The sequence below is a fragment of the Phyllostomus discolor genome, chromosome 10, assembly GCF_004126475.2.
Source record: "Phyllostomus discolor isolate MPI-MPIP mPhyDis1 chromosome 10, mPhyDis1.pri.v3, whole genome shotgun sequence".
Lineage (NCBI taxonomy): Eukaryota > Metazoa > Chordata > Mammalia > Chiroptera > Phyllostomidae > Phyllostomus > Phyllostomus discolor.
Genome location: NC_040912.2, coordinates 8,888,709 through 8,955,734, shown reverse-complemented (window position 1 = coordinate 8,955,734; position 67,026 = coordinate 8,888,709). Strand labels below are relative to the sequence as shown.

The 67,026-nt window shown below is 44.4% G+C and overlaps 1 protein-coding gene across 1 annotated transcript; it reads right to left on the bottom strand.

Moving 5' to 3' along the window:
- Nucleotides 1–25,059: 25,059 nt before the first annotated feature.
- NEUROD6 (neuronal differentiation 6) lies at nucleotides 25,060–27,704 on the bottom strand. Its single transcript, XM_028526192.2, has 2 exons — nucleotides 27,608–27,704; nucleotides 25,060–26,313 (listed from the first exon to the last, which is right to left on the bottom strand). The coding sequence occupies exon 2, from the start codon at nucleotides 26,290–26,292 to the stop codon at nucleotides 25,279–25,281; it is 1,014 nt and encodes a 337-aa protein (XP_028381993.1). The 5' UTR covers nucleotides 26,293–26,313; nucleotides 27,608–27,704; the 3' UTR covers nucleotides 25,060–25,278.
- Nucleotides 27,705–67,026: the final 39,322 nt, after the last annotated feature.

Genomic DNA, 67,026 nt, shown 5'->3' with positions numbered 1-67,026 from the left:
ATAATACATGATCATATACCTAGTGCCTAACTTTAACTATCATTAATATTTTGCTACATCTACTTTGTTTTCTTATTTCTGTTTAAGTATTTTTATGTTAGTTATGGCATTTTGTCTAGAGAAACTTTAATAGAACCTCTATAAAAAAGATGTCTGTGTTCCTACATAATCACAAAATGATTATTGCAGTTGGCAAAATTAGCAATAATTTCTTAATATCATGAAATACTCAGCCCATTTTCAAAAATGCCAAATTGTCCTCAAAATGTCTTAGACAAACCTAATTTGTCCTCGCCGCGTTTTGGGGACTCCCGGGTCTCTTTTAACTGAGAAGATCCTTGGCCCCTAGCTCCGTATTGACTGATTTTTCCAGACAAATTTATTGTGATGTATCTGTGTGTGAACAAGAAATGCAATTTAAAGAATTCAAACAGACAATAATATGATTCCTAAATGCCATTTAAATTATAGATTTTGATAAAAACTCTTCCAACTCGTACCTATTATGAGATTTAAATATTTCTGATCCCAAATACTTTTAGAGTGACAGAGGGACAGCTGTTATGTTCCCTAAATTAAACACTGTTTGTTTTGGGTTTTTTCTGTGTTTTAGTCACATTAATGAGAATTTTTATCATTATTCTTTGTTTAGTTTAAAATATTAGACATTCTAAGTTATTATCAGAATTCACATAATATGTTAAAGTAGAGAACATAACTGATCATCTCAATAAAAGAAGAAAAAGAAGTAATGACATTGATAAAATTAAACACCTTTTTATGATTAAAAGTTAGCGCAAACCAGGAAAACCTTCATAAGCCTACACAGACCATCTACCCCAAATCTCACCACCCCCCTGTTCTTTGTTGGAAAACCTTAAAGGTGACCCCTCTATATCAGGAACAGACAAGGAAATCCATTCTTATGTCTCTTTGTTTCTTTGTTAAATTTTATTTTGTTTCAGAAATCCTAGTTGGTAAGGAATTAAGTCTTAAGGTTATAAAAGAAGAAAACAATTACCATTTGTAAATAATAGGAGCACTTTCTGAGAAAACCTCAAATAATTTACAAGTTGTTAGAAATAAGAAAGTCCATCAAATGTCTCTATTGAAGATCAGTATAAAAATGTAATAAATGCCAATCACAGCTAGAAAATGCAAATAAAGTAAAAACTTATAGTATTGTAATAATGATAAACTATAAATAAGAATAAATTTAACAAATGTGTACAGATCTATACAGAGAAAATTATAAAACTTTGTTAAAAGCACTAAAGAAGTTCATGTTCATAGATAGGATAAACCCAAAATTGTAAAAATAATTCCCTCCAAATAATTCAAATGACTTTCCAATCAAATCCTTAAGAGTATTCTTCATGAACCTGAGAAAGCTGATTCTAAAATTTATGTGTGACACCATAGAGTCAGGAGAAGTCAAAGTATTACAGAAGAATAAATGGGAGGAAAACTTGCCGTACTAGATATCAAGGCTCATTGTCAAACCAAGTAATTAGACAGTAGAGCACTGATATAGGAATAGAGAGACTGACCAATGGGATAGAAGAGGGAGCTGCAAAATAGACCTATGCACAGAAATAGACCTGGAGTTTTTATGTGTGTCAGAGGAGTGTTTTAGATTGTGGGGGGAAAGGACAGAGAACATCAGTAAATGAGTAGGGGGAAAACTGTGTTTCTATTAGGAGAAATGAAACTTAAACCTACCTCACATCAGGTACAAATCCCGGTTACTAAATTTATGTATAAAAGGTACAAAAATGAAAGTTTTAGGAAAAAATATAGTGTAATCTTTTTGACTTCAGGATAGAGAAAACGTCTTTTTACTTTTTCAAATGAAGCACAAAAATAATATCTATGTTAAAATTAAAAATGTATTCATAAAAATAAAATGAAAGATACATTACAAATTTAGAAATATATAATGTTTAATTGACAAAGTAATGTGTGTGTACATTTTTATAAACCATTGAGAAAAATGGAACAAAAGGCAGCTACAAACATTTCATATTTTTAGTCATATCTTTGACAACTACTTTAGAAATTTACAGGTAAAATTTCTTGTTGCCTTGAACCTGATACATTGACCCACATTATTTCATAATTGTTAGAATTCATATTAAAATGTATAATGCATCTTTAACTCTATATGGCTTGGAAAAAGCTTTTGGAAATTGTGGTATAATATGCATAAAATTTATCATTTATCTATTTCTAAGTATGTAACTCAGTGTTGTTGAGTCCTGCAGCCATCACCACTACTTACTTCTAGAACTTTCCATCACTCCAAAGAGAACCTCTGTACCCATTAAACAAAAACTTCCCATTTACCTTTTTTCCAGGCCCTAGAAACCTTTATTGTACTTTCTGTCTTTGTGAATATCCCTGTTTTAGATAGTACCTATAAATGGACTCATGCAACATTTGTCCTTTGGTGTCTGGTTTATTTCACTTAGCATAATGTTTTCAAGGTTCATCCAGGTCATAGTGTGGATCAGAATTCCATTCCTTTTCATGGCTGAGTAATAGTCCATAGTATGTACACACCACATTTCATTGATTCCTGCATCTGTAGATGGGCATTCGGGTTGTTTCCACCTTTTGGCTATTGAGAATAATGTGCTATGAGCGTTGGTGTACAAGTATCTGCTGGAGTCCTTATTTACAACCTGGGCACATACCTAGAAGTGGCATTCATAGAGCATATGCTTAGTTTATGTTTAACTTTTTGAGGAACTGCCCAACTGTTCCCCACACAGCCTGCACCATTATCCATTCCCACCAGCAAAGTACGAGGGCCCCAACTGGAAATGTCTTTATGTGTCACCCAATCTGATTTTGAAACAAAAGCAAAACAGGTGAACGTGTGTTTTCACCTCTGGGTGAAAGGCCATACTTAGACAGAAAGCAACACTCGGAGACATTAAAACCTAAGATTTGTGGATTTTCTCTTGTTGGGAAGATGTTTCAGGAATCCGCAAGTGTGGCTGGCACATGCTTCTTTGTCAGTAGGCGATGTGAAAATTGAATTTGTTGTTGGTGATAAAGTTCACGTCTCCTTTCTTTGGGGGGACATTGATTTGGGGAATAGAGTATACTGTAACCTGGTAATTTCAGTAATGCAAATGCAACGAAATGTTACTTAAAAACAAAACATAAATTCAGTCGAGGGTGGCAAGGCAATTAAGGGGAGCGCTCTCCATTCACTTGTCCTTCTGGGGCCCTCTGGCAGCTGCAGCCGATATTGAACAGGGAGCTGCAGCTGTTTACAGATGCATTAGGAGGAAGAGGCTTTGGAACTCGGCTGCAGAATTTCTCCTGTGCCAGAGCAAGGCCAAAATTGCCGGAGAGGGAGGATATCTAAGGGATCTGGGTAAATTTAATTTCCAGCAAGAGCTCAAGGTGCTAATACAGAGCGTTACCGTTGCAACAAATCAGGATCCGGGTTTTGACTGGTCACCGGTAAGGTGATTAGGTTCCGAATAGCCAAGTCACTGCTCTATTTCCCGACACATCGGTTCCGCTGACACAGCGCCACAAAAGCGATGGGTCACAATCAATCTTTCCTTTAGAATATTTAGGCAGTTCGTGCATGCCAAAGAATTTGTTACGGTCTGGATCATTTGCAAGTTGCAAAGCTGTCCATTTCCAAAAGTATGCACCGTGATCATAAATCCAGTGGTTACAGGTAGGTCCTAAAACATCAAGTCTTCTGATATTTGCTTATTCTTAACACAGAGCCTCGGCAGGAAAAAGATTTTTGTTGAAAACGATGTTACTACAGATTGGAATCCTGAGCCTTGAAGGGGCACATTTATAAATTGATTTATACACTCAAGGCTCTTGGTTGCATGCCTGGATGCTTCACAGGTGGTCTGCCACTTGCCCCTGACTCTGGTGACACCATCTCTTTGCCAAGAGGTTGAAAGTGAACAGGTGCCCAGCACCACAGATGACACTTATCGTCTCCTCTGGCTGTACCCAGTTGCCCAGGAGTGTGACTTTTGGTCATTACCCTTCATCATATATGTGGTTGTCATGTAAAAAAAAAGCCAACAAAACAACCACAAAATCAATTTGCTACCAGGGAGGAAAGGGGGCTTCAAGGCATGGAGAGGGACCCCGATCCCCTTGGGAGAAAAGCAGAAAGGTCAATTTGGTTTATTACCGAGCTGATCCTTTTAGGTTCAGGATATAATATACTGCCTTTAATGCCATCTAATAGGAAATCAGAAACAGTCCGAAGCATAGTATTCCCTTGGGACGGGTCAGCACAAGATTAGCACCACCAGGCCAAACCCTAGTGCTTTCTGCTGCCTTAAGCACAGGATCCTGCGATGCAAATGGCATTTTAACTTCTTGGAATCTGATTTAAGAGCTGGTGCATGGAGGTGTTCTGGTTGGCACATGTATATAAATCAAGTCAGGGCAAATAAAGTGTACTTTCAAATGGTCTGGTACATGTGTGCCATAGCCGAGAAAAGCAGAGAGAGAAAATGCATTTTTCCCAGAAACAAACAATCCATCAGTGAATAAAAACTAAGTAGGCACCTGCTATTGCTCAGTACCCATAGAAGTAGATCACCTGAGCGGACTCCTCCAAGGAGAAAGAGTGGGGATTCCCAAAAAGTAGGGGTCTCAGGGCCGAGGTGTGCCAGGAGGGGCTTACCTAAGGGAGGGCACCCAGTTGGAGGGAGGACAGGCACTTGTCAGAGAAGACCATGGTGAGAATCAAATCTTAGGAGCACAGAGAAAAGGGGCAGTGGGCTGAATTAGGGTGACAATGAGCCCGCGAAGAGTCCTGGGGGCCTCTTTGCCTGGTACCCGCTGTGCCGTAAGACAGCAAGCACAAGGCACCATGCCGTGTGTGCCAGTGGGGATGGGCACAGACGTGTGCAGCTGCCACCCTGCATCTCGAAGGACTCTCAGGCCAGCTGGGCAGACATGATTATCCTGTGTGAAGCCGTCAGAGAACAATTCACAATAGCAAATGACAATGCACTCAACGGTGGGCTCCCAAACGTGTGAGGTTTAGAGGGTAGTCAGGGACATCTTCAGAGAGAAGGGAGCTAGAGCAGGCCCCAAGAAGATTAGGGGAAGTGAGAGAGGTCGGCAGCCTCCCGGGCAAAGGCACGGGGTGTGCGGAGCCCCTGAGGTTGAAAGTGTGGGTCATAGGAGACTGACCCTCACAAACACAGCACTGCACAGCCTACAGGACACTGGCTGCAAATGGAGCGAATAGCGCGCTCTGAGAGTCCCTGGGAACCAGCTGGAGAAACTTAGGGGGCAGCCAAGGGGTGGGTGAGGTGGGAAAGAAGGAGCCCTAAAAGCAACTGAGGAAACCACACCACCTGAAGACAAAGTAGTCCAGCCACAGTGGCCAGGTTAGAACCCAGAAATGGGACAGGGGAGGAAATAAAAAAATGTTAGGACGTTATGGAAGAAAAATCAACAGGTTTTGTACTTTGACTGTAGGGGAAGAATGAAGAAGAGAGGAGCTGAGGACACTCCAGGGTGTCTAGTCTGAGCGAAGGGGAGTTCAGAGAAAGACGGCAATGCGCAATATCGGGCCTGCTGGTGTTTAAGAGACATCTGCACAGCCAAGCGGAAGTGTCCAGTGAGCAGTTAGAAAGATGGAAATAAAACCGAGATAACAGTGTAAGACTAGAAATATGGGTTTGAGCACGCACAAGGTAATTTTCAGTGAGTTGTATGTTTAATTTTTTTTATCCTCACCCGAGGACATTTTTTCATTGCTTTCAGAGAAAAAGGAAGGGAGAGAGGGAGGGAGGAAGAGAGACATCAGTGTGAGAGAGAAACAGCTATTGGTTGCATTCTCATATGCGCCCCCACCAGGGATTGAACTGCAGCTTGGCCTTGACCCTGACCGGCAATTCAATCCTCGACCCTTTGGTCTATGGGACAGCGTTCCAACTAACTGAGTCACACTGGCTGGGCTCTGAGTTGTGTGCTTATATATTAGGATTCCAAGAGGCATTTTCCGTATTCCACATGGAACGTGAATTTATTCTCTTGAACTAGCTGGGTTCAGCTTTCACTCCGTCTGAAGAAGCAATAAAGCAGAGCGACATCTTTGGTACCAGAATGGAGAGGACGCAAACCAGTTCGCATAAAATCTATAAACCCAGTAGGTGGCTTGGCTCTGCGTCTTCTCTGAGGGTCGAGACCCCTTCGCCATCATTGGAAGGGGAAAAGCAAGCCCATCAGACAGCTCATCACTGTGTAAGGCCCCGACTGGAGGGCTCCGTGTAATGAGCCGGAAGGAACTCTCCGCCACCGAAGCCCAGCCTCCTGGCCTGGGCATCACTGCTCTCAGCGAATGGAACGTCTCTGATGGAAACAGGTTGCTCGGTTTCCTTAGCGTGGTGTTCTCACCGGAGAAGTCTGTTGTTTAGTGTATACAGGTTGATTCGGTGGAACGATATTTGTGGATGGTGTTATGTAAATAGAGTTATAGCCCGCGTTTCTGATAGTAACATAGGCTATAATTAGGACGCGTGTGTATGTAACGGTGGCGTAGTGTGTGTGTGTCTGTGTGCGTGCACATATGCGTGCTGAGAGCAGGGGGTAGAGAAATGTGTAAGCAAGCCCGTGTTAAAGTTCTTGATGTAAAGAAAGTCGCCAATTCACAGAGGAATTTGATTACCTCTATCCATTATACACACACAGTGAGTGAGCGCGCTCCTCGCCATCTGTCATCTATTTCATTTGCATCCCCCGCACCTGGCCCCTTTATTTGCTACATTCGTTTCTTCTCCGAATTCTTGTGCTGCTTTAATAAAATACAGAAATGTTATTGTTAAAAACCAATTAATTTACAACCCTCTACAGGGATAGTATTACTTATAATTCAATTTGGCTTCTAATGATCTGCTTTCTTGCAAAATGACTTAATTCTTGTGTCAAAGATTAGTTATTAGATATTACCCCGCCGTACCCGTCATGTACTGCTGAGGTAGGCAGAGCAGCTTGGAACGTCCCTGGCCATTAATCCGAAGTCTGCAACATTTCCTTGTTTAACTCCTTCAAGAACCTGGCTGCGGGCGCAAGGCCCTGAGCTCTCCCTCCCCCGACGGAGGGCTCAGCCGCCATTCTCCCTTCACCCAGATAGCTCTGGAGCAGGGGATCTGCAGTTGTCAGAGGAAGTTTTTGCTCGTTAATCTAACAACTTGAATAAACGTATACCACTTGACTGGCTTTCCAGCTGCATCTGTTCACACACACGTTTATTCGACCGTTTCATAGAGTTTCCTCCCGATCCAGCCATGTTTGTGCCGGAGGTGTGAAAGGACTTGCTTCCCTGTCTTGAGTCCTGTTGTCAGAAGTGAACGTGGCAGATTTCCCACCCATGCTGAGTGTCGTTTCCCTTATCGTCCACACCCACCCTGCAGGCCGACGTGCTTGCCTGGTGACAGTCTGGCAGCCCTTGGCCACCTCGGCCACACACACACACACACACACACACACGTCACAAATGCAATCACTGAACTCTTAGCTGTAGCCAGCACGTTCTAGAATCATCAGCTTGGGCCAGAAGCATCTGAGAGAAAGTTTATTCTTCTGGGTTAAAAATGCCTTTACATGTTTTTTTCTAGCACAGCCTTCTCTAGCCGCTCACATCTCTACTTTTTTAACCATCTTCTGTAGCCCAGAATTTAGTGTCGAAACTATTATTCCTTTTTTCAATTTTTTATATATTTACCTGAGAACATTTTTTCATTGCTTTTGGAGGGAGAGAGAGAGAGAGAGACATTGACTAATTGCCTCCCATATGCACCCAGACTGAGGACCAAATCCACAACTGAGGTATGTGCCCCGACTGGGAATCAAACCCGCAACCTTTCAGTGTATGGAGGACACTCCAATCGAGCAAGCCACACTGGCCAGGGCTTACTTTAATTTTATATGTAACACACGGCACATGACACATCCTACTGGAAAATACAAATTCTATTTTTCACTTAGGTTTGTAGATTTTATTTTCCATAGGTATCGAATATAAATATCATTTACGTTGAAAAGTATGCCATAAGGACTGTCCTGAAAAACCTGATTGCTGTGAAGAATACGAAGCCACACAATCGTTGAAGATCAGTAATAAATGAGATGCTCCTCACACCCTGGAATCACACCATTAGCTGGGCCAGAGAATTAAGTAATACAGACAGAATTCAGAGCACCATTTTGATGTAAAAGAAGGGGAAAAAGCCTTTTCCGTGGTCTCAGTGAACTAAAAAGCCAGCATCCTACGTGGACAAAATCTGCTTTTCGAAGGTGCACCCGTTCTGCTTGCACTTTCCAGTTCCGTAGGGCGCAGTGCCTGCCGCCAGCGCCTGCGCAGGGACACGCGCGCAGGGGGAAGGGCAGAGCGCCGCGGAGAGGAGCTGGAGGGCAGCTCAGTCTGACCTGCTCTCTGGATTGCGCTGCGTTCAGGACACCGAGGTGCTCATTAGGTTACAAAAGCAGAGAAACCAGCCTTGCGATTGGGGCAGATGAAACTTGAACAGCTGTCCTAAAAGGCACATTTTCATTTTTGTACATTATAATACCAAGGGAACGTGCTGGGTGCCTCGCGCACCGCCTTACGGTGCGGGCTTTCTGCGAATTACCACACTCATCCGTAAGCTCCTAAAGACCATCTTCTTTCAGGTCTAAGGCTCATCCTACTGCTCCTTCTGGTTGCTCCATAGATGACAGGTATTATTCCAAATAGCTGGTCCTGTATGTCCACAGACATGTTTACACTATTGCTAGTAAAACTGAACACAAGGACCTATATTTAATATAAGCTTGCCCCAAGCCTTGGAAGAGTTAAAAATTATGCCCGAGGAGACCAAAGGGAGGAAACTGTAGAAATAAAGATGGGCAAACGTTCCCCAAATCTGTTCCCTGGGTGACTTGGGCTCAAATTGATATGATTTATAAACTTCATTTTGAGTAACGAATAATTCGCATCCCTGAATCACTGCTCTATATGCAAAACAGGGATGGGAACTAGCATTGTTAAATGCCAAACGAGGTCCCCCGAAAAGAATAATCCCCAAATAACCCCATTTCCCAAAGTTTATTCTTCAGATCCAGACAATGCATCATCAGCCTCAGAAAACAGGAGTTGAGCCAAGCAAGCCGCAATCTAATATGGAAATGTGTCCTGGCCCCGGCCCTGTGTCATCCTTCTGAATGGGATCACCTGCACCCATCTCTCCTAGGAGGAAATTTCAAACAGAGTTAGCTCCTTCAACCTTCTAATTAAAATGAGAAATCCCCAGGCTTCCATGACTCAGCCTCAGAAAAAGATTATTAGGAATTTAATAGGGAAAATAGAGCAGCCCAGACCATCTGTGACCCGGTGCTCTGTGAGAATTTAAAGAAAACTGGAGGGAGGCCGTGCACACTCCAATGCCCGCTCGAGGAGCACTTTGTAGGAGCTGCAATAAATCAACATAGTTAGAGTACAGCCTTTTTCAGATTTAATTACTGTTACATAATTATTAGCAAAGCATTCTCCTCTGAAACTGTAAAACTCATTACATCAAAAATCCCCAAGCTCCTGATGGAATTTATGAACTAGTTACTTTCTTTCGAGCTCTGGGAAAACAGTGGAAGAGAGTCCAGATTTGTCTCCGGCTTTTTAGAAGCCGAGGGAGGTTCCTCCTGTCTGCTTCGTGTCACGTTCGTGGGTTTCGGAGCAGGTTTCCTGTAGATCCATCTCTCTGACATCCACCTTCTCATCCAGACGCCGGTTGAAATGATTGCGTTCCCTTCCAGTGGCGAAGGGTATGAAGCAAGTACATTTTAAAGTGTGCTGACAAGGAGCTGGCTGATCTTCAAAAATGTGAAAGATAAGTCATTTTAAAGTGTCTGTGATTTTTTTTTTTTGAAGTCTCATGTAGGGTCAGAAAAATCACAGCAAGTTGAAGGGCTTGCGTTGGAAAGCCCAAAGTCAACATGGGCGTCTCCTCCCCGCACCACGTGCAGCGGCCTGACATGGATAGCTCGACCTTGGCCATGGTGGAGCTATTCACAGTACAGAAATAGGCAACTGCTACCATCAAGGCCTTTCCCTGTAGAGCCAGTCGTTACACACTCAGCAGCACGACACGGTTGCCGTGCTCACCAATGACACAGTGTAAATACCACCTCTCTTGTCTGCACAGCTCTTTCCAGACCTCCCAGGATAAGTTCCCATCTGGGAAACACTACGTTGATCAGACTTTAACAAAAATAGGTGTATTGAAAGCCTAGCTTGGGTCAGGGGGTCTGGAAGCAGGGCTACTGTGCCATGGGATTCCTTCGGAAGACAGGTGAGCGCCTGGGGCTGGTTAGCTTCTCACCCTACAGCCTTACCGAGGCCAGGACTGGGGCATTCCTCCCCCTGTGGGTCTGCGGCCTCCCTGGGTCCTCCGCCCCTTACCTGCAGAGAACTGCAGCTGCCAGAACTCAGTTTGCTCTCGCGCCTGCACGCGGAATATCCAGCCAGATGTTTTCTGGTGTATTTGTGGGCTCTCTGGGGATTAGCTCTCATCCGAGCGAGAGGAGGGTAAAGGCAGCTGAGGCTTAACCAGTCAGCTGCCTCGGACCTGCTCCCTTGGCTGCCATGTTTCCCAGTGACTGCCTCTCTTCACCAGCCCCGAGACAACCTTAGTCTCTCCCTGGCGATCCCCTACTCCACGTTTCCTGCAGGGTCTCCCCACCAGCTACTCTCGCTGCTCGTGACTGCCGTGTAGCCAAGCGAAATGACTCCCTGTCCTGAATACGCCCTATGCTCTTCTGTGCTATTATTTTCCTGAAGGAAGAGGAGGGACCAACACCCACACATGGTCCGAGAGTTCCGTTTGGATGTTCTGTGCCTTTGCACTGGGGATCATAGTCTGACTCTTTTATCCAGTCTGCCTTTGATTGATAAGAGCTCTCAGTGTTTATTTTATTCATAGTAGCCTCTTACTTCTTGTTCACTTATGAATGTGATAGCTTTATACCTCTCTTGGAGAATGATGTCCTTACAGTTTTGTCACCAGTGTTTTTCCATTTGTGTTCTCTGGATACCGTCCGTCTGCTGGCTAAGTAGGATGTCTTTTTCATGCTGGAGCTTTTCTTGGATGTTCGACGATTCTTTGCGGTCTGTTTATATTACCGATGAGGATCTAATTTGAACAACACTGTTAGCCTGAGTTATTTCCTCAGCTCCGATGAGACTTCCTGCCTGCCCATCAGTTCGTGTGCTGATTAGAGAGCCCTGCTCCTGCCGGCTGGAGGGAGGGAGGACACGTGGACGGGACAGGCTTTCTTTCCGAGGGGACAGGTGGTTTTGCTTCTGTTTGTGGAGACCAGTTTCTTAGTGAGCATAAGCGTCCTGGAACATTGCTTGCTTGTACTGCCCCAGACCAATTGTTATGTCTTTTGATCACAATTCTGCCATCAGGGGGGAGCCCGGAATTTAATCCGTCACCAAATCCAGAAGCACACGACTACGGAACAGCCTGAAAGCTGGTCGGTGTGGCTGGTCTCCACCCTCCCAGACTCTCGCACCTGAGTTGGGCACTATTATTAGAATTTCGTTGGGGAAACTCACCCGGTTGCAGGAAGTTCTCTCTTCCACTGGTGGTGGCTGTATGTTTTTCCATTATATTTTTTTCTCTTTTTCTTACATGTTCGAGAAAAGGTTTCTGTTCTGACCTCCTGGTGCCATATCTTCCAGCCCTTGAGTGTTCCTGGGTATTCGTTTTTAAAATCTCTTCCTGCACTTTAGTGGAATTTTGGGGAGAGTGGCGGCCACTTGTGACCTAGAAGCTTCCTCTGCTCTTTTTTTTTTTACAATACTTCTTTCTGGCTCAGTTATAACTAACCTGTCACTAAAAGCAGAATTGAACTATAGTCTCTTCACACTTGTGGCTGCAAGCACATGTTTAATGAAACAGTATTCATCACATAAAATACTAAGGGTCTGTACTTGAATTAGGGCACGTAATTGTGAACCTGCCCCTTCCTCCCACATTTCCCAACTCAGCATTGAGGAAAATGCTACCTTTTTATCGAAGCTTCTTATGGGGTAGGAGGCACATTGAGAACTAACTCTTTTTATTGTTGAATGTGGTTCAAATTACTTCTATTAATTTTTTTGTATTTTAGAAGAAAATTATTTTTTAAAAAATCCACGGAAGCTTATGGTGCTAATAGGCTTTCTAAGAAATCTTGGTGCAATGAACATCATGCATTACTCTCTAGGCAGCCATTGAGTCTCTGGCTGAAAAATACCGAGAACTTTGTTTAATGCCAGCATTTATTGTTTTCCTTTCTAAAACATTACCGTAGGCCCAACACTAATTTTTTCAAGTGAAGGAAGGTGTTGTAAAGATAAAGAGGAGAAACGCTAATATTTTCTTTCTATAACATGCTAATTTGCAACCAAACTGCACTGAAGCAGAACATTCTTAAATATGTATTTGTAAAAATTGGTTATTGTCCTTGGAATCCTATACTATGATCGAATGACAAATCTATTTCAGTCTTTATTGCCATGACAGTTGACTGCTTAGAGACTTGTTTTGTTTTTTTTTTTTGTCATTCCTTTCCATGTTCTGGCAGGTGGATGGAAGTTACTCGGTGTAGGTGTGGGATTCAAACATCTGAGCGAGAGGAGAAACGCTGTGCTCTCAATCGGTCGGTGTGGCGAGGCGGAGAAACCCTAGAGCGCTCCAGATGATATCAATCATTGGCTACACTCGTGGCTAATTTAATCTCCTTCTTGCCATGTTCTCCCGTCAGCCCAACGCTGCATGACCCGTCAAGAATCTCTGCCATGGTGTGACTGGGCTAGAGACGAAACAATTTGTTCAGCCAAACCTAGCTGGCTACCGTCCGACGCAGGTGGTGCGATAACTCCTCCTGGCCCGGTGGAAGTTAATTTTATCAGCGCCTATCAGGAAGGCGTTTGATTAGCGTGTTAGAGGGAAACGTGAATTCAGCACTTGTTCTTAAGTCAGGCGCTGTTCTCAGCATTTCACGTGTTCTATCTCTTTCGATCCTCACATCAACACCGCGGAGCAGGGGCTGCTGTTAGGTGGAATTTACCAGTGAGGAAGCTGAGGGCCCCCAAGACTGAGCCCCCGCCCTAGGTCATGCAGATGGTTAGCAAGGGAGCCGGGGCCCACACCCGGGGCGATGAATCTGGAGTCCGTGCCTGTCTAGCCCCTCGCTCCATTTTATTGCACTTACGCAGCTCGTTTCTGAACTTGAAAGAAAATGAATGACATTCCCATGGAACTATCAGTATGTCGAATACTCTTTTAGTTTACACTGACTTTTTCCTTTTGTCAGTCTGAATATATTGGTTTTTACTCCATGTTTATATCCTCTAATCTGATTTACAGGAATACCTGCCCTATCCCTTTAAACTCTGTGACTGTCACTCTGCCTTTCTGGAACTTAATCCTATATACAGGGCTGGGACAGCCCACCTTTGGTCATCTGTTCCGACCCCCGGCCCAAAGGTCTCCCCCTTAGGGTGGCAGAGCCTAGAGCTTTGCACCGCTGAGGGAGACAGTGGAGTGTGGGGCAGGAGATCTTTAACAGACAGAATGCAAAACAAAGAATACAAAATTAGGTCCAAAGTGGATTTTTATTTAAGGTGAGAAATCACCACACATTCCAGATTTTTTAAAAAGCTGGAAAATACTACAAATTTTAAGAAAACTCCAAATACACACACACATAAACACACACACACACACACACACACACACACTATTTTAGTGGTTAACTGACTGGCAACTTAAAAATACCTTCCCCTCCCTACATTTTTAGTTACCTAACATTTTTAGCTACCGAATTGTTGATTATCTCTTCATACAACCCTAATGTGGTGCTACAGTTGTTAATAAAGTGGAAAGCTAAGCCAGTCTTTTCTGTACCATAGTTGGTCACAACATCACTTTTTAAAAATGGCCCATCATTTTTATCTAGATTTGTCGTGTGTGTGTGCGCGTGTATTTACAAATGAATTTGATGATTAGCAAAGAGGACACACTTCAGACATGTTCGAATCAAGATTTCGTAATTTCACACTTGCTTTATTGAACATTCTGAAATATCTTTACAGATGGCAGTAAAAACGGAATCTTTTTAGCTTTATCGAATGTGCTGTTGCCTCAGAAAAGGAGGGACCTGGATGCATTTATGGTCGGATACGCTGCCTTTGTGGGTGCGTTCCTGACTGGTGAGCCCTTGCATCTGGGCAGACCTGGGTGAGGCCGGAAGTTCTCCTTACGACGATGCACATTTGGTCATTGACAGACTCCCCCAGCGTCTGCTCCTGGCTGGCTCTCCCCTATTAGCACAACGCCAGGCATTGCGGACACTGTATGGTCACGTGACCTCTGGTACTGCCCTTCATTTCTCAGATTAGGGTTATGTCAGCACAGCTGGGTAGTAGGAATATTCCAGAAAGCTATTCCTGCACCTAGAGGACCAATAATAGTATGAAACAACCGAGAACCCCACAAGTACATCCCAGTAACCCCAAACTGAATGTATCCTCAAATCAACCTCCCTTAGCCAGGTCCCCAAACTGCATGAGTCCCCAAGAGTGGCCACATGGGAGGGAGAAAGGCCGAGGGACAGAAGGCCAAAGGCAGAGGCCCACCTTCAGTCTTCGCACACACCGTGGACTAAGCTCCAGGTGTGCGGGGCCCAGAATTCCCTCCCTGAACGGCTTTCAACCTGCCTCCTGGGCTGCCAACCTGCTGGACGACGCTTCCTCAGGCTCAGGTGATGGCCAAGTGAAGTCGGGGCTAGAAAGAAGAGGGGGCAGCCAGCACCCGGCAGCTGCCTTCACCCACCCTGCCAGGGTCCAAGGAGTCAGATTATTCGCAGTTTGCCCGAGGCCTTCCCATTCATTATGCAGACACAATTGCCTGGAGGGAAGGAGAGGACATATCTCATTTGACAGTTTCTTAGCTAGACTTACCACCTAGATGTTCCACAATGAATGAGCAATACTTGCATCATCAGAATGAATAAGGAAAACATTATTCAATGTCATAGTGAGCAAACAAAACTTTAAAAGCCAAATCTAGACGTCTTGTTTAGGCACTGTGTGTGGTGTGTCGAGAAAGTGAACCAGGACATCTGTCTGCAGAAGCCCTTTGGCCCCTGGGAAGAAAAGTGGAAGCAACTTCAGGATCCCGGAGCCTGCGGGACAGAGAGGGCACAGCCAGTGCTGCCCCAGCCTCTGGAGGATGTGCCCAGGACAGCAGGGCCCGGACTGTGGGGCCTGAACCAGCACAAGCACAGGTTCACCACGCAGGTGTGCAGCCACCGTGGCCGGGACTGATAGACACACACCCCTAACGCCGCTCCTGAGGAATGGTGCACACCACGGAGACCTCGCCGAGTCCGGCCTCCCCTTCGGTTCGTGGGGTCAGGCGCTCCATCTGCTTACGGTCCCATGGCCAGAATCTGCAATATTAGTAAAAAATTCTTGCATGAGAGGTAACGATTCTCTTTGGGAAGACAGACAGCAGTAACATGAAGCAGCATGGTCAGTTTTTATTGCCCAGCTATGTAAGCTTCTAAGCATGATTATTTATGTTGCATAACCCTTCCAGAATGATCGATAAAATTAGGGCACGTTATTAAGAATATAACCATGTAAATAAGCACATACCTTCTCGCCATTCTCCACCTGTGGTCAGGTACCTGCCACTGGTCCCCTAGTACTGACCCCTGATCCTGAGCCCCACCTCGTCTTGGGCAGAAGGAGTCAGAGTCCACAGTTTTACTTTCTAAGAGGTTGACCCGCACATCTGGATCTCGGGTGACTGAGACAGCAGTCCTGGCTGGTGACAGGGACTTCCCTGTGTGGGCTTCTCTCTCCCTAACCTGCTGTCCAGTATCCTACGTACTAGACCCAATTGCGCAGCCCCCATCCTCTGCTAAAAGGAGCCACTGGGCTTGGCGGTGGGTTCAGCTGTCTGATCCACGTGGTTTCCTGCCCCACATTGCTCAGGCAAAGCTGGGAGGGAGAGACCAGAGCCCCACGAAGGCTCCTCAGTGTGACTCCCTCCTAATGATCCTTTTCCAATCAGAAGGGAGTGATTTTCCTCCGCCTCATTATTTTCCTGCCTAGATTTCTGCCTCTCGATGCTGAGTTTCCCCTTCTATTAACAAGCAACCGGGAAGTTATATTCACCAGTACTCTGCACAAATCTTGTAGTTGGAGAACCTGACCTTTGACTGACCTTTGGGCGTAAGTGGCCTCTTAAAGCGGCCATGCCTGCTTTTTCTAAATGTATTAAAGGACATTAGAAGAGATTCTGCTCCTTTCTGGGATTCCCTCTGGAGAAAATAAAACACACACGATACAGTTATCTTTTATTCAGCTGGTGGGGTGCCTTTTTGCACTGTTTAGGTGTCAGATTCCATGTCGTGGCCTGGATAGTTGGTATTCAGAAACCAAGCAAGAAATCTGCATTTCAAACGGATGCTAAACAGGAATTAGACTCATTCTCTCTCCTAGGACAGGAATGGTACTTGATCAACACACTGGACACAATGTACATGGATTTGGTTAACAGTTATTGAGCACCTGCTGTGTGCAGGACACCGTGTGGCGTGCTGTACTGAGTTCTGTGTGAGTCAACAATGTAGTTTTACACGGACATCTGGAGATTTCTAAAACCTCTTAGAGTAAATAAGCACAATGTAAGCAGATAGATGATGGAGTAAATACCCCAGAAACTCAAAAGAGCGGTTGCCGATGCATGTTCAGGTTGGGATGGCAAAGGGAATCCATGATTCGAATGTTCTTTCCTACGTTTTCTTTCATTCTAAGGTTTCTGTAAGGTCTCTCTCCCCAGCTCCAATAATAAGTCGCCCAAGCCGGTCAGCGGCTCCTCAGGCCTCCTCTGACGTCACACCACTTTTCATGGTCTGGAGTCAGGAAATATTCACATCCGTAGACAGATTCGCAGTTTGCAAATACTCTATGTGTTTAGGTGTCTAGTAAAGCTTTCAAGGAAATGTAGTCTCTCCTTAAATGTCACGGAACAGCAACAGCCATACCTGTCTCATCCTTAAAGCAAGGCTTTGCCATTCCTTTATTAGAACAAGCACATTCGAACGTTACCAGGACGTTTTGAGCGATACGGTGGAGGGACCGTGGGACTGGTTTGGGAAAGACTGGAGTCTGATGGAAACTCTGCCGCTCGATAGCATGGCGAGTGTGTGTGAGTCGTCCCACTGCTCCGCTTCTCCGTATCTGAGACTAGTGACCACGTTTATTTGCCACAACGTGTCCAAGCGTTGTTGTGAAAACCCAGGTAACAACACAGGTGTCACTCAGATGGAAGGTATCGCTGTTATAACACACTGTGAAATGCACTCCTGGGTGTAGCTTGTGGGGTTTTTTTTTTTCACTTGTTGTTAACAGTGATCAATGTTGTATTTCTAATTTTCTTCAGTGATCTTTATAGAAGGTTTCTTTCCTAATTATTTTCTCTAGCTTAGGATAAAACACGGAAGACTCCCACAGAGGTGTGCACCTCGATCTCCGTTTGAGAACAGAAACCCTCCAGGGCTGTCGCCCACACCCAGCCTTGCTCCCTTTCCCAGTGAGCCCGGCACCGCCTGGCCCCAGTGGAGGCAAAGGCTCGCTGCCTCTCTGTGTCCTCAGCTCCTGCCTTCTCCCCCCTTTAACCCCCTTCTGCAGAACAGAAGCAAAAAGGCGAAATCACCAAATGTAGAGACGCTAAATCTCTGTAAGTGTTCCCCCCATGCCCCCTGAACCACAGGCTTCTCTTGTGCATTTGAATTTTGAAAGTGGTGGTCAGAGAGAACCCGGGAAGACTTACAGAGTGAAATGCGGAGCCTGAACCCCAGACTTCATTGGGATTGGCGAAGAGACCCTTCCAGGACAGCTGCTGGAAGGACAGTGTGGTCTGGCTGGCCTGGTCTCTTCAACCAGATCGTAGTGGGAAGGGCGAGGGAAGAAAGACAGTTGCCACTGCAGAACACACTGTACGCGCGACAGTTCAGGAAACGCTACAGGAAAATACAGGTGAGAGGCACATCCTCTATTCTTTGGCTTATTGTTCTCTTTTAGGCCTGAGGCACCAAGTGCAATTATAGCGTCTGTTTGTCATCTAGAACGAAGCAAGCTGTGTATCTCATTCATTGGGGAACTTGAGCCTCTTTGAATGGAGGCATGAAATCCAGCTATGAAGCACAAAGTGCCTATTGTTCTGGCAAGAGCATGAGGAAGAGGGCTTAAGCTCTGAACAACTCTTCTATCTCAACCGTAATTAAACCACATAGGGGTGTGTGTGCGTGAACTCTCTCTCCTTTCCCTTCATCTTCTAAGGAAAAATAGTGAAAAGAAGGAAATTGGAACCAGAAAATATAGAAGAGTCTTGGCTAACATTAGAGATTGAATGCTTTTTATTTTGCTCCACCCCTAGCTCTCTACGTAATAATAGGCCGGTAGTTTCAAAAATCTATGGGTTGAATATGATAGAAATAAGAAACCAATCAAACCCTTAATTCCATAGTTAGACGGCCGATGCCTTGCACTTGGGTTAGGTCAGACACCTTCTGATGAGGCATGCCGGGCTATTCTGTAAATGATCCGATGGAGTGGCCAGAAACCCCAAATTAAAGCCATATGGGAGCTTACTGTGCATATTAAATTGTGTGTAGCAGTGTTAACAGCATCTTGATTTGTGGCTGCAAGTAATAAATGAATTATATTAATTTTGTAGCTGCAAGCTAATTTCTCCAGAATTACTTTTTAATAACCAAGCATCATGTTCGCTGGTAAGATTTAAATACATTTAGGAACAAATTTGTAGACTTTTAAGTAATGCTAGATTATCATTTTGAAAGCTTAAGAGTTCGTTTACTATTTCCCCTAACACCACATTTTTTGGGAGAAAACAGTTTCGCTCAAACCAGGTGTGTTGTTGGTAGAGGTTGCCATGCCAGTGCAGCCAGGTGGGGGCTGAATCGTTGCAAGTATTTTTCCCCCTATTTACAGGTGATTTGTCTTTATCGCACAACTGATCGTTTTCTCTCCACTGCTGGAATGAAACTCATCATACTTCCGTCTCGGCACAAAACTTTGAAGATTATGGCTGGTTGTCTTAAGTGTGGCTGTTTAGTTTGGTGGTCAAGAGTGTGGGTTCTGGGCATGAACTCCCTCGGACCGAATGTTCACCTTGCTTACTTATCAACCGTGTGGCCCTGGGCTAGTTTTTGTGCCTCAGCTTCCCGAGGGAGGTGACAGTAGTCTGAGCCCCAAGCCTTTGCAGGGATTCAATAAGAAGGCACTCATGCAGTGCAGAGTTGAGACTTGCCTGTGATTTCCAGGGGAGCATGGGGCTCATGGGGAGATGCTGAGGCTGCTGGTCAGGCCAACCTGGGTGGAATCCAAGATCCACCCTTTATTGCTCCTGGACAATAAATGAGCTTGGACAAGATGTTTCATAGCTCTGGTCCTCGACCCCCCATCTTTGTCTGTAAAACGGAATTCTCCCACTACGCCCATCTCCCTGCCCCACTGGGAGGAGCTTATGAGATGAAATGTGTAGTATAGCATAGTGCTGGGCATGTGATACGTCCAATAAATGCCATTAATATTCATTTCCTTTCTCTTCTGTGGGAGGTAACCTGGTTTCGAGTATTTGGGGTGGGGGTGGAGATTGTCACTAAGTCAGATGTCCTATTTCCCCTATGTATTTTTAGGGTCCACGTCAGAGGGGACTTCTCACAGTAGGAAATAGTGGTATGGAAAACCTACACTCACAAACAATATAATAAATGTTTATATATGATTTAAAAAATACACCATGTTATTTTTACTACAGACTTTTCCTAATTATATTTAATATTGTATAATGTTAAAAGTAGTTGGCCTTGCTGAATAAGCAGTGAAAAAGGAGGTAGAAATATAAAAACTAGCTTATACTTAAAAAAATATTGCTATGGGTAATCTGTGTATAAGTAATTAGAATTATGCCACCAAAAATATTCAACTCCTTTACAGATAATAAGAATAATCACTATTTATTGAGTACTTACTCTGCACCAGACATGCTGAATGATTTACATGTGATATCTAAGTTAATCTGCCCCTGTTTTCAAAGGGTAATATCTTTGTTCATTTCTGTATCCTCCATGCCTAATGCAGTGCCTGAATAACAGTATAGTACTAGGTGTCTATTGGATGAATGGGGATTCTTTCGGCCTTGGTTACTCAGGCCCTAGGAAAGCAGGGGCCGTACATGAACCGCTCACTACTGAGCCCACCCTCTCCCAGCACCTTTCACAGCAGCTGGTGCAGGCTGGCACTTCTGAACAGCGCGTTGCCTGGGTCAAGGACACCCAGGCATCCTTGCTACACCGGAAACTCCACAAGATCGGGGAGCTTGTCTCTTCCCGCCTCACTGTGTCCTCACCACCAAGAGCAGAGACTCATCAGAGCAGAGACTCAGTAAGTAAGGGTTGCGTGGACTCCTTCACATTCCTCCCTCCGCAGAGACAGAAAAATGTGAAGGCTAAGACACACCATTTGTAGTTTCTACTGAAGGCACGGAGCAAGTGCCAAACGGCTGGACTTAAGAACACAGCTTACTTAGAATCCACACAGTGGGGCAGCCTCTGACCATTTGGAAACACAATTGTATGTTGTCGACAGGGCGAGAGAGAGTAGAGGCAGAAAAAGGAATCCTTGGGAAGAAAGTATAGGACCTCGGAGAAGGGGGGAGGGACTGGTGGACAGCCGTTTCGAGGCACTGCTCTCGCGCAGAGGTACGCAGACCCGGCCACACGCTGCGGGAAGTGGGAAGTGTGTGTGAAGGCAGGGCTCGCGGCACTCAGAATGAACTAGGGCAGTCTCTTCTCTGTCTGGGAGAGATGGGACCCTCTGAGGAAGGCTGGTGACACCAGGGGCAGAATGTAACTGTCGGGTGGGAGGCCAGGGCCGTGCAGAGGTGATCAGTGTGGTCAGGACAACCCCCATACCCCAGGGGCATGGATAAGGGTTGGATGGGCTGCAGGAATGGTCCTGTTGGGCTTGGTGTTCAGTGTGTGCTGTTAGCCCACAGACAGAAGACATGCTCTAGAACACTGGCCACCTAAACTGCCACGAGGGGTTTTAAAACAATTAAACATTTATTGAGAACCTATGATGTTTCAGGCAGAGAGCCACAATAGTCCACAGGGTATATACGATGAGGTCTCATCTCTTGAGGATTTAGAGTCTAGGAGGGGAGGTGTGGCAGAGATTGCTAAATGCCCAACCAACGCCTATTGACTCCCTCTTTCATGCTTCCAAAACATCATTTTATTCCAGGTAGCAATATGCTCTGATTTAAAAAAAAAGAACTTGAATATATTTTCTAGCTTCTCTTTAATCTATAGGTGGTCAGTGAGATTTAAGTAGAAGTAATTGGATGGGGCTTCCATAAATATTTTCTGAAAGGGTTTGATCAGGTGGATGGGACACCCCTTTGCCATCCCTTTTGTTCTTAATTGGGATGAGGATACAATGGCTAGAACTCCAGCAGCCACCTTGGGCCATGAGGTGAATTTGAGAATGGAAGCCCCACACTAAGGTTAGTGGAGAATAGTCAAAGGGGCCTCTGGTGTCCCTGAACAGCCATACAAATTAAAAAAAAATTTTTTTCTTTTTGCTTCTTGTTACCACTTTTTTATATGAGAGAGAAATATATCTTCATTTGGTTGAGGTCACTTAGTAGAACATATATACATTCTAATCCTGATAAAGGAGAAAGGACAAACATTTAAGAAGTTCAACATGAGAGTCACATAGTTCAGCTCAAAAGAAGAAATGCCTAATCAATTTGAAAGACAATTATTATTAAAAGGGTTCGGAAGAGAGAAAAACTTTTTGTCTTTCTTGCTGGTGGTAAGGGAAGAATGATGTCAGACAGGGAGCAAGGAGCTAAGGTATCGTGACCTTGAGCCTTCGGGCGCTGTATACTATCTCGACTAGTCGGCAGTAAGAGGTTAGTGGTGGGGCCAGGTTCTGCCCCAAATGTGACTCCAAGCCTTTCTGATCCTAAACTGCTCTGTGCTATGCTGTCCCCCAACTCCCCCCCCTTTGGAGCACTACCTTAAAAGGTCAGACTCTGCAATGCGTCTGTGATGTCGGCATACGAAGGAACCAGTCATATAATGTCTCAGGATTGCAGTCCCCAGGCAACAGGGTGGCGGGGGGGCTGCTGAGGAAGACAAGTGACACCCCACGCTTTGTAGGGGCAAGGGGGCCAGCTCCCTGATTCCCACGCCAGGGGTCATCAGTGGGGTCCCCAGGATGGTGAAGCCACAGGGCTCAGACCCACGCACCCCACAGTACCCCAGATTCCATCACCAATCTGCTGAAGGTTGGAGCACGCACGGGATCCGTGCATCCACCTTTGGAAGAAACGTCCTAATCCGCGAGGTCTGTGCCTGCAAACCCCGCTCTTTCGCTTGCGTTCCTTGGGAACAAAGCTCGGGGATGAGACGCTGCTTCTGAACAGTTGCTTTCCCCCCATTCAGCCAGCTGCTTTTCCTCTTAGCTCTCCCACACTGCCAGAAGGGCGCCTGGAGAAGGCGGCTCCTGTTGCAGTCTCTGGTTCCAGCAGGATTCTGTGACCCCGGGAAGTCTGTGCGGATTTCAAAGGCTGTCTGGACCAAGAAGATGCGGAGCAGGCGCGATGCTGTTCTCAGCCGGTGGCGGGTCACCTTGAAGCAAGCGTGGGGCAGACCGCATCTATTCTGCTAGTGACTTAACAGAACGGCCCTAACATTTTTTAGAAAGCCATATTCTCCCGTTTCCAGATGCATCCTTACTTTCTTGCCCTTTGCTCAGACGGGATGAGCAGTGATCAAACTCTCAGTATCTGAGCGGCCTTAAAGAGGCCCAGCAATCCTGGCCACAGTACCAGAGAGGGCAGGGTTTGTGCGCGTCTGCAAGAAAGCAGTTGCTCCATTGTCACGACAGCTAGGGGACAGAGGGCTCTCAAGCTGAGGCAAACTCCTCTTTATCCCTGGAGGGCACACTTCCCCCTCTTTCCCCGACCCCTTGCTCCTGCCCTCGTGGGATTTGACTGAACAGGTGCTCACGCAGCCGCTCAGAAGGGCTCGTTCAGGACGCGCAGCGCCCTTTCCCAGCAGCTGCTCGGTACCTTCGCCCCTGGGAGCGCGGTTGCGGTGCACGCCCAAGGCCCCGGCGCTACGGTGGGGACGGGAGAGCTGAAGGGCCGCTGCCCCTCAGGAGAATGGGGCGCAGGACTCCAGGCCTCGGCTCAAGAAGTCCCGCAAGCCGTGGGAAAGGCAGGACAGGGGCAGCTCTTAGCGGAATTTGCAGCCGCCTCCCTGATCCCCATCGCGGCAGACGTGGCGGGTGAAGGGGTGACCCCCTGTCCCTCCTCCCCGGGCCTGGCGCCAAGAGGTCTGCCTCCCCTGGGTTCAGAGCCGGGTCTCTAGGGCCAGCTAGGTCTGGGACACAGGCCGTGAAACCCCTTCCTGGTCCCGGGAGGTCAGTGCGCTTACCAGGTGCAGACCCGGAGCCCCAGGGCGCCCACTGCGGGCGGGACACGGGCAGTGCAGCGTGTGCCTCTGGGCCCCTGTGACAACTGCGGAGCGGGGTTGGGGGGAGGCGGTCAGCCACCTCCTTCCCCCCAGGAGTCACCTCCGAGGCACCTTTGGGCCTGAGCCTCTGCGCCGCAGCAGCAGTGGCCGATGGCCCCGGACGCACGAGTGGGCAGCAGTAGCCCGGCCATGGTGCGCAGAACCCCTGCCCAGGCCTGCCCAGGCTCGCCCGGGCGGACTCCCTCCCGTCACCGCTGGACGCATTTCTGCGGTCCTCACAGGCCTTCGCCGCTGTTCCCCCTCTGCCCCCTGAAAGGCAAACCAGGCAGATACCAGAGGGCACCTGGAGGGAGGTCACTGACACCGTGGTGTTTATTGCAGAAGACGCGCACTTCTGCTTCGGAGGGTGAGCTTCCCGGGCTCGATTCAAGGAGGTTTTTGGTGGCCTTTTGTCAGGAAACTTATAATCACGCAGAATTTAGCCTCTAATCGGCCAGACTTATTTAAAGGGCACAGAGTCAAACCTTCCATTTTTAACAGCCACTCTGGTGTTTGCTGGAAATTTGCCACCGAATTTCGGCTGGAGCTGAAGGTTACCAGGATTTATCATTGTTTCCCCAGGATGTTTAACCCTCGTGGGCTCCTCTTCTTTCATTTAAGATACTTAAAAAAAAAAAAAACCTTGTAAGCGCTTTGGCCATTTTGTTTAAGAAATTTGTTTTACCTTGCACGGCTTTGAGATTCAGGAATATTTCTGAAATAGGGAGGAGGAAGTTTTGGACACAGAAAGCAGCTGTGTACCAGGAAATAGGAAGTATGAAGGAATATTACAGCTAATAGATATCCTTTACAAGTGTAAATATCTATGTTTAATTGCTTTAAAAATGTGGGGTGGAAAAAACACAATTATACATTATGATAACAAACCTGTACAGAAAATTTCCAAACAATACAAAACAAGTGTTGAAAAAAATTCTTTTTATGATTGAAATACTTTTTCCAAAATTATGACCCCACCAACCCAAATATCTTGCTCCATCTGCAAATACTTGAAGAGGAATTATTACCAATTGAATGCATTTAGATTTGTCCTTAATAAAAAGAAAATTGCATAGCTTTTTTTATAGTGTTGCACATTTTCAAATACACCTTCCAATATCATTGTCAGCTTGGTGTTATTTTCCATATATTAAATTTCCAATTTTTCAGAGATACATCATATATAATTCCTAATCATTAGAAACACATCATTTTATTCATCTTATTTTAATAACATGCATGTTTATAATTACTGTACAACTGAAATAGACAGTGAGTTATGCTGGGTGCATGTCTTTATTCAACAGTATATTCCGAGACACCTTGTTCAAACAAATTGTGAATTTAAAAGAAAACCCAAAACCACAGAAAATAATTCTTCCTGTAGAAACAGAATCACAGTGCTTTACAGACAAAAGGAAAGGAAAAGGAGTTCTCATAAGAAAAGAGGTTTATTATTACCTAGAAAACCCTCACAATAGTTGAAACACACTTCAGGAACTAGGAAACACCTTAGATAGAGTTGTGCCAATTACTCAGCCCACAAGCATCTGCTTTGTCTTAATTAGATGGGGGGAGGTGAATGACCACTGTTTATTTTCATTTTCCTCATTAATTATGAAAAACTGCATTTAATTCATCTTGCATGGTGAGGGATTGGCTGCGCAGATGTAAGTCGTAAGGGAAGTGGCTGTCGGTGGGCAACCTGAACATGGCACCCTGCCCAAGGGGACCCCTGGGTGGCACTGCACAGTAATGCATGCCGTAATTGTAATTTTTGCCATAGTCCAAGGTTTCTTCTTGCTTCAGAGAAAATATCCCATTATAGTTAATTGGGGGAGGACTTAAGGGACCTTCAAACTGAGGGCTGGCACACTCAGGGGAGGCGCTTTCATAGAAGGATTCATACGCACTGCAATAATTATAGGGTTTCATGGACTTGGAATTATCAAGAGTTCCATGCCCCGGGGGGGTGGTGAGCTCAGGGCTGTGGTAGGGCGGGTAGAAAGTGGAGTAGGGTGACCGGGTGTGATGCGCAGCCTCCCCGCCCTGCCCCATCAGGAAACTCCTGGCGTTGAGCTGCAAGCAGCCAGCCACCAAGTTTGTAGTGGGCTGGGAAAGACCTTTGCATAAGTTTTGGACGAACGTGAGCAGGTCGGGTCTCTTGCCAATTCTTAGAATTTCTGAAAGTGCCCAAATGTAGTTTTTGGCCAGTCGTAAAGTTTCAATTTTGGACAGTTTCTGGGTTTTAGAATAACAGGGGACCACTTTTCTTAAATTGTCCAGCGCGTCGTTGAGGCCGTGCATCCGGTTCCTCTCCCGCGCATTAGCTTCCTGTCTCCTGAACTTGACCCTTTCGAGTCGCAGCTTGGTTGTCTTTTTTTTTCTAAGACCCCTCCTTCTGGGCAAGCCATTTTCATCTTCCTCTTCCCTGTCTTCCTCCTCTTCCTCTTTCTCAGTTTCTTCTCCCGGGGCTCTTTTGATGCTCTTTCCTCGAAGGACAATCTGTTTGGAAAAGCTTTCTGGTTTCTTAATTTGCTTCTGGTCCTCGCATTCTCTAGAAAACTTTCTGCACATCTGGGATTCTGGCATTACAACAGACTCATCAAACGGTAGTGTTAACATGGTTCTCTAATCTTAAATTACCTGAAAAATGCCAATATTTAAAGTGTTTTCATTTTTAAAGTTTATGCACTTCAAACATATTGAATGACTTAATCATAAAATGCAAAACCACGTGAAAAAAAACTAGTTCTGGGACTCATTTTTTTTACATTAAATATAATTTTTGAGTTTGGGCAGATTAGTAATTATAGCAAACATTGACACATGCAATAGGATTAATTTATACAAGCACATTATCAAAAGAAAATAAAACACGAGGCATTTATAGTAATACCACCACCATCTCCATTTCTCTTTGATTTTTTTTTTACTGGTTTTTAAATATACAAAAAAGAGCATGGATTGTAGCAAATGAAAAACATGATACAGCAATACAGAATTTCATTAGTTCTAATTCCCCTGAGTAGAAATGAGAGGAGGCACCAGTTTTTAAAATAAAAAGTGCTCTCTCTCCATTAGCTAACAAATTTGTGGTTTTTTTTTTTAAAAAGCCTTAACTTTATTTGCTGCATTATGTAACCGTGGATTCAGATAAGTGGCTGTTGCAAACATACAATTTTTAAAAAAATTAATCAGAGCCTATTTTAAAACTGATTTCTCTTGGATCAGTAAAGAAAAATGTAAAAGAGCACTATTTCCCAGCCTTCACACACAAAAAACGGGGGTGGGGAAGGATTCAGCTAATTTGGAATAAACTCCATAAATAAATTTAAAAAATAAAAACCACTGGCATTGTTTCAATTCAAAGAAAATGTTGCGACTGCTTTCCATTTGCATTTTCTCTACATGTAATTGTCTGTTTACTGCTGTTCAAATTATCCTGGACAAAAAGCACTCTCGGAGTGTTTTTGTTCTATGAAGCCACGGAAGTCTCCCTCTAGCTAATATCTGACGGGAACGGTCCAAGGATTCTGACTGCAATCGTGCACGTGTGTTCAGAATCCCGAATGAAAGGGGAAAATAATTTGTGTTTCAAATGCAATTTTGGCTTTCGTTTGGTGAAGCAGCAAGTATTTTCATCTAAAGTCCTCAAACAAATAAGCAGGTTAAAACAGAGACTTTTCAGTTTAGCAATCTCCAAACACACACACACATACACACACACACACACACAGAAACTCTTAGTAATGTCCACATACTTGCAGTGTTACATAGTAGCAGTGAAAGTATGTGATAATTGCATCATAAGAATGAAATATAATAAGAAGTTATAGATGGCAAAGAGCATATAAATACTATAAGACAGTGACACTGTATCTTTAAATACTTGCATGCAAAGCCAGCATCAATTGAAGTATATCTTTATTTATATTACCTTAGGTTTTAATTTCATTCAATAATCAGTTTTCATTTTGGATCTTCCAAATCTTTTCAGGCTGAGTGTCGCATCGTCTCCTGGAGTCTCTAGATCTGTGTGTATCTGCACTATCTCATTGATCTCTAAAAAGTGACATTGATGCCAACTGCCAGAGCTGGTACCCATGCCATCTGCTAGTGACGTCACAGGGCAGAGAGAACCATGTGATCCTCTCTCTTGGGACCTTCATTCTGCACTGATCATCTGGCATCCCTGTAAGTGGGTACCAGCATTCATGCATCAACACAGAAGGTTAGACTGATAGGAAAAAAATCTGCACCAGCATTTCACATACAGTAGGTGCGTTTCTCCTCGAGCTGCTCCGGCTCCACGGGCAATCTGCAGGAAGGGCTGTATGAGTGCTCAGTTTTGCCCTGCCAACGGTGCAACTGCTAGGTAGTCATTAATATTCCATTCATTTACAAGGTGGGCTTTTGTGTGAGCGAGAGGCTTTTTTTTTTTTTTTGTCATTGTTGTTGATGTTTTGTGAAGATCACCATCCCATTTGTGCACCTGGGTACCCAGGGAAAGAAAGCCATGAAAAAAGAGCTGAAATCAGGAAAATGGTCTTGAGATGCTTAACCAAACTAAGATTTGTGTCAGCGAACAGGGATCAACAGAGGTCTCCTTATTTCCTTGTTTTGTTTCGTGACATGCAACGTACCGGTGTGTGTCTGTGTGCTTCCTTACTAACGGGGAAGACTTCTGTGCTCCGTAGGAATTTGGGATAAAAGAACAGTTTCTCCGTCTGGGGGCTGTGAAAGGCATCCTCAGGCGCTCCCCTTTCTACACTTGCTGGTACCTTTCAACAACTTTCCAGAGAGATTCTCTGTGTGTGCAAAATGCAGAAAGGACTGCCAGTCCACTGTGAGCGATCTCAGACCACCTCCTTATGTCCTCTCCCTAAAGCCACAACTTCACTCTTTATTGTCCCCGATCCCTTTCCAGCGGGACTTGCTTGTTCCTTCTCATTTCATTTCAGACACAATAAAGATACAAATGATCACTTAGGTCTTTTTCTCTCTTCCCCTGGCATTCTGCTGTGTATTTTCATCAAAATGAGCTTTCCTGATTTTTTTTTTTTGAGCTTCCAGATTTTTTCTTTCTTCTAAAGTTTTTCTCACATGTTTCTCCCTCCAGACCAATACCTATTTAAATAGCTGGTCATTCTCATATTAGTGTCCAATTGTTTTTCCCTGTCAGATGTATTCCATATTTATCTGTCTTCCCCATACCCCCCTTTGGGTTTCTTAACAAAAGCAGAGTAGAAACAGTTAAGCAAAGCTGGCAAAGCTTTTTAAACAAAATGAACTGTGAAGCCAGAAGCAAACTCCACCTTCCTCTCTCTTTCTCTGGTCCCTATCCCCCCCGACCCCACCCAAAAAGGACATTTTATTTCAGGATTGCCTGTCAGTAAAGTAAAAAGCGTTCTTTAAAAAAAAATAAAAGTTTGAAAACAGACCAGCACCACCTTTGTTGTGTGACAGCGGCGTAATCTCCTTCTATAACGTGAGACAGTGTGCTTTTGGTATTAAAGTAATCCCTGGCAGAGCTGTGGCTGTCGAGTCTGGGTTAGCACTCCCCTCATCCAGCCCAGTTTTGAAAGGCTTAGAATTCTGCCACTTGAACGCACTTTGGTTCCAAACTGGCATCGGGGTCCTCACACTAAATTCAGTTTTGCTCCTCACACCCCACTCATTTCTATCTCCCTCAGCAGTTACTCGACTTTGTCCGGACAGTTCTAGAAAAGATGGAGAAATTGGCAAAGGGGAGAACTGTGCTAGGTGAATGAGGATCATTTTATTCTCTCAATGGTCCAGTAAAAAAAACCATGCAAATGTAAAATAAAAGGCCATAAATTCATAACTTAAAATACGTAGGTTGGCCTAGTTCATGCTTTTTAAAAATTGGACATAGCAAGGCACTTCAAAATGTCGCTTAAGGGAATATTACCGGTAATGGGTGTATTGAGTCTATTTCATACAGCTTTTGATTTAAAAAACTACACACACTTTTAAACTCTCTGTCAGCACAGAAAATGTCTGTAGGAAGACCAACTGCAGAATTCTGTCTGTTCTCATGTATGGTTTAATTTTTAAATGCAAAGGAGCAGAAGTATCAGAGTCACGAGCCACAGAGCAGCCAGCCCGGTCATGAATGTTGCATATTGCATCATATTCAAAACTCGCAAAGTCTCCAGGAGCTGCCTTGTGTGACAGGCATCAAGGACAGGAAAATAGAAATCCAGGAAACAGACAACATGACATGTCAGTAGAAAACTATCACCCGTGCGGCTCATCACAAGCATGGATTTTGTATTTTATCTTTGCAACGCGCAAATGGGAAACAGTTTTTGATGAAAACATTAGGGGCTGTTCTATTTCTGCCTTTGAACATGAAATAAAATTTTTTGGTGCTGGTGGTAATGTGGTGGGGATGGGGGTGGGTGCAGAGAGACGCTATGCTGGGGTTTTCTGAGTATTAGTCTATTTTCTGAATGTCTTAGACGGGTTCCCCCCCCCACAAAGGAGGAAAACAAAAAGTTGTTATGTCAAGATTTAGCAAGGATTCAGTGTGTTTGTACAATAATCTTTCAAAAGAAATTTCTTTATGCATTTTCTACGATAGTTCCAGATATGCAAATGCCTGTGCTGTTAATATGCATTCATAACATACACCAAACTGCTGTTCTACTCTCTGCTAAGAAAGCATGTTAACACCGATACTCCAAATAGAAACACGTTCTGAATTATAGACGAATACTCGGGGTATGGGGAGTGTATTATCATCATTTCTGTGTCTTCTCATTTTACAGCAATCACTGCTTATCAGAGTTTACATCTATAACTCAATTTGATATTAATCTAATAGACATGATCTTTGCTTCCAGGGACAGGGCAATTCATAGTAGTTTGTTTTTTTTTGAAGTGCCCAATGTCTGTCTGCCTCTCTCTTGCTTTCACTGGGTAAATCTATTTGTATATATTTCATTTGTAGAAACGACCCACTGAACATTTGAATACAATGTGCAAGGCAGGTGAAGCCAAACGCCTGAATTAAGATTTTAAGTGTTGTTATTTTGGGGTTATCCTGTTGGTACCTGCGTCTTAGCAAACGGGGGGTTCTGTGGACTTCCTTTTCCATAATTTAGGAGATCAGATCGGAACCTGGCAGGCATTGTTTCTGGCTTTGCAAGGGTGTAAATGAGGTAAATCAGCGGGATGTAGACAGAGTCCAGGCAGCAAAACCTCAAGACCAGAGTTTGTTCCCTGGAATTAGGATACCTCCTGAGAGAGATTTTGCACAACTTTTCTATCGCCTCACCGCACACCCCTCCGCCCCCCAACCCCTTCCCTTGTTTTTAAGCGCTTAGACAAATGCTTCAGGGCAGCAGGGGGCCGTGTGCCAGCCCAGTGTTAATCCCTGGAGTTTTAACTCTGTCATCTCCATTGGTTTGAAAGAGTTTTGTGGCGGTGGCAAGCCTCCCACTTTGGAAAACAGCCTGTGGGATTGGACTAAAAGTATTTAAACGATAAGGCAAAACGCAGAACAATCTTATTCCTCTCGAAGCCTCAGAGGGCTTAAAATATCATTTAAACATAGGCGTCTAAATGTTTTGTATATACATATATCTGTATCTATATCTACATTTACACACAAGGATTACTTAGACTAAAGAGACAATCTGGAAATAATTGGAGGGCAACGTCTGGATTGCCTTTTTACATTTACTTGAGAGTGAAGACTAGACTGAATTGTACTATTATGATGCCATAAATTATATTGTGGTTTATGCAGCTCACAAAACACTGCAACATCTAGTCTTCTATTTCAGCCCTTCCACGAAAGAGCACATCAGCCCTTTCCAGAAATACCTTTGTATTTTGTTTACTAACCTGCATTTATTAAATGCATTTTTCAATCTGTTGTTAAGCAAAGTCATCTAAACCTGCCAGTTAAAACTTCTACCAGTGCGAGAGAAAACCAGTATTATTGGACCAATTTGCTATAATTCCAGCCATTGGTTAAAAAAATAACAACTGTGCTTTACTCACTTCTGTGATCTTGCTATGAACAAATGCATAAACAAATGAATAAACAAATGTATAGTTTTCTTTAGGCTTACGAATGTTAAGAATTACTTATTATCTCTGATTAATGCTTTTTACAATACTCAATTAGAAATTATTGTTGTATTCTAATCAATGTATTGTGATGGTTATTTTTTAAATTTTATTGAATTTATTGGGGTGACACTGGTTAGTAAAATTATATAGGTTTCAAGTGCACAACTCTATAACACATCACCTGTGTATTGTATTGTGTTCACTGTCCAAAGCCAAGTCTGCTTTCATCACCTTTGTCCCCCTTTGTCCTCTTCTACCTCCCCCAGACACCCCCTCCCTCTGTTGTCTGGGTCTCTGAGCATTTTTTTAAATTAATCCCATACATTGTTTCACCAAACTTCCCAAACCCCACACCATTGGAGAACTGTCAGTCTGTTCCCTGTATCTATGAGTCTGCTTGTATTTTGTTTATTAGTTTGTTTTGTTCATTAGATTCCACATATGCGTGAGATCATATGGTACTTATCTTTCTCTGCCTGGCTTATTTCACCTAGCATAATATTTTCCAGGTCTATCCATGCCTGCACAAAGGGTAAGATTTCTTTTTTATGACTGAGTAGTATTCCATTGTATAAATGTACATGGTTGTTTTATCCACTCATGTTCTGATGGGCACCTAGGTTGCTTCCCAGTCTTGGCTATTGTAAATAACATGCAATGAACATAGGGGTGCATATATTGTTTTGAATTAGTGTTTCAGGTTTCTTCAGGTATATATAGAAGTGGAATTGCTGGGTCATGAGGCAGTTCCATTTTTAACTTTTTGAGGTACTTCCATACTGCTTTCCACAGTGGCTGCACCAATTTGCATTCCCACCAACAGTGCATGAGGGTTCCCTTTTCTCCACATCCTCGCCAGCACTTGTTGTTTGTTGATTTATTGATAATAGGAATTCTGACAGGTGTGAGGTGATATTTCATTGTGGTTTTAATTTGCATCTCTCTGATGATTAGTGATGTTGAGCATCTTTTCATATGTCTATGGGCCATCTGTATGTCCTCTTTGGAGGAGTGTTTGTTCAGGTCCTTTGCCACCCCCCCCCTTTTTAAAGTATTTTTTATTCATTATGCTATTACAGTTTCTCAATTTCCCCCCCTTATCTCCCCTCTGCCCTGCCCCCAACCCTCCAGTACCCCCCCTTAGTTCATGTCCATGGGTTGTATATGTAAGTTCTTTGAGTCCTCTATTTCCTATACCATTTTTATCTCTCCCCATCTATTTTATGCCTACCAATTATGCTTCTTCTTCCCTGTACCTTGTCCCCCCTATTCCTCCCTTCTCCCTTCCCACTGAAAACCCTCCATGTGATCTCCATTTCTCTGATTCTGTTCCTGTTCTGGTTGTTTGCTTAGTTTTTTGTTTGAGTTGTTTTTCTTTTCTTTTAGGTTCATTCGTTGATAGTTGTGAGTTTGTTGTCATTTGACTGTTCATATTTTTTATCTTCTTTTTCTTAGATAAGTCTCTTTAACGTTTCATATAGTAATGGCTTGGTGATGATGAACTCCTTTAACTTGACTTTATCTGGGAAGCTCTTTATCTGCCCTTCCATTTTTAAATGAAAGCTTTGCTGGATAGAGTAATCTTGGATGTAGGTCCTTGCCTTTCATGATTTCAAATACTTCCTTCCAGCCCCTTCTTGCCTGCAAGGTTCATTTTGAAAAAATTAGCTGATAGCCTTATGGGCACACCTTTGTAGGTAACTGTCTCCTTTTTTCTGGCTTCTTTTAGGATTCTCTCTTTGTCTTTAATCTTGGGTAACTTAATGATGATGTGCCTTGATGTATTCCTCCTTGGGTCCAACTTCTTTGGTACTCTCTGGGCTTCCTGGCCTTCCTGGAAGTCTATTTCCTTTGCCAGATTGGGAAAGTTTTCCTTCATTATTTGTCCAAATAAGTTTTCAATTTCTTGCTGCTGTTCTTCTCCTTCTGGCACCCCAATAAGTCAGATATTGGAACATTTCAGGTTGTCCCAGAGGTTTCTAAGACACTCTTCACTTTTTTGAATTCTTGTTTCTTCATTCTGTTCCTGTTGGATGTTTATTTTTTCCTTTTGTTCCAAATCATTACTTTGAGTCCTGGTTTCCTTCCTGTTACTGTTGGTTCCCTGAATATTTTGATTTATTTCACTTTGGGTCTCCTTCATTTGTTTTTTCATTTTTCGACCAAGCTCAATCAGATTTGTGAGCATTTTGATTACCAGGTCTTTAAATTCTTCATCAGATAGGTTAGCGATCAGATCACCTCCTGGCTTAGTTCTCTTTCTGAGGCCTTGCTCTGTTTTTCATTTGGGCCATATTTCTTTGTCTTGGCACAGTTGATAGGCTGTAAGGGGGCGGGGCCTCAGGTATTCACCAGGGCAGGGTAACTCTCCTTGCTGTGCTGCTGGTGGGGGAGGGGCCAGAGAGGAAATAGTGCAGCTCACCTGCTCATCTCTAGTGCACTTTTCAATGGACTCTCTCCTGTGAGACTGGGAGTTTCTCCCGCCGCTGTGGCAACTGCTGTAGTTCACAGTCATTTCTGAGTCTCAGTTTCCCCTTAAGTCAGCCCCTCCCATGCAGCCCTCGGAGCTGCAGTCTGCCCCCGTGGTCCGCCGCCTTACCAGTCTGGTTGTCTGGTTGATTTGTTCTTTAATCCCCTGGTTGTTGGAGTTCCATGCACTTTGATTTTCTGGCACGTTTGGTTGTTTATTGATTTTAGATTGGTTGTTACCCTCCTTTTGGTTGTGTGAGGAAGTGAAGGGTTTCTACCTATGCCTCCTTGGCCAGAACCCAGGAAGTATTCCTTTGCCCCTATCTAAATTGGGTTGTTTGGTTTTTTGGTGTTGAGTTTTATTAAGTTATAAATTTTGGAAATTAATCTCTTACCATATGTATCATTGGCATATATGTTCGCCCTTTCACTGGGTTGTCTTTTCATTTTGTTGATGGTTTTCTTTTCTGTGCAAAAACGTTTTACCTTGATGTAGATCCGTTTGTTTATTTTTTTCTTGTGTTTTTCTTGCCCAAGGAGATCAGAAAATATTGCTGTGAGAAATGTTTAAAATTTTCCTGCTTATGTTTTCTTCTAGGATTTTTATGGTTGTGAGTCTAACATTTAAGTCTTTAGTCCATTTTTGTTTTATTCTTGTGTACAGTAGAAGAAGGTGGTATAGTTTCATTTTTTTGCACATATCTGTCTAATTTCCCCAACACCATTTATTGAATAGTCTGTCTTTACCCCATTGTATGTTATTGCCTCCTTTGTCAAATATTAATTGACCATAAAGGTGTGGGTACCGTGCCGTTTTGATAACTATGGACTGTAGTATAGTTTGATATCAGGCAGCATGACTCCTCTAACTTGTTCTTCTTTCTCGAGATTGCTGTGGCCATTCAGGTTCTTTTGTGGTTCTGTATAAATTTTTGGATTACTTGTTCTAGTTCTGTGAAATACACCTTTGGTATCTTGATAGGAATTGCATTAAATCTATAGGTTGTTTTGGGTAGACATTTTATAGACATTTTAATGATGTTCTTTCTTCCTATTCATGAACACAGTATATGAAGCCTGTCCAGAAAAAGTCCAACCATTGCTAATATAACGAAAACAGTTTGCACGACATTGATGTAACCTGGCAGCCAAAAAAGAGTGGACTGGAACACGCATTGCGAACAATAATGACTTCGCTGTACTAGTCAGTGGGAGCTGTAGATGCCATTAAGTGAGCATGTGTACTGTGTGGCTGTTGCATTCAAAATATGACTGAGTGAGTTGAGCAATGATCTGCATCCAATTTTGCATTAAGCTTGAACATTCCTCCGTGGAAGCTATTCAGATGATTCAGAAGGCTACAGTTATGGGCAACTGGTGTTTGACAGCTTCATCACAACAATGTGCCCACTCATGCATCATGTCTTGTGCAGAGTTTTTTGTGAAACATCAAATCACCCAGATGACTCAGCCCCTACAGCCCAGATTTGGTGCCCGGTGTCTTCTGCCTTTTCCCCAAATTAAAATCACCTTTCAGAGAAAAGAGATTTCAGACTGTCGATGAGATTTAGGAAAATATGACAGTGTGAGGTCCCAAGGCACCTACTTTGAAGGGGACTGAGGCGTCACTGTCCTATGTACAGTGTTTCTTGTATCTTGTCTCTTCTTCAATAAATGTCTCTATTTTTCACATTACATGGCTGGATGCCTTCTGGACAGACCTCATATGCTTCCACTTATTTGTATTTTTTTCATTTTCTTTCTTCATTGTCCTATAATTTTCTGAATAAAGGTCTTTTACATCCTTGGTTAAAATTATTCCTAGATATTTTATTTTATTTTGTTGATGCAATTGTAGATGGGATTGTTTTCTTAGTTTCTCTTTCTGGTAGTTCATTACTGGTGTATGCAAATGCAACTGACTTCTGGATATTCATTTTGTACCTTAAAACTTTACTGAGTTCATTTATCAGTTCTCATAGTTTGGTTTTTATTTTTTTGGTGGAAATTTTAGGGCTTTCTATGTACAGTACCATGTGATCTACAAATAACAGTTTTATTTCTTCATTTCCAATTTGGGTGCCTTTTATTTTTTCTTGTCTGATTGCTGTGTCTAGGAATTCCAGGACTATGTTGAGTAAGAGCGGTAAAAGCAGACATCCCTGCCTTCCCAACCTTAAGGGAAATGCTTGTGGTTTTTGCCCATTGAGTATGATGCTGGCAGTGGGTTTGTCATATATGGTCTTTATTACATTAAGGTATATTTTCTCTATCCTCACTTTGATAAGAGTTTTTATCATAAATGGGTGCTAAATTTTATCAAATGCATTTTCTGCATCTATTGATATGATCGTGTGGTTTTTATCCTCCATTTTGCTTATGTTGTATATCATGATTATTGATCTACAAATATTGTATAAACCTTATATCCTTGGAGTGAATCCCACTTGGTCATGGTGTATGATCTTTCTAATGTCTTGGTGGACCTGGTTTACCAATGTTTTGTTGAGGATTTTAGCATCTATGTTCATCAGGGATATTGACCTACAATTTTATTTCTTTATAGTGTCTTTATCTGGTTTTGGAAGTAGGATAATGCTGGCCTCATAAAATGAGCTTGAGTATCTTCCCTTCTCTTGAATTTTTTGGAATAGTTTTAGAAGAATAGGTGTTAGTTCTTTGAATGTTTGGTAAAATTCACCTGTGAAGCCATCTGGTCCAGAACTTTTGTTTGTTGGGAGTTTTTGATTGCTGCTTCATTTTTGTTAGTTGTAATCTCCCTATTAAAGTTTCCTGATTTCTTTTGGATTCAGTTTTTGAAGATTGTATTTTTCTAGGAATCTATACATTTTGTCCAGATTGTCCAATTGGCTGGCATATAATTGTTTGTAATATTTTCTTATAATCCTTTGTAATTCTTCGGTGTCAGATGTTACTCTCTTCTTTCATTTCTGATTTTACCGATTTGGGTCTTCTCTTTTTCTCAATGAGTCTGGTTAAAGGTTTGTCCATCTTGTTTATCTTTTCAAAGAACCAGCTTTTAGTTTCATTGATCTTTTGTATTCTTTTTTAAGAATCTATTTCATTTATTTCTCTGATCTCTATTACTTCCTTTCTTTTATTCACTTTGGGATTTGTTTGTTTCTCTTTTTCTAGTTCCTCTAAATGTAAAGTTAGATTCTTTATCAGAGATTTTTCTTGTTTCTTGAGGTTGGCCTGTAAATGCTGTGAATTTCCCTCTTAGGATTGCTTTAGCTGTGTCCCATAGACTTTGGGCTGTTGTGCTCTCATTTTAATTTGTTTCAGGTATCTTTTAGTTTCTTCCTTGATCTCACTGTTAATCCATTCATTGCTTAGTAACATGTTATTTAGCCTCCATGTCTCTAGGTGTTTTTCAATTTTTTTCTTGTGATTGAGTTCTAGTTTCATACCATTATGCTTAGAGATGATGCTTGGCATGATTTTAATTTTCTTAAATTTATCGAGGCTTGTTTTATGTTCTAACATGTGGTTTATCCTGGAAAATGCTCCAGATACACTGGAAAAGAATGCATATTCTACTGGTTTGGGGTGTAATGCTCTGAAGATATCAATTAAATCCATCTGATCTAGTGTGTCACTTAAGGTCACAATTGCCTTGTTGATTTTCCATCTGGAAGATCTATCCACTGGTGTCAATGGGTGTTAAAATCCTGTACATGACTGTATTGTTGTCAATCTCTCCCTTTATGTCCATCAAGATTTGCTTTATAGATTTAAGTGCTTCTATGTTGGGTTCGTAATTATTTTCAATGTAATGGTTCTTTTTAAACATAGAAAACAGAAGCACATTTTTGTCTTTTACTGTTACATTAATCCATTTGGTAAGTTTGGAGTGGGTGCTTTATGCAAGAGATGTTTTTGCAAAAGTTATGTGCAAACTGCATCTTTTTAATCTAGTTTTTTAAAATATTCTTTTTTAAATTTTTATTTATTTGTTTTTAGAGAGAAGAGAAGAGAGGGAGAAAGAGAGGGAGAGAAACATCAATGTGTGGTTGCCTCTTGCATGCCCCCTACTGGGGACCTGGCCTGCCACTCAGGCACCTGCCCTGACTGGGAATCAAACTGCTGACTCTTTGGTTCACAGGCTGGCATTCAATCCACTGAGCCACACCAGCCAGAGCTAAAATCAAGTTTTATGTTCAATGCTTTAAGATGACATGCAGGTGCTTTTGTGTCTCTTTTGGCCTCTCTGATCTCAGCTTCTGCTCCCCTCCTCTCTCTCAGCCCAGCCACACTGGTCCTCAGCTATTCCTTGCACACTCAACCACATTTCCACCTCAGGACCCTTGCCCTTCCTTCTCCCTGAAACCCTCTTCCTGGACATCCCCATAGTTCCTTCTCACATCCTTCAAGTCTCTACTCAAATGTTCCCTCTCGTGGAGATCCCCCTTGGCCACCCTAATTCATTATGTACCCCTGTACCCACCCACCCCTCCCTTTCCACCTTCCAGTTTTGCTTTTCTCCATAGCACTTGCCACTTGCCAGCACAAGGCATTGCCTATTTACTGTGTGTATTAATGCGCAGTTCTAGTGCTTACATGTGAAAGGCAGTAAGTCCACACTTGTTGACAGAAGACATTTATTCCAGGCACTGGGTTGGTGGTAAAATAGCCGTGGCAAGGCTGCTGGGGAGTTTTCAGCCCAGAAGAGGGAATGCACAATATACAGGTAAACACAGAAACGTGAAATTTACATATGGGTGGCTACAGAGACTCATGGGAAGATCTACTTGATTAAGGCACCTGGCAAGTCCTTTCTGAATCATCTCTGAGCTGAGACATGAAGGGTGAGCTGCAGAGACAAGGGCACAGGGGACATGGCTAATGTTCTGGGGAGATCAGGAGGACCACAGCACAGTGGGAGTAAGGATAAGATTGTGTGAGGTTATGTAGGTCATGGTGAAGAATTTATTTTAAAGGAAGTCATGGGAGCGCTTCAGACAGTTTGAGATTTCAAAAGATCACTCTGGCTGTTCCCAAGAGAAGGACTGGAGAGAGAAAAAGAAGAAATGGAGAAGATTTACTAAGCCTATGAGAGTAGACAGAGCAAGAGGAGGCTGGCTGGGGAAATGGGGAAATGGGTAGAGGAGCTCTGGGGATGTCTGCATCACATGTACTTGGAGGTAGAATCAACAGAACTTGCTGACGGACCGGATGTGGGAACGTTACTTAACCTCTCTCTGGTCATGACAGTGATGAACAGTGTTCTTTTGTACGCAGTCTGCCAGGCACCAGGCCCAGTGCCTCACATCCATTGTCTCCTGGGACCCTTGCAATGAGGTGATGATCTCCACTGTAGAAGTTGTGAAACGGCTAAGAGAGGTTAACTAATGTAGCCACGACTGCTCGGTTTTAAGTAGGAAAGCCATGCCTTGGAACCATGTCTGTCTGAATCCAAACCCTAGATCTCAACAACTACACTTTAGAATCTTAAGAATTAAAGGACCAAATTTCAACGGACTTCATAGTACCATTTCTAGTACAAAATAAATCCTGAATAAATAATAAATATCAGGTGAAGTAAAAAAAATAACCAGGTATCTATCCACAGACTGAAAAATTATCCTATTAAGGTATCTGGTGACTTAAGCTCTTTTACTACACATTTCGTTAGGTTGGTGTGTACAGGTTAGGACAGTAGACTGCCATGTACATCATATAACATGATGTAATGATGTAACATCATGACAGGGAGCTTCTACTTGCTAGAGGAGTTCAGGGTTGAGTTGTTCAATTATTCCTTCATTTTTTTTCTTTCATTTCTTTCTTTGACAAAACACTTGTGTTACCCTTCTAGCTATTATGAGGGGACGTAAAGGTAAATAACAGAGACCCCACCTTTCAAGGAAGTTAGAGTTGAATTAGCACATAAAATACGTTCATAATTGTCTCATTAGAAACAGTGTGAGCTCACTGTGAGAAGGGAGATTGTTGGTAGGGAAAAGAAAACATTTGAGTAGTGCTCGCAGGCATATGGAGGCCTTCTTGTTTTCACCTTTATTTGAAATAGAATAGAGACTGAGAAGTATTGTGGCAATAAGTGTGCAACTCCATTGAGTCTGACAGACTGAGCACATCTGTGTCATATGAGCTCAGGCAAGAAACAGAGCATGACCACAGCCTCCCTCCTGCCCCCTCCAGATGCCGACCACCTCTCCCTAGGAGAAGCCACTATCCTGCCTTCTTGTTTTGTATTTTTATATTGTTGTACAGTTACAGTTGTCTGCATCCTCCCCACCCTGGGTCACTCTCGCCTGTCTTCTAACAGCATCAATTGCATTTGTCCATTTTGTGCATTACAGAAATGGAGTCATTTGGTATGTACTTTTTGGGGGCTGACTTCCTCATTTCAACATTTTGGTTATGCAGCGTATCCGTGTGGTTGCACAGAATTGCAGCTCATTCAGCCTCATTGCTGTCTCTTCTCAGTTGTGCAGCCCTGCCACGGGTTGTTTCTCCTTCTATTGTTGACAGGTCTTTGGATAGTTTCCAGCTTGGGGTTATTAGAAGTAGTGCTATTCTAGCACACATGATTTTGTGAACATGTATCTGTTAGGTGTGTTCTACCCCTAGGTATATATCCAACAGAAATGCATCCATGCATTCTGCATGTATGATTTTAAGGGAATTTTAGAATAGACATTTGGAAAGAGTTGATCTTGACTAATTCCTAACACGATGACCACACACTTTGTAATCATTACATGAGACCAATAGCATTATCCCAACTCTATAAACTCATGTCTTCCAATCAAGGAGGGTATTGATCACAAATCTATAAATGCTCATTGAATGATTCCTATATATCAAAACACTGTGATGTCAGAGAAAGAGTAGAAGACACAATCCTGCCCTTCAAGAAATCTAGAGTCCCGCTGAGGAAGGAAAACTCACAAACGTAAAGCATTGAGATGCATGAAGGGTAGACTATGATGTGGAGTATCAAACAAAATAAGTATCTGCTTTATTTATCTCACATTGTTTAGGAAGATGGTGTGGATTTAAGGTTATGCAATTGTCCTGGCTGGCATAACTCAGTAGACTGAGCGCGGACTGCGAAACAAAGCATCGCAGGTTCGATTCCCAGTCAGGGCACATGCCTGGGTTGCAGTCCACGGCCCCCAGCAACTGCACATTGATGTTTCTCTCTCTCTTTCTCCCTCCCTTCCATCTCTAAAAGTAAATAAATAAATAATCTTTTAAAAAGTTAGTTTCTTAAAAAAAGATTATGCAATTGTTTTGCCAAGAACATATTTCAGGATGCTTGCACTTAAAGGGTACTGTAGTTTTATTTTAAGTTTTAAAACACAGTGGCTAAATGATTCAGGCTTATATTTGACCATTATTAGCATTGACTCATATTTTTGAGCACTTTCTTGGCATCAGCGTTCCTGCTCATGTGACATTACTCTTACGATAGCTGTAGGAAGATTCTGTGCATGAGCAGACCAGCACAGTTGTTAGAGCACTGTTTGTGGAGCCAGACCCCTGGTTCTGCCACTTTCCAGCTGATCGTCTCTGAGCAAGGTCCTGTGCTTCAGTTTTTTTGTTCATCAAATGGGGACAATTATATTCCTACCACACAGGCTGTAAAATAAAAACAGCTAAAACAGCCAGCACCTTGTAAGCATTGCATTATTATTTGATGGATTATTTTGAAATAAAAGTTAGAGCAGGGAAGAACTGAGTAAAAGGCACTTCAATGAAGCAATTTCTCAACTCTGGAAAACAAGGCTCGTGTCTATGCAACACCCTCGGGTCCTCCAAGCACGTGGGGTGTTGATGGAGACCCAAGTTATGGTATCAGTGAAACCAAGTATTCTGAAAATACTGTAGACCTCTGCTTGCAATGTCAGCACTTGGGTGGGGGGGGGGGGTCAACAAATATGGTGACATCTTAAGGACGAGCGATATCCCAGAGCAGGTTGAACCAGTGTGCAGAGCTCCTGCAGCCTTGAGCTGCCTGGCTGTGTGCACTCCATCTCTTTCCCAGAGAAACCCTGCAGGCTCTGCTCTGGCTCTCAAACCTCCTTTTTAAATTTTTTTAAGTAAATCTAACTCAAGAACGTAATGACTAAAATGAGAAAAATGATAGTTCATAGTAGGTCGTGTAAATGATTAATCCAAATTAGAACGGAAAGTCAATGGGATGCAAGAACACACATTCTAAAAGGAGCTCGGATACTTTCAGACACACAGAATCATTCATTTAGTCACCTGATAAGGAAAATGATTCACTATCTGCTCTAAAAGATACTGGAAGACGTGTCCAGCCAGCAAGCTTAGAATATCATGAACTCAGCTACATAATCTTAAAACTTTACGTGACAAACACAGACAATAAACAAATACAAATGGTTAAGCATAAGCTGATAAGAATGCAATCAAAATACTTTGGAACCTCTCGGTGGCTTTGATGGGGAAAGTATGTTGCACACCCATCGGGTAAGCAAACAGAAGCATTTTTAGTCCTGGTGTTTGCATGCTTACAGACATCCGTGCCCATGAGGTGATGTGGGGAACCAAAGCATGAGGTTGAAGGGGGAACCTTGCTAAGGCACTGCGTGGTTGAAATGCACAGAGGCGGGACCCAGTCTCTCCCCAGGGAATTCCCGTACCGGTCCTAGATTCTGCCCTGTGCAAAATCTTATAACCCCTAGATCACATTTAAAAAAAAATCATGGTTTACCCTTAATGGCAATAAAATAAGCAGCTAACAAATCCTATGCAAAATGAAAAAAGCCCAACTCATTGTCTGTGTCATTGTCCTTTACACTTCTGGTTGGCTAGCTCGGTTTTGCTGGCAAATCTCATGTAATGACAATATATTTTCCATTTGTGTTTTAAAATAGCAGTCCTAACCCACTGTCATTGTAACATATGTGGTAAGTTGTTATTCCTGGGATGGTGATAAATTTGTGGTGATCCAGTCACATCCTCTTGGTTTGGAATTAGTCTTTCTCCTCTGATTTCCCACTGCATTTCGTGTGTATTATTGTGCTTAGCATAATTTGCTTTGTAGTGTAGCTATTTGTGAATGCATCTGTCTCCCTCGCTTGATAGGGAGGACAAAAAACAATCTCGAATTTCTGTTTATTTCATTTTGTTTCGCAGTCCCTGAGTCACACAACGCACTGATTTGTGCATAGTAGGGATTCAATAAATATTGGCAGCAGAGTTGACCGACTGCAGTCACAGCACATTTGGCTGCAAACACCTTAGACTCATGAAGCCCATCTGTCAATCAAAGCTGTGATCTTTGTTTCATTAACACCATGCCTAGACAATGAGGAAGTAAGTCCGCAACAAAGAGCTTCACGCTCCACATGTCCTAAGTTAGATGGCCGATGATATAACTTCTTAAGTAGCAAAAATCCCGTGGAAAGCAAGTGGCTATGTAGTGACAATAATGGCCCATAATTTCATCCTGTCTGCATGTGGAAATTGAAACCAGCTATCTCCTTCTGCCTTTTTATCCATAAAGGCGAGTCCAGTGCTAATTATTTGTTTCAAAAACTAGTGCCATTTTTTTCACTAAGCAGTCTGCCATTCGTTTTGGCCACCAGCACTGGTACTAGATCCAGTCTAAGATCGACGCACATGGCCTTGGACTCCATCATTGGCCAGTGTCATTTTCTGGAGGAAACATATTGTTATCCTTTTGGTTTAAAGATTAAGCATTCCCCAGCCGGATTGCCTACCCTTCACAGGATGTAGGTGTCGCTGGTGAGTGGCGATGACAACTTGTAGTCACCAGCTCTGCTGTTTCTGCTGCCATTGCTTTTTGGAGATGGTTGACATTTGTAAAAAAAAAAAAAAAGAAAGAAAAGAAAAGAAAAAATAAAGGAAGGGACCATCCTCAGTCAGGCTCCATCTGGCCCTGCCGGGTATTTGGCCGCTCAGGCAGCCCGTACGTTTGGTGCACTGATAAGGAGTGGCAAAGCCGCAGTATTGATATCAATCCTCTGTTCTGCAAGCAGACATCCCCCGGATTAGCGTCGCTCACAAACAGTGCATGCTGGGGGGGGGGGGGGGGGGCTGAGAGAGGATCAGTGCAGAACAGGAAATGGGAGTGAGCACGTTCTGCTCTCGGAATTCAAGATTAGACAGGACACCTAGAGACGACACGTATTCGACACTGAACAGCGGCAGTTCTTGAACGTGCAGCGTGGGCCGTGAGCAGAACATGCTGCCTGCCCACGAGGAGCCCCTGGTCTTTAGGGGAATCCAGACTCCTGGAGGTACATCCCTGAAGTGGGGGGTGGGGGGAGAATCCATTCTCCAAGCTCCGTAGAAGAAGTCTATCTCTTTCCGGTCTGATGGAATGAACACTCTTACCTGAAAGAACTGTAAAGCTTTTGTAAGAAGAAAAGATAGATTGAAAAGGACATTCTGAAATGTAACTCTTATGGCCTTTGAGTGCTTGGTTTTCCATTGTTCTTCAGGAGGCTCAGAAACTTATTTCTATTTTTTAAAAGATTTTATTTATTTATTTTTAGAGAGCAAAGGGAGGGAGAAAGAGAGAGAGAGAGAGAAACATCAATGTGGGGTTGCTGGGGGTCATGGCCTGCAACCCAGGCATGTGCCCTGACTGGGAATCGAACCTGCGATGCTTTGGTTCGCAGCCTGCACTCAATCCACTGAGCTATGCCAGCCAGGGCTTATTTCTGTTTTCTACGGCAATGCTAGTCATAACTAAATAGGAAGTGTAAACCATATACACGAGGTGGTGTGGCCATTAATTCAGAATCTCTGAGCTGCACGAAATGATGAGTTTAGTGAGCCCTAGCCACTTTGCTTTCATAGGTCTTGTCCTCCATAAAAACAAAAATAACAATAAAAACTGTAGTTGATGATTGTGTTGGTACAAAAAAAAAGATAATGTAAGGTGTGCCTGAAGAACAGCTCGCCTGTCCCTGGAGACAGGGCCTGGCCAACAGCATGTTTTAAACCTGCACGTGGTTGAGAATCACTGTGCTTTGAGAGCTACCCACTAACCTACAAGAACCCGAGGAATAACTTCTGGAGCTGTCTGCCTCCTCCTCTCCCTCCGCCTTCCAGTTTTCGTAAGCCACCCACTTCCCCTGTGAAATACACCTGGTTTGGGGATGTGGCAGAATGGGTATAGCACAGGGACTGCCAGATTTAGCAAATAAAAATGCAGGGGGGGCCGGTGCTGATGGAGTTCCAGACATATTTAGGTGCGGAACGACTGATGCTGAAAGGACTCGTCGTCTATCTGAAATTCAAATGTAGCTGGGCATCCCGTGTTTTACCTGGCAGCTCTGCGAGCTTCCTTTATTCTCGGATCCCAAGATCTGTTCCCTTGTGAAACACTCTTTCTGATCAATATGCCGTGTGCAGATAGCGTATGTGAAAGAATGCTCCGTAGACAGTTCACAAGAGCCACTCACAAAAAGCGTTGTGTGGTCCAAGGTGTGGGCTCTAAAGCATGATCTCTTGGAGTCTTCCCCATGCCAACGCTCACCGTGACCGTCCAAGGGCCGGCTGTGGTAGGAGTGTGCCCCAAGCTTACCAGACCACTGACGGGTGTCCTTTCTTTCTGGAGTCTCTTGCTCACCTGTGATTTCTGATGGGACACCCTTAGCACCCCTCCAAGGGCCAACATGGCTTTATTCGTGGAGAGTGTGATGGGTATTCCGAATCTGCTTCACCGACTTCCCCTTTCCTCTTTTCCTCAACTGTTGACGGCTTCTGTGGTGGGGAATAGACAGCAGGGGGACATCCCCTTTGTCGTCTGTCTCCAGCGTTTTATTTATTGTCTCCCTTCGGGAATGGGGTGGGTTCAGTGACAGCTGTCTCGCACCTTGCGGGAGGGGGGGCAGTCTGTGGAATCGTGGGTTTTACCTTGTTGTTGAGTGGAGGGCACTTAAGTGGGTGCATAGACCCAGCTGCATCCTTTGTGGGGCCCAGAAGGAAGTGAAGATGCAGGGCTCCTTGCTCAGAAATGAAGACTAGAAAGGCGGTGACAGCAGCTCGTTGAACCAAACGCAGGTCCTCTCTGAGCACAGGCTCCTGACCCCAAGCACAGGGGGCACGCTCACGCCATCAGCCCCGCTGCAGCCCCATCCTCAGTGCCCGCCGCACGCTGAGCGTCCTTGCCCCCACACCTGCAGGGGTTGTTTCAAAGGCAAGTAATCAGGACCAGCTCTTCAGATACCAAGAGGTCACAAGCAGAACTATGAGATCACTAGACGGGGCCCCAGAGGACATGGAATTTTGACATTTTGCTGGTGGAAGATTTTTGCGTTAATTTTGAATTTTAAAAATGCTGTGTTAAAACATTGCAGATTCTGACTTGTTCTTATTTAACAAATCACAACTTTCATTATTTCTAAGTTTCTAGACGTGTTGGTTTATTGTGTTGAAGTTTTGCTTTCTTGTTGTGGCCATCTGCTTCTGAGTGCTAAGAGTCATTTCTTCATGTTTTAGCAAAAATGCTCTTCTTTTCTTCAGGGGATGAGCCCTCTGCCGCTTCTAGCCCCCATGCTCCCCATGAGGCTGACTCCACTCCCAGAGACAGGCTAGACCCAGGGCCCAGCCCTAGCCCATCAGCAAATTCTCTGGGATCAGCATGTGACTCACGTGAGCCCAGTGAGAGCCCCAGGCTCTTGATGAATTACCAGAAAAAGGCACTCCCTTTCCATCAGGGGTGCTGAGCTAGAAGAAAGTTGACCTGGAGCTGCTGGTGTCACCTTGGCCACTTCTCAGAAGATGCTGATTGGCACTCAGACAGAGAGGAGACAAGACATAGCATGGGGAAGATTCCTGATGACAGTTTTGAGCACCTGGATCAAGCCATACCTGAAGCAGTATTGAGCACAGGCTTTTAGTTATGGAAACAATAAATTCACTTTTTAAAAAATTCTGACCTGAGTTTCTGTCACTTACCACTAAGAGCCCCGACAAACATGATGCACAGAGATTTCAGGCTGGAGATGACAAATGGGGGCATGGCAGAAGTGGCCTCAGGTACACCAGAGTCACTCTCAAGGTGTGTTTATTATACCTTTCCCCAGACTATGCCACATGTCTTCTTATTGGTACCTGAACTGCTACCTACAATTGCTGCGAGGAACCAGAAACTGTCTGACGACCCCCCTCCCTCTTTGGACTGTATACAAGTCCCTCAGGAGGCTATTGATGGGGGGCGGGGGGCTTTTATCCGGTGCTTCCTAAGGGTTAGGCTCTATTGGGTGCTTTATCTCATTATCTAGTTGTCACGAGAGTCCTATAAAGTACCTGTGCCTTTTTTACTCATACTCACGTGCCGGGCTTGCCACTCTGTGTGTGTGTGTCAGGGGCCAACTACGTAACCACTTCTTTGAAGTTACTTCCCCTGCGAAAGTATATGAAAAACTCAGGAACAGCTCGCTCAGTTCCTTAAAACAGGGTAGGTAAACTTTTTCTCTAAAAGGCCACCTTGTGAATATTCAAGGCTTTGCAGGTCACGAGGTCTCAGTGGCTACTGTAAAGTGAAACAGCCTAGGTGCACGGGCAGACGGCTGGGCCGTGTTCTCACAGGACTTCCTTTGTGGGCCCCCAAACTTGAACTCCCTTCAGTGTTCACATGTCACAGAATATTGGTTCTTCTTTTGGTAGTGTTCATCTATGTTTTAAAAAACGAAACCATTCTTAGCTCTTGGCCTGTACAAAACAGATGGTGGACTGAATTTTGCCTATAAGCACTAATTTGCATACCTTGGTTTAGAACTTACACCCAGACTTTCCAATAGAAATGTAATCTAAGCTGCGTAGGTAATTAATTAAAAATTTTCTGGTATCCATTAGTAAGAAAGGGCAAAATGAAATAAGTAAAATTAATTTTAGAAATATATCTAACTCCAGTATAACCAAAATACTACCATCTGAATATGTAAGATAAAAATTTATTACTGATGTGTTTTATATTGTTTTTGTACTAAGATTTTGAAATCTGTTATGTATTTTATATTACAATACATCACCATTTGTGTGCCAAATTTTTACCAGAAATACTTGATTTTATTTAGGTTTCATAAGCTTCACAGTAAAGAAATAGATTCACATACACAAATCGTGAAAAAAAATTCCTAAAAATTTTCCAGTACTTGAATCAAGTTAACAGTTTTTTAAATAAGTTAATTAAAAGTAAAAATTTACAGTTTTAGTTACTCCAGCCACATTTTAAGTGATCAATAGCTACTATATTGGATAGCACAGACTTAGAACGATGAACGATTTAAAATTATTTTTAGTTTTATTTATTTTTGCCAATAGAAGTGGTTCTACTCACATAGCTTGGAATTGCTGTTAAATGGTGATTGTGTAAAAAACAGGCTCTGTTAGTTTTTAAATGTTTTTAAATCATCTTTAGACAATGTACCCCCCATAGCCTGGGCCCCGGGTGTCTCAGAGCCCCCTGCCTCTGTTTACCCCTGAAAGCCATCATGGCTGAAATGGAAGACCAAGGGAGAGAGAACTATGAGAGATTGCCAAAGAAATATCTGGCTGTAGATCATGTAGGGCCTGGGAGGCAGCGGTGAGGACCTTGAACTTCCTAAGCATGGTGGGCAGTCATTGGAGGGCTCCGGACTGCCCCTGGGGACAAGGCTTAAGGGGAGCAAAAGTAAAGCCGGGCCTGCCGTGAGGCCACTATAGGTGTGCGGGTGACAGGGGATGGTGGGTGTGAGCCCCGACGTCAGGGGGCGCCTGCCGTTCTCCCTGAAGTAGGCACTCCGGTTGTGCAAATTTGGTTGTACAATCCTGGGGGTTAGCATGTCCTTAAATTTCAGCTCTGGTGGCTTGGATAAGAGAGGGTTCCTGGTAGCACTCGAGAGAAGTCGCCAGAATTGGGACCCGCTGTGAAAGAAGATCCCACAGACGCTGCTGGTGGAACGGGTCTGGAATGCGAGAAGAAGAGGGGAGTCACCACATTCTGTATTTGCCCCGTAAGTCGAGCCAGCCCACAGCGCAGCCTGCTCCGCTCCTCTCTCTCCACGGCCAAGTTCACCAGAACGCCGAGTTGTCTTGCACATAGAAGGCAAGGAAACACTTTCGAAATTGCAGGGATTCAGTCGCAAAGCCCCGATCTCCATTGTAACAAAGGTCACGTTGTGCTAAAGCTGGACGGTGTGTGGTTCCACTTCACGGTGAACTAGCACAGGGCTGGCCCACCCTTAATGCCACTCACAGGAAGCCTCCGCAGGCACCAGAACCACAGGGTTTCTGCTCTGCAGGAACTCAGCTTCGCCCTTCTTGACAGCAAAGGCTGCTCTGACCCTTCATCCCATCAAGCCAAGTGGATCCCCCCCCCCACCCCAACTCCTGGCCGTGTCCTGGGTCTGTAATGGAAACCCAGACTTGTTCTTAGCCTCTTTTCCCACCCTCCCCCACCCCATCACCCTCTCCACCCTCTTACATCCCATTTTACAACACACAAAGCAAGATAGCCTTTGTTAAAAAGTTTAATGTTCTTAATTAGTTGAATCGGTTGGGCTAATTAGAATACCAATTAGAACTGGCGGGGCCATCGTAATTTGAAAGTGCTGCGGTCTAGTGTTAATCGCTATTAAACCTTATAGTTTGTGAAAGACAGAGAGTGGATGAATTCACAAAATACGATTTCAAATGTTAAAGGTCCGTGGTCAGGAGGGGATCCTGCCGGTCCACGAGCAGCGAGCATCCCGGGGAGGCAGAAAGCAGAGGGGAGTGTAATTGCTGAGGACTGGGCCCCGCAAGGTGCCTCAGTGCCTCCCTGTTCGAAAAATGTTAAAAGCCTACAACGTGCTTCGCTAAAACAGCCAACATGTTTAATTCACCTAATGGACTAATGATCTGGAATGATTCTTTTTTTAAAAAAAATGAGTGTTTCAATTACCAGGGCACAGAAAAGTTTCTGCTGTTGCCAGAGCTGCATGTCCCTTTTGGGTTTTAACTTGCTAAATATAAGGAAACGACCCTCACTGTGAAAGCTCTTTCATTCCCACGCGCTGTCGAAGAAGTCACGGGGCAGAAGCAGCTCCACGTTCCGCCTGCGGTGGGGCGTGCGTGTCGTATCTTCATGTCCCCTTGGGGGACGACTACATGGGTAAGCGAGTCCTAATTTATGTTTTCAGACCAGTAGAAGAATCACTCCTCGTTTTCTCCCCAAGCAAATGGGGAATGGACAATTATAGCCCATTCCTCCCGTACGTTTTCTGAGCTACGACTTCCATTTTCCCTCCCTCCCAGGGATAAAGACAGAAGGTATTGCGATCCATTATCGTTGTGGGTATCCGCTCAATATATCTGTGGTTCGTTTCCAGAAAGTAAACTATGCTGTTTATGGAAAACAAATATAGAGATATATTTTGTCATATGCATTACGGCACTGTTAGGAAACAAGGAATCTTTTTAGATGGTGGATTGCTTTGCATGGGATATAAACATGTTCCACTCAACCGCTACCTCAAATCTTCCTGGAGGTAAGTGGAGAGTACGTTTAAAGCAGACAGACCGACAAATAAATGAGGGAGAGTGACTCTCAGTGTCGTGTCTGTATGTAAAAATTTGTAGGAAAGAAACGTTTACGATCCAGAATTTGCTCCAAGTGTTTCTTAGGATGTATACTGCCATCTGTCTCGATGCTATGAAGTGACCTCTGAGTTAAGTCCCAGGTAGTTTTAGTAAATTCCGTTTCTCCTCGGTCAGGTGCTGCCCACATTCTAGCCGTGGTAGGGGGCGCCTGCCCTGGGGTTAGGGGATATACCATTCGGAAAGACCTGATTGGGCTCTACTGGCAGAGAGAGACCACGTAAGTGAGGGCCACTCAATTTTTACATTTGTCTTCCATCTTTTTCACCAGCTCCAATGTTTTCAGAACTACTAGTTAACGGTGGGCTTTAGACTAAGATTAAAAACAACATTCAAGCTACTTGTTTATTTTTAACCTACGTGTGAAGAATAACTAATTTTTTGTAAAATGCTAAAAAAATTAAGTGCCAGAGATTCTTCTTAAAGCATCAAAAGAGGGAAAAACTGAGATAATAACATGCAGATCCCAAGTAAAATTTTTAACTGGGGACCGTGCTGATCCGCTGGTCTTTTTTCTTTTCTCTTTGACTGCATTTCAAGTTCCCCATTCCCCTATATATGTTTTGTAGCTGATTTTTCCCCCCTTGTAGGCAAATCTCTTCGTGAATGTATCCTGTAGTCAAACCATAGATGCCTTCCTTAATTCACCCGTGCAATGATTTCACAAGCATTTGTTTATCATCTGCCAGGTAGCAGGTAGCACGCTAGGCTCCAGGGTACACTAAGGCACACATGAGACACCGATGGCAACATGGTTTTCAGTCCCAGAAGCAAGGTGATGGGAGACAGAGACGGTCATAGTACTGTCTGGGAAGCACTGGGTCAGGGTCAAGAACAAGTGCTTTGGAGAACAAAAAAGGGAAGCAAAGAAGTCTCCCTGTGGATGGAGGAGGGGAGGGGAGGGGGGTCTGAGTGAGGTCCAAAGGACAGGTAGGACCCCGTCAGGCTGTGATCCCGGGGATATGCAACGTAGCCGCCCTGGCTTAGGGTTCAGTGGTGGTGAGAGGCAGGCGATGTTTTATGAGCCTGGAAAAGACAACACAAAAGCAAGAAATGGGACAAATCAAAGCACAACTCTGATGTAAGATGCAGGTATATTTTCTTTCTAGAATCTCTCCGGGTTCCCGAGATAGGAGCTGGTCCACAACACAGCTCAGCGTGTGACTTCTAAAGTTACTTCTTAAATTAGCAAGCCTCGGCAGTCATTTTGTTTACAAGGAATCAAGAGGGCTGAGCCAATATAACATTTTCAAAAATTTCTTTTGGCCTCTGGAAAAGCTAAGCAAATACCAGGAAACGTATATACAATTTGTGTTGTTTTTTAAAAGAATGTTGAGAAAACAAATGAAATACTTGTATTGCCCTTTGGGTGAGACTGAACGCCTCCCCTATCACCACGAACGCATTCATACCAGGTCAGGCTACCTTCTCTTGCAAGGTGAGTCCTTACCCTGAAAATAGCTTTGGTGAGGTCCACTGGAGGTACTAATTCTCATGCACCCTGTTTCCCCAGCCTCCCCGGACAGCTAAGCAAATCCCTCGTTTGACCCTGGGTGCTTCAGGTCTGTGCGTCTGCGTGTCCGGGTGGATGTTTGCAGTGTGCTTGCCCTGTGTCCTGCTGCAGGAGTGGATTCACTCAGCCGGCTGGGTCTGAGAGCTTGGAGCTCAGCTCGCAGCTGGAGGAACAAAGAGACTGCAACCAGGAGAGCCCCTGAAGGGAAGGGAAGGTGGTCTACTGCCGCAGTCCCCTGGGGATGGTCCTCATCTGCACCGGAGAGCTGTTTTGACAGAACCACTGAATTGGGTGCAGCAGTCACCCAGGATGAGACATCAAACCAGGATGGATTTCCTGCTTGCCCACAAACAACGGAGACCCCTCTGCCTTGGGGGAGTAGGCGGAGCCGGGTCTGAGGGGCTCGGTGGCTCCCAGGGTTGGCTGGCATCACTTGCTGGAGGCAAAAGGGCAAGGAACATTGAGTTGCAGGGATGGAGGCGAATAATTTATTTATTTTTTTTAAAGATCGCGAACCCTGATGTCTGGCCCCAGATATCAGAGCATATTCTCCATTCTTCGAACAAAAGAAACGCACATGCTTATTCCACCCTTTTCCGCCTCATCTGGCAGCCGCTTTCTGGTCCAGCAGACACTAACATCTAATGAGTCAAACTTCTCATTTTCAGACTAATCAGTCGGCTGCACTAATTGCAAATGCAAATATGCAAATTTATATTAATTAATTACTCCGCTAATTAGTTCTGCGGTCTTTTTTGGGTAATAAATCATTGTGCAGTGGAAGGGAAACAAGTCCTGTCCCATTTCACTCCACATAAAAATTTAATGTACTCATGGAAGAAAATATATTAAAGGAAAGACACCCCGAGTTGATCACGGCGCTCCCACCGACGAGTCCCCTCCAGAAAGGTGCCATTGTGAGGGGGCTCTCGCGTCACCAGCAAATGCCATCACTAAGGTGCCTGTTAGCAATTTAATTATCACATTATGAGCTTCAGAAAAAGCCGGTTTTCTGTGCTGCAGGCTGCGACATGGAGCTCAGCAGTTCACCCACGTTGCAGCAAGATGCTGATCAATAAAAGGAGAATATGGAGAGGGAATCACAGGTCGTTGCTGAAACGTTACAGCTTGGGATCCAGGGTTTTCAGGATTCTTGTTGTGATTGTTGTTGTTTTAAGGCGAAGTTAGCATCCATGCCCTAGGATGAAAAGTTTTACCATTCAGGTTCTGAGAAGCACTGAAGGGCTTTGGGAGGAGGGAGGTGAGGAGGAGCCGGCCAGAGAGGAAATTATCTTTCGCAATGTGTCAAAGGGATGCACACTCAGATGTATTTATTCATTTCAAAAATTCACACTGGAGACCTACTATGCTTTCAGCCTACCCACTGAGGGGAGAGGGACATGAAAGCGTCACACTGAAATGGTCTGTCCCAATGAGGCTGTGAATTCTGTGGGGTTAAGGGGTCATGTCTGGTGTACCACTGGGTTCCCTGTGCTTTACCAAGATGGGGCATGCAATAAATAATTGCTCAGCGAAGAATGAATGAATGAATGATGAATGAAGGAATGGCTGCCGCCTTCAGGACCTCAAGTCCAGTTAAAGGGAAAGCAACTCTCACCAACGAACTGTCTTGCCTTCATTGTTGAGTAGGAGCCACGTGATAGCCCGTGATTAGGAGATGAGGGGAGGGAGCGATGGTGGTTAAGATTTAGATCCTCACGTGTTAAATGTCCCTTTATTTCCTTCTCACCAAGAAATTCCTTCTTTCATTCCCATGCTCTCTCCTCTCTATTCTGCCTTGTCCGCGTGGGACGTGATGTTTGAGCAATAAAGAGGAAGCCACTGTCGGTACAACTGGGTGGCTTGCATCTGAGCGCTGGCTCAGCCTCTTACCGGTTTAGCCATCTCCGGCCAAACCACTGAACCCCGTGGAGCTGGTTCCGTCAGGGTGGAAGCAGGGGTGATGGGCTCCTCGAGGGAACTGTGGGGGATGCCAGGGCTTTGCAGCCAGGAGCTCGACACCCAATCCCTCCTTTGTGCCCCCGACTGCTTTCCGTGTGACTACAGGTCTTTGTGTTTTATTATCGGTAAGAATTTACTTTTGAATGTTTTGAAGAACTGGAATGTAGGTCACCTGTGCATGGTATAAAATTAAAAAAGTATACAAGGGATGTAGTAAAAAGCAATTCTCCTTTTTGACTCCAAGGCTCTCTGTCTCTGCCCTCCCCAAGGGCAATAACTAATTCCTGTGTATCTTTCCGGAGACAGACAGTGTGTTTCTATGTGTCCGTGTGTCTGTGTGTGATCCCTACACACAAATGAACGATAACATACCATAATACTCTTCTGTATCTTACTCTTAACGTGCTGGTGCATCCACAACCTCATACTTTGTAAGCCTGCATGGTTTTCATTGCATGACAGCATGAAAATTTACTTGTATTGACCACCCACTGGTGTACATTTCAGTTGTTTTCAATTTTCAGCTAAGGCAAATAATGCTATGATTAATATCCTTGGACATACAACATTTTGCCCAGATGGAGGTAGATTCTAGGAAGATACTTAGAATAGAATTTAGAGTGGAATCGCTGTACTAAAGGATACACACTTTCAAATCTTGAAGCGTTGCAAAGCCCGCCTCCACAATGTACATGCTGAGCACACTCCCTCAATGACCGCCCCTTCCCGCCCTCCTTGCTTGGGCAAGTTCTCCAAATCCCAATTCCTCAGCATCCTCATCTACACAGTGGGGCTAAAGGGCTCCCTTTCTCATTCGTGGTTGTGAGGCATAAATGAGATCATTCATAAAAATTGCTTCATATCATTATGTGTTATGACTTATGACTTTTGTCAGCATCGACATTGTTATTTTCATTTTCAGCACCTCGTGGCTTCATGGGAGGCTACAAGGGGCCCACGGCCATGAACGCTCTGTGGACGGGGCTGTGCCCACGCCGGTCTGCGGTGAGAACCCAGTCTGCTCTTCCTTCCCTGTTTCCTCGGGACGTTTGGTGCCGTGGCAGCCTCTTGAGCTAAGCCTTCACGTAGCTTCAGTTCATAGGAGCATGCTGGAAGTGCCTTGGAAGGCTTTCGACAGCTTCAGACTGTTCTGTATCCGCAATACATTTAACAAAAAATAATGCCGATATTAACTTCATGTCCCCACATTAGTCACAGGCCCAAGGTGCAGAACAGGAAAAAGGAAGAAGCATGAGGGATGGGAGAGAAGAAGGCCAACCAAGGAGGTGATGAGGGGGGAGCAATGGTGGAGAACAGAACCAGGGATGAGGGGAAGGAGTAGGAAGGAGCCAGGGTAGAGGACCAATCGGACTGTAGGGCACAAAAGGGGAAGGCGGCGTAACCAAGGTCTGGGCCCCGGAGAGCTACAGCGGAGGAGACGGCTGCGTGGGATGCCCCCAGCAGGTGATTAGCCTGTGCAGAGCGGTGAGGCCCCCTCCTTCCCACGGAGGACTGATTCCGTGGCTCCAACTTCATCTCCTCCCTCTTCTCTCCATAAACTTTCCTCCTCCCCGAGTTCAATCCCTCCCCAAAGTTTCAGCCACCACTCAGAAGTGACTGTCAGGCTGGGTGCCTCAGTGCCGTGTTTCCAGTCACCGGCAGAGCACCTCAACGCTGCTCTAAAAGGACTTGTGTTCACTTCCAGCACAGCGTACCACAGCCAACCTCCTCCTCTCTCTGAAACACTGTTTCCTCCTCTTTACATTTCAACACATGCTGAGAAACTATGAATAACTTATTTCTTTGTATATACCGTTTTAGCAAGAACGGTGTTGGCCAAAAGTATATACACAGCAAATGTTTGTTGATTGACTGGTGGACCCAAAAGTGTTTCCCATGCTTGGGACAGCTTCCCCATCTTCCCCAGTGCCACACACTTCTCTTATTTTCTATTTTGATATGAACAGAATTTGGAGATTATTTTCTGAAAGATGAAACAGAGCAAATGCCTTTTGAGCATTCCATGGCTTGTGCTGGATGGTTAACAGTTCTTCAGAGAACCCTCCTCCCTGCTGTCTGGGGACAGCGTTGGGAGAGGCCATGCTGTGGGTTTATGTGTGGGGGACACCTACCCTTCCATTCTTCAGGGCATGTGGCTGGGCCCGTGGGGTGCACAGGGGACCCTGGGCTGATTATTTATTTGATGTGAGAGTCTTTGAGGGTGCTAACTATCTTAGATCATAATTGAGCCGGTATAAGAGAACAACGAGGGAGATTTTAAGAATACAGAATCTGGAGGTATGACTCAAAATCTAGAGGACTGAACCTTCGAAATCCCATCTGAAAGAAAAAAGAAATGCTATTAATAACTGCTTCCTGAAGATGACATGGAAAACACACAAGCACGAGTCTTCAGATGATTAAATTAAGAACCCTAGGTCATACACTAGGTATAGGTTGTGTATTTGAGTCATATTTTCCCAGAAGAAATATTTTTAATAGATTATTTTTCCTAACCCATGGTTTAGGTAAGAAATTGCTGAGTTTTGTATTGGGCCTCACATTTCTTGGCCATCGGCCGCAGTTAAGGATGGTGCCAATACGTTGAGGTTGCCTATTTCATGTCCCTACATGACCAGTTGACTTATTCTAAGATACACAGTGTTCTGTGCGCCCACCCTGGAGCCACCTCTTCTGAAAACATGTGCTGCTGCTTATGAGAACAAGTGCGTTAGGTTTTCAGAAAAAAAAAATTTAAACACACGCCCTCTTAAAGAAATTTTATATGCATGCTTCAGCATGAAGGAAAATAACAATCATTCTTAACCTTAAAATCCACAGATGACTACTGTGAACATTTAGGGCTCTACCCTTCCAGATTTTTATCTATAGCTACATTGTCCAGCACTGTGAGTGTCCGTGTGCATTCACACTTCTCTATGGGTAGCATCTCTGGCGTTTCTAGGGCTGGCACCGATGCTGTCATTGGCCAATTGCTGAAGGCTTGCTCTGATTGGCTTAGGTTAGTGCCATTCAGGTTGACAAATACTTTGAGTATCCTCTGGTATCTGTTTGATAAAAGTAGAGTCTACCTCTCTCTATTGTTTTGGGAGGGGGGTTGTGCATGGTTGTTGCTTCTTTGGTGCCAATTTTTTTTTCCAAAAATGCAGATCATTTTTATGGGTGCAGAGTATTCGGTAAGGGGAATGGGCAGTTCACATTGATTCAACTGGTCCCATGTTATGGGATATTTTGAATTATTTTCAATTCAATCTCTTTTATATTTGTGTTGTTCTATTTTATGTTTTTGATCTTCCCTTTTCCTTTGCTTTCTTCGTTGCTTACAATTCTTTCTCCTAGTGTTTTGAGAGTTCTACGCTTGTTATTCCCTAGTTGTTCTTACTTTTTTATTGAAAATATTTGAATCAATCTTTATTGGCAGTAGAATTTAATCAGTTTCTAATAATTTCTCCATCTCTCTATCCTGTGAGGGTAGATGTTGCTGCTTTTATTATCTCTTCCCATGTCCTATTCTCAGTTGATGTTCAAATTACTTCTAGATCCATTTCTTGAAACACAATTTGTGTCTCTTCTCTCAAGAACTGGGTTCAACCTTGGCGTTGTCTATAATCACATCAGCCATTGTTTAGTCATCAACTCTGAACTTGACCTCATTCCTTACGCACTGGCTGCCATTTTTTAAAATAACATTTTACATATATTTAGGTTCTTCATTTTGATACCATTTTCAATGAGCTAAAATCTTTTTTGCAGGACATTTTTCAGAGAGGGTATGTGGGTGATAAACATTTTTAGTCCTTAGATGTCAGAAAAAAATCTTTCTCTTCAAGCATAAATGGTGCATAATTTGTGTTTTAAGTTGTTCTCTTTTTTTTTCTTCCCTGAAGCCTGTTTCCTGACTTGAATTACCCTTATGGTATTCTTCAACATTCTTCATATTCCAATTTTCTTCTGGCTTTAAGTTTTAATCTACTTTTTTCTCACTGTATTATCTTTTTCTAAAAAAATTACTCATGCCTGAATGTCTAGATTATTTTTGTCTTTCAAATAGAAAGCCATGACTAGAATTTTGTGTGTATGTGAACATGCGTGTGCCTCTCTTCATTACCTTGTGTAATGGACCCATGAAATCCAGATCCATCCAGCATTTTTCTTCATCACAGGAATCTTTCTGTTGTTATTGCTATCTTAGATAATGATGTCTCCTGTGGATTTATACTTTCTTTAATTCTTCCAATTGTGCCCATGCGGATATTGTGGATCTATCACCATGTCCCTTGTATTTCTGCATATCCCTTGGTCTGCATTTACCCTCTTCCGCCGAGTTCAGGGAGAAGCACTGAAGCTGGTCTTCCAATTCACGGACTGCTTTCTGTGCTCTCTGCTCTGTTCTGCTGGTCACCGTGTCTCGTGCACTTTTACGTTTACAAATCCTGTTTTTCATCTGAAAGCATCCTCTCCTGGGAGCAGATTTTTCATCTACGGAGATGCAACTCTGAAACACGCTGGATTTACAACAGTATGTCTCCGCATGTATATGAAATGTGTAACTTGACTATACATCTTTTAAAAAGTTTCTGGTCATAAATGTGTAGAGATGGGGGAATTTGATTCTGATGCCTCCTTTGGTCAAGTGACCTTTTCCCTCTGTGAGGTATAGGAGTGGAGATAAATATTTGCTCACTTTAAAGTCTTACGGTGCCTTTGCTGGGGATGTTATAGAGCCTTGTTCACGTGTATTTTAATTCCAGACAAAGAGACAAGAAAACAGCGTATATTTCCTGTGGTTGTATTTTGGCAGACAAAGGGTGCTGATGCCCGAGAAGAGGGCGTGGGGAGTACAGCCAGAGCAGTCTGCACGCTGGGGCCCATGGTGCTCTTCTCCATGTCGCCTGGTGTCTGGCCTGCCACGTGTGGTCCAGGCAGCAGGAGGGCACCCATTGTCAGTCCCATTCACACTTGCTTAACCCACTGGCATGGTCAGTCTTCTCACGCTGTTGACACTGTGTCACTCCCTATGCCCAGAAGACCTAGATTAGAGGTGGGAGACAGCCCCTAGGACACCATGGTCTCCACTGGTGTCATTTGTAGCTACTTCAGATTAGTTGTATCAATGGCGGAGTTAGATCTCAGTTCTTGAGTTCAGCTAAGAAAGAATTCAGAGCCAAGAACGCTGGCTTAAGAAGTTTATTTAGAAAGTCACAGAGGTGGAAGAAGTGAGACAGCTGGGCTGCATGGACTCAGGAAACAAGTTACAGAGGCAAAGAAGGACCTTTGGAGCTTAAGAGAAAGAAAGCAAAGATGTCGCACCTGAGGGAAGAAGAAGAGGAAAGTCGCAGGCAAGAGAGAGAAAGAAAGAAGGAACTGGGTTCTTTGCCTTAAGGGTTTTTATCTGTTTTTCCAAAGGTGGGGATTTGGGGGGAGGTGTCAGGGGAGGAACTCAATGGAATATGCGCCAGCATTCTAGGTGTGTCCTTTCAGGATCACGGTCTTTACAGATTGGTCCGTACTGGGGAGGAGGTCGTTAGTCATTGTATCTGGGCCTGATGTCAGCCCTGTGTTGCTCTGTCTGGTTTTGCTGCTTTGCTGGGCCTGGAGCTGAAACACAGCTGAGGCCTGGATATCACCTCTAGTTTGACCAAAACTCAGGCTCTGTGGCCAACAGAGTCAAGGCTTTGTTCCTAAGATTATGTGATGTAGGTCAGAACCTCAGTGTCACGAGGGCTTATGTTTAAGGGAGCAGTTGTGCCAGGGCTTGTACGGGGGTCCTATGAGGCTGTTCTCCACCCCCTTGCTCCTCCTCTAAGGGTGTCTCAACTGCACGACTAGTCACGTGCCACGGGAGGAAAGGTCACCCTCCGGGCAAGATCCTTGCCTATAATACTCATTTTTCCAGTGTTTGCCCATTGCTAGGCACCCAGGACTTCTTGCCCTCGAGACGTTCTGTACTTGGCCTGTGTTCCTGCTCTGCGCATGCCCGTCTCACTGCCTGCTCTATCAGTTTTGCCCTCCAGCTGGCCGGGAACAAGTTAAGAGAGAGGTGTGTGGCCCGTAAGCTGCCCTGTGTGGAGTCATTCATGAGAGCGAGACTTGTTCCCATGGCTCATCCTTGACCCCTGCCCCCCCCGCACTCTTTGTACTCTGGGGGTGTTGGTGAGGTTTGGCTTGTGATTCGTCTTCTCCGGAGGAGAGTATGGCCTTTCACAGCCAGACGTTTCAGCCCGGGCTTTCCATCCCTCCACCTGAGCCGTGTCAGCACTGTCTGTCACATATTCTGTGACAGTCCTTGCCTGTAGCTGACAGATCTTCACCTGCTTTTATTTTCAGGGACTCTGCACAGTTGGGGCAGTTAGTCGGCCACAGTTATTAGACCATGGTCAAGGAGGTGAGGAACTATGCCCAGTTCCACCGCCCTTGTTGGTCTGCAACACAGAAATGTCTGAATAAACAAGTTGTCATAGCCATGGTCCATCATCTCTGTGATGTGACCCATTCTCCTCTACATAGGCATTCAAACTTTGAATTTCCTTCTTGATATTTGGCATCATCATTAAAATATAGAAGCCACTTGTGGATCATGAAGATCAAAAAACATTTTCCCCCAAGTCCTAAGATCTTCCAGGTAGAGGTACATTTCAACGGGGTTGCAGTGACCCCCAGTGCCAGGGACCCTCTCTGGCATGTTTACAGGTAACAGTTTGTTGATAGGTTTCTTTCAAGTTGCCTTGTTCTTACTCTCTGCCTCCCTTTTTAAGGCACAAGCCGAGCTTTACAGTTCAGAAGTAGAGCACGTGAGAATATCGACTTAAAAGCAATTGCACTTCCTGCTCTTTCTGGGGAGATGGGCTCACCATGTCACTAGACCCCCCCCCTGCAAAATGTTTATTCATGTTAAGGTGGCGGCCCAGCCTACAGGGGCCCAGCCTGCGGAAAGCATGGGCCCTTGTTATTAGCAAATGGTTTCCCCTCGAACCTTTAAACTCCACAAGTTTGCAACCATTAATTCTTAAGGGTTTTGACAAATCTCCTCAGTTAAATATTAAATAATAAATACCGACCTGATGGTAACAGGGCTTTGTGAAGTCTGTTTGAAGTGTCCTTTAAAATATTAAATTCAAATAAGTGGTTGAATCAGAACAAAGGATATATCTGAAGGCAAATTCAGCCAAGTCTCTTTAACCTTTGAGCTCTCAACATAGATTAGAAAGCCAGGGCCACACGTGCTTTCAGAGCAAATTGAAAGGGGAGTTGTGAAGCCGGTCTTGCAAATACAGGTAACCCACACCCAGGTCTGATCTGCCTTTGCCATTTGGGGGGAGAGATTCTGCTGCCTATTGTTTGACAAGAATGTGATTTTTTTTTCCTTTTTTGCTTACACTCAAAGAAGCAAATCTTTGAAAATGCTAGCTGCTTTGGGCGCTCTGTTTATTCCTTGTCAATGTCTTCCATATGAAATCTGTTCTGCTTATTATATCTACCACATTTGGAGCCCTGAAAAAAATCTGTTTCATATCTGCCCTTTGCACTTAGCTTATTTTGTTTTCCACTTCTTCCAAGTTATCTCTCCGGAGGCAGCCTTGCTTCCAAGCAGGCAGGCGGTCCTCGGGGAGGCGGACTTGGGGAGATTACCCTGCACCTCGGGGGCTCGTGGACTCCTGACGCCTGGACTGGGAGCAGGTAAAGAAAGTAGACTTTACCAGCTGGGATCAAAAGACCAGGGAAGCCAATTCCGCCTCCTCCCAGCTCCCTCGCCCCGTGCCAGGCGGGTGCGGCACCCATTATCTCTCCTCTTGGGTTTGGCTCAGCCGCTGCGTCTCCATCTGTTCCCCGCGTCCTCGCCACGGAGCAACCTCCCACAGCTCCTGCCGGAGTCTGCGCAGAACACCGACCGCAGAGCCCCAAGCTCCCCAGAACCCGAGTGTGACACGGCAGGGCCCGGGGCTCTCCCGATAAAGAAACCTTGTAGTAACGGGATGTGGGGCCCACATCAGGGGCAGTGTGGTTGGCTTCAGTGGCGCTGAAGGGTGTGAGTATGTGAAACACACGGACGCCCCCCCCCACCCATCTCTGGAATGAAGGCTTGCGGGCTGCAAGGGCTCCTGAACAGAGCAGGCGCGAGACTCGCGTGGCCTCTCGAATGCGCTGCAGCGTAGGAAGCCTGTGGGCGTTCGAGTGCACGCCTACCTTCTGACCTCTTTTTGACGTGGAACCTGTTTGCTGTGCCTCGCCCCCTCATTAATGCTCCATCTAGGGCACAGGGGTCTTCTGAACTTCAGAAACAGACAAAGGAAGCAACTAGCAGATCCAGGAAAGGTTAGAAAGGATCCAAACCAGGAACGGGAGGTTTAAAATCCAGGGAGAGAAACCTTCCATGGAAACCCAGGAATGAGAGGCGTCTCTTTCCTCTACAAGAAAGAGAACTCGCGCCTTTGCAGGCAGCTCTGGTGTCGTGGAACCACCCTTGCCTTAGCCTTGTCTGAAGCCCGTTTGTCACTTGCTGGGCTGACCCTCTCCCAGGCATCGGGGTGCAGACTTGGGCCTCACACCTCTCTCCTCTGAACGGTGTTGCACCCTTTCCAGGCGCTGCCTTCTGCTCCTGTACGTCCATCCTGTTCAATCCACTAGGGGTCCTCATTGGTTTGCTCAGGACAGAGCAAAAGCTAGCTTTGGAGATAGAAACCACCAGAAAGAAGCTTCTGTTTGAATGCTCTGCGGGTTTCAGGCTGTGTGATCTTGGGCAAGTTACTCAGTGCCCCTGAGCCTCAAACGGTGCATTTTTACAATGGGAAGAAGAAAGGGTCAAGGGTGTTACGTTTGTTGAGGGCCTACTATGTGCTAGACAGAGCTCTGTTTTCGTTGAAATTCCTCCAAACCCTGAGGCAGGGACTTGGGTGGCAGCTTACTTGGGGAGTATGGATCTCAGTGAGCAGGAGTGAGGGTTGGGGGCGAGAGTGACAGGGACAAGGAAAGCCAACAAAAGGGTATGCTTCGGAGGGGTCCTGAGGACCACAGGGTTGCCATTCTGGTGGGGCCTCCTCAGAAGGCTACAGAGTATCCCCCCAAAGTGTCTACTAGTGTCCAGAAGCACTGGAGGCTGGGTCATTTACCCCCACCCCCCACCCTACCTGGGATGAAGTGGCCCCAGGGGGGATGCACCTGAGAGTGGGGAAGGCCCTGGGGCAGAAGGCGGAGCGACATGTGGTGCCACATAAGGTTAGTGGGTCTGAAGTCAGAGGAGCTGCCGCTGGCATCAGAGACGAGCTGAGTGCGGATGTGGTGCAGGCACCTGGGCTGCGAAGCTCAGTGCCACACGTGCCCTGCCAACCCCTCGGACACAGAGTCTGATGTCTTCCTCCCCCGGGGCTGGGATGAGTGACATTGATCGTGTGCCTGATGCCAGGGTGGGAGGGTGTGTGGCCACTGTCACAGAACAGCTTTCCCCACCCCCTGGGGGCTGCTGTGTTTGGGGGAGGAGAGAGTGTGAGGAAGATAGGAGCGCTCCACCAAAGAACCCTCCGGGGCTGATTCGGCAACACCGCCAGGCGCTCAGGCCTTCTCCAGTGGACACATTAAATGAATGACTGTAGCCATAGGACTTTTCTTTGTTGACCAGTGTCGGTGCAGGATCCTGGCTATTTCTAAGATGACTAATTAAAGCGCCAGTTGGCTGAAAACCACCGCCGTCATGTAAGATGCTCAGAGAAGCTGGCTGGCGCTACCTGTGGGAGTGTGTACGTGTAAAGGCTTTTCAATGTCATTATCACTCCGTTCCACAACGTCATACTTTTCTTAACCTAAATCAGGAAACCCATGTTAAATGGATAGGAACTTGTGAACATATCTGTCAAATGCATTTTTTTTAAAAAATTTTTATCCAGCGGACGATGTCGTGGGCCCAGCGGCAGAGCCGCCCTGAGTCGGTGGCCGGAGCGCAGCCCCGGCCTCATGGCAGCGAAGCCCCTCACGGCGGCGGCGCGCTCGCTGCCAGTGCGCGCTCCAGGCTCCAGGGCCCGACTCCACCCTCACGACGCACGTCCGTGTTGCTGCCGGGGGTTATTGACACCCCCCTGTGTCTGAGATGAACCGCTTTGAGTTCTTCGTGAAATTTTCCGGAGATTTTACCAAGAGCTGATCACGGTTATTAACCAGGGCTGCACTCTGAAACCAGAGGCTGTCCATCACACCGTCTCAAACCACGTCACACTTCCCAGTCTAACTGGTTGGCCTCAGTTCCTCGCCTCAAAAAAAGGCTAGTGCTTAGTCTTAAATTGCCAAGTTTTTGAAAGCTTTGTCTTAATAAATATAATGTTTACATTTTTACTTGAAGTTACTGGGGTGACACTGGTTAATAAAATTACATATGTTTCAGTGGTACGGTTCTGTAAGACATCACATTTGTATTGTATGGTGTGTTCATCAGCCCAGGTCAAGTCTCCTTGCATCACCATTTCTGCCCCTTTTATCCTCTTCCTCCTCCTCCATCCCCTTTCCCTCTCTCTTTTTTTTTTTTAAGATTTTATTTATTTATTTTCAGAGAGGGAAGGGAGGAAGAAAGAGAGATAGAGATAGAGAGAGAGAGAGAAACATCAATGTGCAGTTGTTGGGCGCCATGTTCTGCAACCCATTCATGTGCCCTGACTGGGAATCGAACCTGTGATGCTTTGGTTTGCAGCCCGCACTCAATCCACTGAGCTATGCCCCTTTTCCTCTCTTCATTACTATACTCTTATCTAAGAGGGGGGGTTTCATTGTTGTTTTGTTTGTTTGTTGCTTTTGCTTAACACCTTCACACAAAATAGAATCAGACTCATAGACCCAGAGAACAGACTGACGGTTGTCAGAGGGGAGGGGAAGGGGGCTGGGTGCAAAAGGTGAAGGGATTAATGTTTACATTTTAAAAGTAGGTGTTTGCAATATTGGCCCCTCTAGAAAAATGACAAAAATATTTCATTTTATTGTCCCCATGTTCTAATCAAAAGAATACTTAAGATAATCAGGTGCACACTCCCTCCCCAGCCTAAATGTAGAGTACCATATAGGCGGTAACAAGGCCCAGTTCGGGTAAGAGAAACCCAGTGCCCTGCAGCCCCTGACACACACGCACCGACATCCAGCGCAGCCCAGGTCAGAACACTTTAACACAGAAATCAAACCCAGCCCTTACCTCGAGACTGAAACCCATTTAAATTCCAAGAATAAGGAGCTGACAAAGATAATTTTCACAGATTAACATTTTTCACCTGGGTTTTATATTTCTGGAAGAAATATACACTGCATTGGTTATGCATTGATCAAACTTTTATTGTGCCAGCTGTACTTCATAGACCTGAAAAAGTGATTCGAGCAAAACAAAAGAGCACATAAAAGCACAACTCTAATGGTTTCAAATCCCAGAGAGGCAATTACAAGTTTGGTTCCAGTGATGCAGCTGGACTCCATTGGAAAACTGAACACCTTATCCATATTAAGTAGTTCCGAAGGCTAGGGCTCGGGATGTAAATAATAAATTTGCACCGCAGTCATATTTGCAAAGTACATCCCTTTTAATAAGTGGGAAGAATGTGGTAATAAATTTCACACTAATTCATGTGCAAAGAAGAATTTTACAGAGTTCAAATGTGTTAAGGCAGGTAAAAAAAAATGTGAGGTCTGAAATAACTAATCATGGAGATAAAACAAATGCAGAAGGATTAGAATCACGTGCACGGGATTGGCTTGTAACTCTTTAACCACTTGGAGCTGCGTTCCGCCTAATGCAGCTTTTTGTATGCGCGGTGTCTCTCTGCCTCTCTTTAAAAGAAAAATGAAAGTAAATGGGGCGCCGTGCTGCTTCCGAAATTAATGCGCAAAAGCCTAGGACAAGACACTTCTAGAACTAATTATTGTGTAGCTTAGAATATCTTTCTCTTCCCCAGTTTTTGGACATAGAAATGAGAAGAGCGGGGTATTTATACAGGATGCCATCCAGGATCAAGCAGGCTGGCTGGGGCTCTTCCAACACCCCTCCCAATGCTCCCAATATGCTCATCAATCCGCTAACCTGCCAAACGTGTAGTAGTGATTACATGTCAGTCACCAGGGATGCGAAGACCAGAAGGCACTGCCCCAGACCTCAAGGCGCTACTGTTCGGTGCGGGGAGCAGAGGGGCACCCAGATATTCCCAGTAAGAAGGATTCATTGTTAAGGGATAATAGACAAACTCAGTGTGGGGTTGCAGAGAGAAGGGCCACTACACTCTTTGTCTTAGGAAAAGGATTTCGGACAAAGGCTCAATAGAAAAATGAGACTTCAGTCATTTTAAACAAGTTGTAAGAAGCTCTCACTCCAAATCTTGATGTTTCTAACAAAGTACAATGTTTCCTCAATGGGCCATTCATAAAAATGGATCCCAGTTCTCACCGAGAGGAAGAGTCTGATGATTACCCATGGGGTAAAACATAAAATTGGATTCCTTTCTCACGCCAAGCATAAAGTGTATTTAAAAATTCAATGTAAGAAACAAAACGTTAAATGTTTAGAAGAAAATGTAGGACTGTGTTTTATGAAGTGAGAGTAGGGAAAAAAATTCTCAATCAATTCTCAAAGAAACCACAATAACTAGAGGAAAGAGATAATTTTAACACTAAAATTAAAATGTTATTTTCCTCAAAGAACAAAAAAAAAGAAA

Bases quoted from the DNA above. Each gene is read 5' to 3' on its own strand.
- NEUROD6 (XM_028526192.2), bottom strand. From the start codon at position 26,292: ATGTTAACACTACCGTTTGATGAGTCTGTTGTAATGCCAGAATCCCAG.